This window comes from Coregonus clupeaformis, unplaced genomic scaffold (assembly GCF_020615455.1).
Source record: "Coregonus clupeaformis isolate EN_2021a unplaced genomic scaffold, ASM2061545v1 scaf0896, whole genome shotgun sequence".
NCBI lineage: Eukaryota > Metazoa > Chordata > Actinopteri > Salmoniformes > Salmonidae > Coregonus > Coregonus clupeaformis.
The window spans coordinates 65,951-116,555 of NW_025534350.1; the positions used below are offsets into that span (position 1 = coordinate 65,951).

At 40.6% G+C, this 50,605-nt stretch overlaps 1 protein-coding gene across 2 annotated transcripts; it reads left to right on the forward strand.

Annotated features, from left to right (window-relative positions):
• The first annotated feature begins 14,606 nt into the window (after nt 1-14,606).
• Nucleotides 14,607-44,939, forward strand: LOC121534000 (integrin alpha-L-like). Of its 2 annotated transcripts, XM_045217036.1 has the most exons (31): nt 14,607-14,748; nt 15,875-15,989; nt 23,803-23,900; nt 27,095-27,162; nt 27,529-27,643; nt 27,861-27,991; nt 28,849-28,991; nt 29,122-29,275; nt 31,848-31,983; nt 32,222-32,298; nt 33,888-34,011; nt 34,153-34,295; nt 34,544-34,684; nt 34,889-35,086; nt 35,206-35,336; nt 35,524-35,678; nt 36,206-36,372; nt 36,581-36,703; nt 36,858-36,928; nt 37,042-37,183; nt 37,578-37,676; nt 37,962-38,041; nt 38,234-38,311; nt 38,409-38,487; nt 40,191-40,298; nt 40,400-40,441; nt 40,562-40,687; nt 43,749-43,862; nt 43,966-43,995; nt 44,095-44,205; nt 44,302-44,939. In XM_045217036.1, exons 1-31 carry the CDS (start codon nt 14,673-14,675, stop codon nt 44,581-44,583), a joined length of 3,657 nt encoding a protein of 1,218 aa, XP_045072971.1. In that variant the 5' UTR covers nt 14,607-14,672; the 3' UTR covers nt 44,584-44,939. The 2 variants fall into 2 exon arrangements, with proteins under 2 accessions (XP_045072971.1, XP_045072972.1); XM_045217037.1 differs by lacking the exon at nt 15,875-15,989 and having other exon boundaries at nt 14,688-14,748.
• Nucleotides 44,940-50,605: the final 5,666 nt, after the last annotated feature.

Here is a 50,605-nt window from a genome sequence, read left to right on the forward strand (position 1 = left end):
TCATGTCTTAAAGTAATGATGGACTGTTGTTTCTCTTTGCTTATCTGAGCTATTCTTGCCATAGCCCTATTTGGTAAAAGACCAAGTCCATACTATCTTCTGTATACCACCCCTACCTTGTCACAACACAACTGATTGGCTCAAATGCATATAGAAGGAAAGAAATTCCACAAATTAACTTTTAACAAGGCACACCTGTTAATTGAAATGCCTTCCAGGTGACTACCTCATGAAGCTGGTTGAGAGAATGCCAAGTGTGTGAAAAGCTGTCATCAAGGCAAAGGGTGGCTATTTGAAGAATCTCAAATATATCTTGATTTGTTTAACACTTTTTTGGTTACTACATGATTCCATATGTATTATTTCATAGTTTTGATGTCTTCACTATTATTCTACAATGTAGAAAATAGTAAAAATAAAGAAAAACCCTTGAATTAGTAGGTGTGTCCAAACTTTTGACTGGTACTGTATATAAAATACAGCTCATCAATAGGGAGGAAACAGTAAAATGAAAAAAATAGATGACCAAGTAGCGTTCATTGATACAATTATACTTTATTTTAGCCTGTGCAGTTTTAAAGCATTTTTCCCATAAACTATTAAGGTTTACCTTAAAACTCCCTAGCGTAGGATGGATTTTATATAGTTTCGTACACCATTCAATTCCTCTGCACAAGTGTTAAGGAATTCGCTTTTTCAGCCATGCTCCTAGCGCAGCGGTCTGATATTGGCAACACTGGCTCTGGTGTGATGACAGAGTCTCTACTGAAATTAAGATAACCAGACAGGTAACTGGGGGCAAGGTAATGTATAACTTTAAAAAACATACACAGTTTGATCTGCACCTCCCAGAGATCAACTGGAAGCCAGTTCAGATCCCTGAAATAATTAGGACCAATGTTCGTCCTAGGGCTGAGCTTAAGTATAATTCATCTGCAGGGTTGGGTAGGTTACTTTCTAAATGTAATCTGTTACAGTTACTAGTTACCTGTCCAAAATTGTAATCAGTAATGTAACCTTTGGATTACCCAAACTCAGTAATGTAATCTGATTACTTTCCCCTTAAGAGGCGTTAGAAGAAGACAAATATGTATATTACCAATTGAACGACATCTATTGCAGGATTAAATCAATGTTAGAGTTTACATAGCATGGCCATAAACAGATGTTGCATTTTACATTATGGGTTGGTTATGTAGGATTCTTCTAACACATTGCTTTCCAGTGGTAGAAAAATAACCCAATTGTTATACTCAGGGGCGCAACTTTGGTTTTAGAAGTGGGGGGACATAAATATTTGTATTTGTATCCAGTCGGATAAACACTCCAAACAGCCTACCCGACACTCGGGATGGACCTAAAGCACACCGTTGCCTCGTTTTGAATCACATTCCAATGATAAAACTCAGGGGGACAAAAATGCAATTTCAGAATGTGGGGGGGACATGTCCCCCCTGTCCCCAGTGAAAGTTGCGCCCCTGGTCATACTTGAGTAAAAGTAAAGATATCTTCATAGATAATAAATCAAGTGAAATACTACTTGAGTAAAAGTCTAAAAGTATTTGGTTTTAAATATACTTAAGTATCAAAAGTAAATGTAATTGCTAAAATATACTTAAGTATCAAAAGTAAAAGTATGAATCATTTCAAATTCCTTATATTAAGCAAACCAGACGGCACAATTTTCTTGTTTTTTCTTTAAATTTACGGATAGCCAGGGACACACTCCAACACTCAGACATAATTTACAAATGAAGCATTTAGTTTTTTTGAGTCCGCCAGATCAGAGGCAGTAGGGATGACCAGGGATGTGTGTGAATTGGACCATTTCTGTCCTGCTAAGCATTCAAAATGTAATGAGTACTTTTGGGTGTCAGGGAAAATGTATGGAGTAGAAAGTATATTCTTTTCTTTAGGAATGTAGTGAAGTAAAAGTAAAAGTAGTCAAAAAGATAAATGTACTGAACAAAAATATAAACACAACAGTCAACAATCTCAAAGATCTAACTGAGTTACAGTTCATATGAGGAAAAAATGCTTTCATTTAATGGGATGCTTTGAGCACTACCGAAAAGTGCTATGTGCATGTGAAAAATGTATGCCATATGCTACATTTGCTATAGGCATATTGTTAACGTTTTTGTTGGTGACAAAAATAATTTGCAGCTGTTTAAATGGTGAATCCACAGTTGAAAAAATAATAAAAAGCTGAGAGTTGGGGCCCCGAGAAATGTAACCACTCTCAGATTAATAGACAGAGCTATGGACTGACCATTCATGATATAAAAATGATTGTTTTAACCATGTTGAAGATATACAGTGTTTGTTTACATTTACACTGTTTACAAACATTGGAGAACAACAAACCTATTATTTGGGTTCTCATGGGGTGTGACATTTGAACTAAGCTCATGAGGCATTTATAAGTTATTTTCTTCAAGAATCAATGGGTATATATCATTAATTTATAAGTCCAAAAATTGATGTAGCAACTACAGATTGCCACTTTAAGTCTATCGAGTTTGAGCATTTGTCTGTCAAGCCTATGGACATCGTTTTTAATCAACACAAATTAGATTGAGCAATAAAAGCCCCACTTAAGGTTTTCTTAAATGAAACTTGTTTTTGACAGTTTGAAACACAATACCACAGAGGAGTTTAGAAGGCAGGAACTCCCTCAAACGTTTATTCCATAGGCTGGGATCCGCACTATGCATCTGTTGCAAGAGCGCATTTTTCACTGGCTGTCCACTGGTCACAAAAACAATGATTGATAGGCAGCTTAAACTTCTTAAATTCAACAATTAAATGAGAGAGCAGCAGTGTGATTCACATCAATGCGCTATGTAGATATCAATAATAAGTTATATCCGTATCGGCCGTTGGCTACATCATTGCGGTCGTCCTTACCTCCAAGCGTTTATTCAAGTTGGATCATCTTTGGATGCTGACAGCAGTCGCACCATTGGAAAACATAGCTTGGACTGTAGCCTATAAAAGCCTATAAACCAATTTATGCTTGATCTGAAAATGTGGTCTTAGGCTCTGTATGGAGGGTGTGACCCAATTGCGGAGCCTCCTGAGGCATGTATAAACACAAACTCACTTCCTTGACAACTTCCTTCACAACAGTTCTGCTCCGCAAAGCGCAAGAAGCATGAATGCCTTGACTTCCACAGAGGCCATATCACAGTAAATGCTGTACGGCCACAGCAGATGTCGGATTGACCTTGCAGAGCCTTTATTCCTGCTCTTTTCCCGCAATCCATCAAACGCATTTGGTGTGTCATCATAGTGGTCTCTGACTTGCAGAGGTGGGACCAAGTCACTATTATTCGAGTCACAAGCAAGTCTCAAGTCATAAGGTCCAAGTCTCAAGTCGAGTCCCAAGTAGGACTAGAAGGGGTCAAGTCTCCAGTCAAGTACATGCATTCTAAGAGCAAGTCAAGTCAAGTCACGTTTTTTCAAGTCAAGTCTCATGTCAATTAGCCTAAAATAAATCTATACATGCAATGACTTGTTCAACTAAAAATCTTTGTCTATTTATTGAGCATAGGCTACCAGACAGCCTTTTCATGTTTTGTCTACAACACATTTTGATTATGAAATTGTAAAATAGGGACCTTGTAGCAGTCATAAGGGCATGGAATCAGCAGAAGGAATGGCAGGTTGACTTGCTCGGAATGTAGATTTATTTACTGGTCTTGGTGATCCAATGATGAAAGCACCATATCATACAAAATATACAAGTAGATTTACCAAATATATGAGGGCAATAGCGCAAAAGAAACAACCTCTGTATCAGGTGTAACCTGTCCTATCTGAACGGACACAGGTAGAGGGCAAGACTGCACAGTTACCCCTTGAGAAACCAAATGGAATCTGTCTAACAGGAGCGCAAAAGCCTTGTTCACACTGCAGACCTTAATGCTCAAATCAGTTTTGTTTTTCAAATCTGTTTTAGAATACCGACGGTCCAAATAGCAATTTACAAGTGACCAAATCGAATTTATGTGTGTTCAAGCAGCAGTCTTTTGCTGCCGACATGGCTACGTTAGTTGTCATAGTAATGACGGGTGTGTATACTGATTGGTGGTGGTGCTGCTGGTGATTCCTATCTCTCAGAAGTTATGTAGCAAGCTAAGGTGACAACAATGCCTGCCATGGACGTTTCCCAGTTGCTTTGAATGTTAAAAATCATAGTGTAAAAACACTTTTAAAGCCTCAAAGGATAAGATGATCCAGCTTTCAAAACAAGTCCTTTTGGGCTAGCCACAGCAGTCAACTAGCTACCATGTCATGTTCCTGTTCAAATGTCAACAGAGTAGCTAGCAAGCAACAAGATATGCCAAATAACAGTCTAAAACATAAATCATAAATAAATTAGACACAAGTCGCATGGCCAGGAATCAGATTTGTATTTAACTTCAAACCATTGACAAAGGTGGTTTGAAATATCAGATTCCATGTGGCTTTTGGCTGTTCAGACTGCAGGAAAAATAACAGATTAGAATCGGATATGCAAAAAATTGTATTGAGTCACTTCAAACTGCCAATGTGAACAAGGTTAAACAGGTAGTAAGCACTTGGCCCCTCCCAGGACCATACAATTATCCAATTGGCTATTACAACCAATAAACTGATTCTACAATGTAAAAGGCCATTTCCACATCCATTGTTACATTGGTACGTTCGGTTCGTCTTAATCAGACTTATTTATTTTTAATTATATTTAGTCATACTTGGAACAATCATTTTCTCTTATTCAACATACTGATTCCAAAGTGTGGCGCACAAGCCACGTGGCCTATTTCTATGAGCACTGAGGCTTGCACGCTCTTATTACGCACAACCAGAAAGACACAGATGGAACTCCGACATAACCCGGGAAATATTAACAAAGGAAACCATACACTGAATTAAATAAACAGAACTTCTACCTCATGAGTCTTGCGAACATTCATGTGCACAAACAACATCTCGCCCACTCAGAGTAAGACATTATAGGCTAAAGTGTTGCAATAAACGTTACTGGGATGGAATGATGAAACGCTAGCAATTATTGTAGGATTAGATGGAAAATAGATTTACCACATAAGCATTTTAACTTGTGAAAGAAAGCAACAGCAAGCATTTCAACAAAAAAACAACGCGCTCTCCACTGGTAGGAGTTTGGAAAGCGCAAGTGGAGAGACATGCCTATGGTGTGTCTTTGCCACAGTAATAATTTATTTAAACAAATTCCAAATGCAAACTTCATAAGTAAATTATCAATTTCACCCGATCCAATAGCTGTACAGAAAATGAGCAATCTGTTCGCTAGCTCACCCGACCTGTGTTGATTCACAGTTTGCTAGTCCAATCAGAGGGATGTGTGTGCGTTCACTAGCCAATCTGTTGCACTTTTTCTTGCAAGGGCGATGTTGCGGCTACTGTCTCTGGCTGCGTGGAGAGTAATCTACGGACTCTGTGCCACAAAATAAGTGACAAAACGTTAGAAAACATGGCCAGATAATTTCAATCATCAGTCTCAAATCAAAGTCGAGTCCGGAATCTTGAGGCTCCAAGTCAAGTCTCAAGTTATTATATTTTATATCACGTTGAGTATCAAGTCATCAAATTTGTGACGAGTCAGACTCGAGTCCAAGTCAAGTCATGTGACTCGAACCCACAATTTCTGCAGAACAAATTTAAACTTGTGCCTTCTTCAATGCTGATTTGAATGTCATTGAGAAAACAGAAAAGTGTCAAAGATTTTTTTCTTCTCACAAACATCCTTTCTGAATTTAAAAGTATCCTAGAAGTAATCATCTAGTTTTTCAAAATAATCTGTAATCTGGTTACAATATTTTTGCTGGTAACATAACGAATTACAGTTACAGTTTTTTTGTAATCTGTTTCATGTAAAAGATTACATGTAATCCGTTACTCTCTAACCCTGTCCATTAGTTTGTTTTGGGCCACTGAACCATGAGATACAAGAATAGTCATAGTGGAACTGGATCAGAGATGTTGTCAGGGACCTGTCAAAGTCGCGTCAATTCAAATCTGGTATTAGGAACAAAAGAGGTCAACACAACTTCTAAGATATACTAGTTATTTTAATTAATGCAAAAACCTTCAATGGTAAATATGATGTTTCGTATATACGGGCTCTTTGAAATACCTCGCAGGGCACTTCAGAGAACTTAAACATTGTTTCGGATTCAATACTCAAATACTCTGACAGAGAGAGTTTCCCACTTCTCTGCTGGCCAATTAGAGTAAAGGACTGAGTGTGGTTTAAACTTTACTCAGCCAATCCGTTGGCGCAGGGGTTGGTCCCATCTCCTCGGCGCTCCATTTGTTGCACACTGTTGCCAGGCACAAGTTTATCATAACAACCTGTCATAGTGAGAAGAGCCAGCTCCCTTAGACACCATTCCTATGTCCAAGGAAGGTTCACAGATCACAAAGAACCAGTATATTCCAGTATCTGGAGACAAAATCCCTATCTCACTTTACCCCCTAAAACAGCTCTTCACATCAATCACAGCCTGCCAGGTGTCACAACCTACATTAGCCCAGTCAAGAATACATTCTTTCTAAGTTAGTCATCCCATCAATCCAATTATTAGAAAATAGAACCCAACAGACCTCATAGTCACCGTATCCAGGAACTTGGCGACCCTTGCCAGGAACATTGTCCTGGAAAGATCCTTCCCAATGACCATCAGAGCCATGAGTTCACCTGTCATGTGTTGTTCCAGATTACATCCGAAGTATGTAATGCAGCAATTCTCCTTCACTGCTAGACCATTACACTTGACCGAGAAGTTGGAAGAGTTTTTCACTTTGTGTTTGGAACCAAACAGGATACATTCTGTTTTGCCTAAATGCAGAGACAGTTTGTTGTCAGATAACCACTTACTGACTTTAGTCAGTTCACTGCTTAGGGTATTTTCAACAGTCTCCTTATTCTTATGTGAAACCAATCATCCGCATACAGGAACAGAGGGCATGAACAGGCAGAGTCCATGTTATTTATGTAGAGCAAAAAAAGCAATCTCCTTAGCATAAAAAATTTAACATTTAAAATGTGTTCCTTCATGTTATTAAGCTAGCTTAAAGTTGCACAGATAATTAGCTTTTAACTCAGCAGGCTACTATGGTATTGTGGCACCCAGGGGTAGCACTGTCTGTATTTGTATTTGTATTTATTATGGATCCCCATTAGCTGCTGCCAAGGCAGCAGCTACTCTTCCTGGGGTCCAGCAAAATTAAGGCAGTTATACCATTTTTGAAACATTACAATGCATTCACAACAGATTTCACAACACATTAAGTGTGTGCCCTCAGGCCCCTACTCTACTACCACATATCTACAACACAAAATCCATGTTATCGTGTGTTTGTATGCATGTGCCTGTGCCTATGTTTGTGTTGCTTCACAGTCCCCACTGTTCCATAATGTGTTTTTGTATCCGTTTTTTAAATCTAATTTTACTGTTTGCATGAGTTACTTGATATGGAATAAAGTTCCATGTAGTCATGGCTCTATGTAGTACTGTGCGCCTCCTATAGTCTGTTCTGGACTTGGGGACTGTGAAGAGACCTCTGGTGGCATGTCCTGTGGGGTATGCATGGGTGTCTGAGCTGTGTGCCAGTAGTTCAAACAGACAGCTCTGTGCATTTAACATGTCAATACCTCTCACAAATCCAAGTAGCGATGAAGTCAATCTCTCCTCCACTTTGAGCCAAGTGAGATTGACATGCGTATTATTAATGTTAGCTCTCTGTGCACATTTAAGGGCCAGCCATGCTGCCCTGTTCTGAGCCAATTGCAAAGTCCCTCTGTGTGGCACCTGTCCACACGACTGAACAGTGGTCCAGGTGCGACAAAACTAGGGCCAGTAGGACCTGCCTTGTTGATACTGCCTTTAAGGCAGAGTAGCGCTTTATTATGGACAGACCTCCCCATCTTAGCTACTGTTGTATCAATATATTTTGACCATGACAGTTTACAATCCAGGGTTACTCCAAGCAGTTTAGTCACCTCAATTTGCTCAATTTCCACATGATTCATTCCAAGATTTAGTTGAGGTTTAGGGTTTAGTGAATGATTTGTCCCAAATACAATGCTTTTAGTTTTTGAAATATTTAGGACTAAGTTATTCCTTGCCACCCATTCTGAAGCTAACTGCAGCTCTTTGTTAAGTGTTGCAGTCATTTCAGTCACTATAGTAGCTGACGTGTATAGTGTTGAGTCATCCGCATACATAGACACACTGGCTTTACTCAAAGCCAGTGGCATGTCATTAGTTAAGATCGAAAAAAGTGATGGGCCTAGACAGCTGCCCTGGGGAATTCCTGATTCTACCTGGATTATGGTGGATAGACTTCCATTAAATAACACCCTCTGTGTTCTGTTAGACAGGTAACTCTTTATCCACAATATAGCAGGGGGTGTAAAGTCATAACACATACATTTTTCCAGCAACAAACTATGATCGATAATGTCAAAAGCCGCACTGAAGTCTAACAAAACAGCTCCCACAATCTTTTTATCATCAATTTCTCTCAGCCAATCATCAGTCATTTGTGTAAGTGCTGTGCTTGTTGAATGTCCTTCCCTATAAGCGTGCTTAAAGTCTGTTGTCAATTTGTTTACTGTAAAATAGCATTGTATCTGGTCAAACACATTTTTCCAAAAGTTTACTAAGGGTTGGTAACAGGCTGATTGGGCAGCTATTTGAGCCAGTAAAGGGGGCTTTACTATTCTTAGGTAGGGGAATGACTTTTGCATCCCTCCATGCCTGAGGGCACACACTTTCTAGTAATTTAAGATTTGGCAAATAGGAGTGGCAATATCGTCCGCTATTATCCTCAGTAATTTTCCATCCAAGTTGTCAGACTTGTCTTTCATAATTTGGTCAGATATACTTGGATGTGTAGTGTCAGCGTTTGTTGCTGGCCTGTCATGCCTAAGTTTGCTAATCTTGCCAATTAAAAAATAATTAAAGTAGTTGGCAATATCAGTGGGTTTTGTGATGAATGAGCCATCTGATTCAATGAATGATGGAGCGGAGTTTGCGTTTTTGCCCAAAATTTCATTTATGGTGCTCCAAAGCTTTTGACTCTCATTCTTTATGTCATTTATCTTTGTTTCATTGTGTAGTTTCTTCTTATTTTTATTCAGTTTAGTCACATGATTTCTCAATTTGCAGTACATTTGCCAATCGATTGTGCAGCCAGACTTATTTGCAAATGTATTTTGCCTCATCCCTCTCAACCATACAATTTTTCAATTCCTCATCAATCCATGTGAATTTAACAGTTGTTACAGTCATTTTCTTAATGGGTGCATGGTTATTAGTAATTGGGATAAGCAATTTCACAAATGTGTCAAGTGCAGCATCTGGTTGCTTCTCATTACACACCATGGACCAACAAATATCCTTTACATAAACAACCTAGGAATCATTACAAAACGTTTTATATGACCTCTTATACACTATATTAGGCCCAGCCTCTGGAACTTTGGTTTTCCTAGATATGGCTAATATATTGTGATCACTACGTCTGATGGATTTGGATACTGCTTTCAAGCTAATTTCTGCAGCATTAGTAAAGATGTGATCAATATATGTTGATGATTTAATTAATGTGCTGTTTGTAACTACCCTGGTAGGTTGACTGATAACCTGAACCAGGTTGCAGGCACTAGTTACAGTTTGAAGCTATCTCTTGAGTGGGCAGCCTGATGAAAGCCAGTAAATATTTAAATCACCCAGAAAATATACCTCTTTGTTGACATCACATTCATTATCAAGCATTTCACACATGTTATCCAGATACTGACTGTTAGCACTTGGTGGTCTACAGTAGCTTCCCACCAGAATGGGCTTTAGGTGAGGCAGATTAACCTTCAACAGTATTTAACATGAGATCCTCTCTAAGCTTTACATGAATGTGGTTCTGAATATAAAACATCCACACCTCAACCTTTGGCATTTCTGTCTTTTCTGTAGATCTTATAACCATGTATTGCTACCACTGTATCCTCAAAGGTATTATCTAAGTGAGTTTCAGAGATTGTCAGAATATGAATGTAATCTGTTACTAGCAAATTGTTGATTTCATGAACCTTGTTTCTTAAGCTACATATGTTAACGTGGGCTATTTTTAACACTTTTCTGGAATGCTTGATTGTTTTTATTGCTTTACTGGGAAGCGTAGCAGAGGTAGACATGCTCAAGTTATTTATGTTAGTGCAGGGTGAGCTGCACACAGTGGACTTCCTGCTAGGGCACACCGCCTCAGTGCTAACAGTATAACTCTGGTTCATAGGCACATGATTACTGCATACAATAGCTGTAGGATCAGCAGAGGCATTCAGGGGTCTGTAGAGGTCTGTAATTTTTATCATAGGTACACTTCAACTGTGAGAGACGGAATCTAAAACAAAAATCCAGAAAATCCCATTGTATGATTTTTAAGTAATTAATTAGCATTTTATTGCATGACATAAGTATTTGATACATCAGAAAAGCAGAACTTAATATTTGGTACAGAAACCTTTGTTTGCAATTACAGAGATCATACGTTTCCTGTAGGTCTTGACCAGGTTTGCACACACTGCAGCAGGGATTTTGGCCCACTCCTCCATACAGACCTTCTCCAGATCCTTCAGGTTTCGGGGCTGTCGCTGGGCAATACGGACTTTCAGCTCCCCTCCAAAGATTTTCTATTGGGTTCAGGTCTGGAGACTGGCTAGGCCACTCCAGGACCTTGAGATGCTTCTTACGGAGCCACTCCTTAGTTGCCCTGGCTGTGTGTTTCGGGTCGTTGTCATGCTGGAAGACCCAGCCACGACCCCATCTTCAATGCTCTTACTGAGGGAAGGAGGTTGTTGGCCAAGATCTCGCGATACATGGCCCCATCCATCCTCCCCTCAATACGGTGCAGTCGTCCTGTCCCCTTTGCAGAAAAGCATCCCCAAAGAATGATGTTTCCACCTCCATGCTTCACGGTTGGGATGGTGTTCTTGGGGTTGTACTCATCCTTCTTCTTCCTCCAAACACGGCGAGTGGAGTTTAGACCAAAAAGCTCTATTTTTGTCTCATCAGACCACATGACCTTCTCCCATTCCTCCTCTGGATCATCCAGATGGTCATTGGCAAACTTCAGACGGGCCTGGACATGCGCTGGCTTGAGCAGGGGGGACTCTTGCGTGCGCTGCAGGATTTTAATCCATGACGGCGTAGGTGTTACTAATGGTTTTCTTTGAGACTGTGGTCCCAGCTCTCTTCAGGTCATTGACCAGGTCCTGCCGTGTAGTTCTGGGCTGATCCCTCACCTTCCTCATGATCATTGATGCCCCACGAGGTGAGATCTTGCATGGAGCCCCAGACCAAGGGTGATTGACCATCATCTTGAACTTCTTCCATTTTCTAATAATTGCGCCAACAGTTGTTGCCTTCTCACCAAGCTGCTTGCCTATTGTCCTGTAGCCCATCCCAGCCTTGTGCAGGTCTACAATTTTATCCCTGATGTCCTTACACAGCTCTCTGGTCTTGGCCATTGTGGAGAGGTTGGAGTCTGTTTGATTGAGTGTGTGGACAGGTGTCTTTTATACAGGTAACCAGTTCAAACAGGTGCAGTTAATACAGGTAATGAGTGGAGAACAGGAGGGCTTCTTAGAAAAAAAACGAACAGGTCTGTGAGAGCTGGAATTCTTAATGGTTGGTAGGTGATCAAATACTTATGTCATGCAATAAAATGCAAATTAATTACTTAAAAATCATACAATGTGATTTTCTGGATTTTTGTTGGACAGTTGAAGTGTACCTATGATAAAAATTACAGACCTCTACATGCTTTGTAAGTAGGAAAACCTGCAAAATCGGCAGTGTATCAAATACTTTTTCTCCCCACTGTATATATATATTTTGTACACATTTGAACCCTTTTTTTTGGGTAGGCACAAAACTACCTCCATACTTCCATTCATATTTTAAACTGGTACCTTCAGATGAGTCCCCTGACACTTGTGGGGGTCATAGAGTCTCATCTTTCCATGGAGTGGTCATACTAACCAAACCGTTCGGATGCTACAGTCGACCAATTTTCGGGACGTCTCATGGTCTGACAAAAAACGCTGTAGCTCGGCCAATTTCCACCATAGATGCAGAAGGCCGCCATTGGCGGATGCGGTAAATTGAGACACAGCCCATGCAAAAAAAAACACAGATCTCTCTAGCTTAAACTGACTGATTGTTATGGGGATTTTTTTATTATGTTACTTAGATTGACGCATCAGAGCGTCAATAGCCTCTAGAGCAGTGCTGCCCAACCCTCTTCCTGGAGATCTACCGTCCTGTAGGTTTTCAGTCCAACCCTAATTTAGCATATCTGATTCAGCTAGTTAACGTCTTGTCGAGCAGCTAATAAGTAGAATCAGGTGTGTTAAATTAGGGTTGGACTGAAAACCCACAGGACGGTAGATCTCCAGGAAGAGGGTTTTAAACCAGTGGCAAGGATGTAGGCCTAAATAAAACGACAGTTCTGCAATTAATAATTTGCAGAAATTAGGCTTTTTGTTTAATACATATGATTCTATAGCGCTTTTCTAAAACCCAAAGACGCTACAATAAGTAAATATAAGGAAAACCAACACATAAAAGCAACAAATTAGCTGGGATAGGGTAGAAGATGAGGCTGGAAGAAAGAGACAACACAAACAAAAACTTCTAGATGGTGTGTAGATAGTTCAAAACAGAACGGAAATGTTGCAATCCCCAGAGGACATCCTCTGAACTTTGCACTCTGCAACACACTGCAATAAGTTGTGCACTGACAGTCCAAACACACAGGGGGTTCCCAACACTAATGTAAGATTTCTTCTATTTGATATTTAACCTTATTTTGACAGGGAGTCATATTGTGACCAATGTCTCTTTTGTAACATTTCCCACTGTACACGCAAGTGTCAAACTGATGTCACTGCATAGCCATAGAGCATTGTGGTTAACAGAAAGTACCTAAACCCTTCCTCCCACAGACCATTTGTGTGCTGAGCTGCCACAGTCTACTTACAGTGGGGGAAAAAAGTATTTAGTCAGCCACCAATTGTGCAAGTTCTCCCACTTAAAAAGATGAGACAGGCCTGTTATTTTTTATCATAGGTACATGTCAACTATGACAGACAAATTTAGAAAAAAACATCCAGAAAATCACATTGTAGGATTTTTTATGAATTTATTTGCAAATTATGGTGGAAAATAAGTATTTGGTCACCTACAAACAAGCAAGATTTCTGGCTCTCACAGACCTGTAACTTCTTCTTTAAGAGGCTCCTCTGTCCTCCACTCGTTACCCGTATTAATGGCACCTGTTTGAACTTGTTATCAGTATAAAAGACACCTGTCCACAACCTCAAACAGTCACACTCCAAACTCCACTATGGCCAAGACCAAAGAGCTGTCAAAGGACACCAGAAACAAAATTGTAGACCTGCACCAGGCTGGGAAGACTGAATCTGCAATAGGTAAGTAGCTTGGTTTGAAGAAATCAACTGTGGGAGCAATTATTAGGAAATGGAAGACATACAAGACCACTGATAATCTCCCTCGATCTGGGGCTCCACGCAAGATCTCACGTCGTGGGGTCAAAATGATCACAAGAACGGTGAGCAAAATCCCAGAACCACACGGGGGACCTAGTGAATGACCTGCAGAGAGCTGGGACCAAAGTAACAAAGCCTACCATCAGTACACACTACGCCGCCAGGGACTCAAATCCTGCAGTGCCAGACGTGTCCCCCTGCTTAAGCCAGTACATGTCCAGGACCGTCTGAAGTTTGCTAGAGTGCATTTGGATGATCCAGAAGAGGGATTGGGAGAATGTCATATGGTCAGATGAAACCAAAATATAACTTTTTGGTAAAAACTCAACTCGTCGTGTTTGGAGGACAAAGAATGCTGAGTTGCATCCAAAGAACACCATACCTACTGTGAAGCATGGGGGTGGAAACATCATGCTTTGGGGCTGTTTTTCTGTAAAGGGACCAGGACAACTGATCTGTGTAAAGGATAACAAGTTCAAACAGGTGCCATTAATACAGGTAACGAGTGGAGGACAGAGGTGCCTCTTAAAGAAGAAGTTACAGGTCTGTGAGAGCCAGAAATCTTGCTTGTTTGTAGGTGACCAAATACTTATTTTCCACCATAATTTGCAAATAAATTCATTAAAAATCCTACAATGTGATTTTCTGGATTTTTTTTCTCAATTTGTCTGTCATAGTTTACGTGTACCTATGATGAAAATTACAGGCCTCTCTCATCTTTTTAAGTGGGAGAACTTGCACAATTGGTGGCTGACTAAATACTTTTTTCCCCCATTGTACCTCTTTTCTTGCCGGGTTTCTCACATTTGATACTTATAAGGTATTCTCACTGGGAAAGTGTAAAAGAAGAGGGTGGGGCAATGTACCAATACCAATCATGCAAAAGAGGAAATTGCAAAAAACATGTACATCCACATTCTCACCCAAATGATAGTGAACTACCGCAGCTACTTTTGGGGGTGGAGACGCCCTCTTATAAGAAGAGGCACACAGGAAACAAAGTGCAGGAAGACAAGTACGTTTCGTTTGCAAAGGTTGAGTGTTGCAATATTTTCCCCCTCACTGCATGCTGGTGGACAAAGAGAAGGATAAGATGTCTGGGCAGGGAACCCTCTCCCTGCTCACCTGCATGGCAGCCATTGGTAAGCACTGACCTCAGCTTAATATTCAATTACATATTAAAGGGGTTGGACAAAACATCAGCTCAACTTGTAAAAAAAAAGTAAATTACTTTCAGTACTACATATTTTAAATTACAGTTTAGTTTTTTTTGTTGCTATTCCTGACTGAATCTAAAATACTCAAATATGTTGAACTGTTCACAACATTGTAATCAATAGGCAAACTTGAAGTAGAAGAGGGTATGTTTTCAAAATGGATGCTTAACTTGCACAAGGATAATTTATGTAAAAGAAAGGTGCCTAATGTTGCCATTGCTGTCGGCTAATGGGAATCCCAATAAAAATAAAAATCTAATGCTCTAAATGTAATTGACTTGTTAGATGCTCCATTGTAATTTTTTGGGGGCCTTCTAGAAAACAGAACTAGTCATACAATATCTTTACTTGTGGTTTCACATCAATAACGGTAACTGACTTCCACTTTTTTGATTTTGAGACAATAGGCCATTTAACCTTTTAAACCTAGATACCACCTTATTGTCTATTCATGTTTTTGAGACAGTCAATGATAAGCATTAACTATTGGCCATTTATCACACATTTTTCATAGTGGAAAAGGTCATAAAGAAGTTATTTACAATGTTACAGCTGCTTTAACTTTTGAGGGCAGTCACTTATTTTTTTTAACTAATAGGGAGAAGCAACTTGCTCTTGCTTGCTGAATATAAAATAGGCTAGAGGGTTGGCAATGAACTGGCGGGAAGTTTGACTGGCTAGAGCATGTAGCTCTGGTGTAGTAATATTTATATCAATAAATAAATATATCAAAATGTTGATAGAATGTTTTTTGGTGGGCAGAAAAGTCAATTTAGGGAGGCATTGCCCCCCCAATGCCTCCATAGCGCCGGCACTGGTTTTCACTGACCATGATCTAAAATATTAAATATTAAATTATGCCAATTTCTCGTGTTTTAGGGAAGATCGGATATCTAAGATTTGTGTGAAATGCTGATTAAATTATGTATTCTATTGTACATCGTGGATTAGGCCCACTAGACAACAAATATTTACGAATATCATTTTTATGCATCTAACCCAAATAGTTGTCTGTCATCCAATTCTACCACTCTTTTCTTTTCTTCGCCAGCTGTCTCTTCAATGGCTTTCAACATTGATGAAAACCCCCCACAAATCTACAAAGGGGAGGAACAAGATTTATTTGGTTACAAAGTCCTGCAATTCATTTCTGGCAAGGAGAAAGGGCAAGTGTTATTGTTATCATCATAGTGAAAAATGTGTGGTTCTGGTTAGTATTATGTTACAAACTTCATCTGCAACACAGTATCACACACCTGAGGAAACAAAAATTACCAGAACAATGCACCTGTGTCTGCAAACGTGCACTATATACAGTGGGCTCCAAAATTACTGCCAACCCTGACTGGCAATGCACAAACCATACTTTAAAAAATATAAACAATATAATTATAGAGAAACTCAAAATACCAACATGTGAGAAATACTGTACTTTATTAATGTTTCAATGGAACCAACCAAAATCATACAATTATTTAATACAAAATAAATATCACCAAATCAAGGTTTCATTATTATTGGCACTCCTCATTTACTACTACCTCTGGCAAAGATAACAGCATGGAGTCTATTCCTGTAACATTTGACAAGTTTAAGGAACACATTTGGAGGGATTTTGGACCATTCCTCTATGCAGATCCTTTCAAGATCCTTCACATTCTTGGGTTTGCGCTTATCAACTCCCCTCAACAACTCAGCCCACAGAGTTTCGATTGGATTGAGGCGACTGAGATGGCCATGGCAGAACATTGATTTTGTTGTCACATAACCATTTCTGTGTGGATCTTGAGGTACAGTGGGAAAAAAAGTATTTAGTCAAATCAAATCAAATCAAATTTTATTGGTCACATGCGCCGAATACAACAGGTGCAGACATTACAGTGAAATGCTTACTTACAGCCCTTAACCAACAGTGCATTTATTTTAAACAAAAAAAGTAAGAATAAAACAACAACAAAAAAAGTGTTGAGAAAAAAAGAGCAGAAGTAAAATAAAGTGACAGTAGGGAGGCTATATATACAGGGGGGTACCGTTGCAGAGTCAATGTGCGGGGGCACCGGCTAGTTGAGGTAGTTGAGGTAATATGTACATGTGGGTAGAGTTAAAGTGACTATGCATAAATACTTAACAGAGTAGCAGCAGCGTAAAAAGGATGGGGTGGGGGGCAGTGCAAATAGTCCGGGTAGCCATGATTAGCTGTTCAGGAGTCTTATGGCTTGGGGGTAGAAGCTGTTGAGAAGTCTTTTGGACCTAGACTTGGCACTCCGGTACCGCTTTGCCAGGCGGTAGCAGAGAGAACAGTCTATGACTAGGGTGGCTGGAGTCTTTGACAATTTTGAGGGCCTTCCTCTGACACCGCCTGGGATAGAGGTCCTGGATGGCAGGAAGCTTTGCCCCAGTGATGTACTGGGCCGTACGCACTACCCTCTGTAGTGCCTTGCGGTCGGAGGCCAAGCAGTTGCCATACCAGGCGGTGATGCAACCAGTCAGGATGCTCTCGATGGTGCAGCTGTAGATTTTTTTGAGGATCTGAGGACCCATGCCAAATCTTTTTAGTCTCCTGAGGGGGAATAGGCTTTGTCGTGCCCTCTTCACGACTGTCTTGGTGTGTTTGGACCATGATAGTTCGTTGGTGATGTGGACACCAAGGAACTTGAAGCTCTCAACCTGTTCCACTACAGCCCCGTCGATGAGAATGGGGGCGTGCTCAGTCCTCTTTTTTTCCTGTAGTCCACAATCATCTCCTTTGTCTTGGTCATGTTGAGGGAGAGGTTGTTGTCCTGGCACCACACGGCCAGATCTCTGACCTCCTCCCTATAGGCTGTCTCATCGTTGTCGGTGATCAGGCCTACCACTGTTGTGTCGTCGGCAAACTTAATGATGGTGTTGGAGTCATGCCTGGCCATGCAGTCATGGGTGAACAGAGAGTACAGGAGGGGACTGAGCACGCACCCTGAGGGGGCCCCCCGTGTTGAGGATCAGTGTGGCAGATGTGTTGTTACCTACCCTTACCACCTGGGGGCGGCCCGTCAGGAAGTCCAGGATCCAGTTGCAGAGGGAGGTGTTTAGTCCCAGGATCCTTAGCTTAGTGATGAGCTTAGAGGGCACTATGGTGTTGAATGCTGAGCTGTAGTCAATGAATAGCATTCTCACGTAGGTGTTCCTCTTGTCAAGGTGGGAAAGGGCAGTGTGGAGTGCGATAGAGATTGCATCATCTGTGGATCTGTTGGGGCGGTATGCAAATTGGAGTGGGTCTAGGGTTTCTGGGATTATGCTGTTGATGTGAGCCATGACCAGTCTTTCAAAGCACTTCATGGCTACAGACGTCAGTGCTACGGGTCGGTAGTCATTTAGGCAGGTTATCTTAGAGTTCTTGGGCACGGGGACTATGGTGGTCTGCTTGAAACATGTTGGTATTACAGACTCAGTCAGGGACATGTTGAAAATGTCAGTGAAGACACTTGCCAGTTGGTCAGCACATGCTCGGAGTACACGTCCTGGTAATCCGTCTGGCCCTGCGGCCTTGTGAATGTTGACCTGCTTAAAAGTCTTACTCACATCGGCTACGGAGAGCGTGATCACATAGTCATCCGGAACAGCTGGTGCTCTCATGCATGCTTCAGTGTTGCTTGCCTCAGGCCGAGCATAGAAGTGGTTTAGCTTCGTCTGGTAGGCTTGTGTCACTGGGCAGCTCGCGGCTGTGCTTCCCTTTGTAGTCTGTAATAGTTTTCAAGCCCCTGCCACATCCGACGAGCATCAGAGCCAGTGTAGTATGATTCAATCTTAGACCTGTAGTTGACTCTTTGCCTGTTTGATGGTTCGTCGGAGGTCATAGCGGGATTTCTTATAAGCGTCCGGGTTAGAGTCCCGTTCCTTGAAAGCGGCAGCTCTACCCTTTTAGCTCAGTGCGGATGTTTCCTGTAATCCATGGCTTCTGGTTGGGGTATGTACGTACGGTCACTGTGGGGACGACATCATCGATGCACTTATTGATGAAGCCAGTGACTGATGTGGTGTACTCCTCAATGCTGTCTGAAGAATCCCGGAACATGTTCCAATCTGTGCTAGCAAAACAGTCCTGTAGCTTAGCATCTGCGTCATCTGACCACTTTTTTATTAACCGAATCACTGGTGCTTCCTGCTTCAGTTTTTGCTTATAAGCAGGAATCAGGAGGATAGAGTTATGCTCAGATTTGCCAAATGGAGGGCGAGGGAGAGCTTTGTATGCGTCTCTGTGTGTGGAGTAACATGAGTTATGCTCAGATTTGCCAAATGGAGGGCGAGGGAGAGCTTTGTATGCGTCTCTGGTTGCACATTTAACATGCTGGTAGAAATTAGGTAGAACGGATTTAAGTTTCCCTGCATTAAAGTCCCCGGCCACTAGGAGCGCTGCATCTGGATGAGCGTTTTCCTGTTGATTAATGGCCTTGTACAACTCATTCAGTGCAATCTTAATGCCAGCATTGGTTTGTGGTGGTAAATAGACAGCTATGAAAAATATAGATGAAAACTCTCTTGGTAAATAGTGTGGTCTACAGCTTATCATAAGATACTCTACCTCAGGCGAGCAAAACCTCAGAGACTTCCTTAGTATTTGATTTTGTGCACCAGCTGTTGTTTACAAATATACACAGACCGCCACCCCTTGTCTTACCAGAGTCAGCCGTTCTGTCCTGCCGATGTAGCGTATAGCCTGCTAGCTGAATGTTATCATTGTTGTTGTTCAGCCACGACTCCGTGAAACATAAGATATTACAGTTTTTAATGTCCCGTTGGTAGGATAACCGTAATCTTAAATCGTCCATTTTATTCTCAAAAGATTGAACGTTGGCTAATAGGATTGATGGAAGAGGCAGTTTACTCGCTCGCCGTCGGATCCTTACAAGGCACCCGGATCTGCGTCCCGCGATATCTCCGTCTCTTCCTCACGCGAATGACGGGGGATTTGGGCATTGTCGGGTGTCTGTATGATATCCTTCGCGCCGCCTCGTTGAAGAAAAAATCTTCGTCCAATGCGAGGTGAGTAATCGCTGTCCTGATATCCAGAAGCTCTTTTTGGTTATAAGAGACGATGGCAGAAACATTATGTACAAAATAAATTACAAATAACGCGGAAAAACACACATAATAGTACAATTGGTTAGAGGGTTGGTTAGAGGGCTGTAAAACGGCAGCCATCTTCTCCGGCGCTGTTATGCCGGAGAAGCCACCAATTGTGCAAGTTCTCCCACTTAAAAAGATGAGAGAGGCCTGTAATTTTCATCATAGGTACACGTCAACTATGACAGACAAATTGAGGAAAAAAAATCCAGAAAATCACATTGTAGGATTTTTATTTTATTTATTTGCAAATTATGGTGGAAAATAAGTATTTGGTCACCTACAAATAAGCAAGATTTCTGGCTCTCACAGACCTGTAACTTCTTCTTTAAGAGGCTCCTCTGTCCTCCACTCATTACCTGTATTAATGGCACCTGTTTGAACTTGTTATCAGTATAAAAGACACCTGTCCACAACCTCAAACAGTCACACTCCAAACTCCACTATGGCCAAGACCAAATAGCTGTCAAAGGACACCAGAAACAAAATTGTAGACCTGCACCAGGCTGGGAAGACTGAATATGCAATAGGTATGCAGCTTGGTTTGAAGAAATCAACTGTGGGAGCAATTATTAGGAAATGGAAGACATACAAGACCACTGATAATCTCCCTCGATCTGGGGAAGCAAGATCTCACCCCGTGGGGTCAAAATGATCACAAGAACGGTGAGCAAAAATCCCAGAACCACACGGGGGGACCTAGTGAATGACCTGCAGAGAGCTGGGACCAAAGTAACAAAGCCTACCATCAGTAACACACTACGCCGCCAGGGACTCCAAATCCTGCAGTGCCAGACGTGTCCCCCTGCTTAAGCCAGTACATGTCCAGGCCCGTCTGAAGTTTGCTAGAGTGCATTTGGATGATCCAGAAGAGGATTGGGAGAATGTCATATGGTCAGATGAAACCAAAATAGAACTCTTTGGTAAAAACTCAACCTCGTCGTGTTTGGAGGACAAAGAATGCTGAGTTGCATCCAAAGAACACCATACCTACTGTGAAGCATGGGGGTGGAAACATCATGCTTTGGGGCTGTTTTTTCTGCAAAGGGACCAGGACGACTGATCCGTGTAAAGGAAAGAATGAATGGGGCCATATATCGTGAGATTTTGAGTGAAAACCTCCTTTCATCAGCAAGGGCATTGAAGATGAAACGTGGCTGGTTCTTTCAGCATGACAATGATTCCAAACACACCGCCCGGGCAACGAAGGAGTGGCTTCGTAAGAAGCATTTCAAGGTCCTGGAGTGGCCTAGCCAGTCTCCAGATCTCAACCCCATAGAAAATCTTTGGAGGGAGTTGAAAGTCCGTGTTGCCCAGCGACAGCCCCAAAACATCACTGCTCTAGAGGAGATCTGCATGGAGGAATGGGCCAAAATACCAGCAACAGTGTGTGAAAACCTTGTGAAGACTTACAGAAAACGTTTGACCTGTGTCATTGCCAACAAAGGGTATATAACAAAGTATTGAGAAACTTTTGTTATTGACCAAATACTTATTTTCCACCATAATTTGCAAATACATTCATTAAAAATCCTACAATGTGATTTTCTGGAATTATTTTTCTCATTTTGTCTGTCATAGTTGACGTGTACCTATGATGAAAATTACAGGCCTCTCTCATCTTTTTAAGTGGGAGAACTTGCACAATTGGTGGCTGACTAAATACTTTTTTCCCCCACTGTATGTTTTGGGTCATTGTCTTGTTGGAAAGTCCACCTACGGCCAAGTCCCAGCCTTCTGGCAGAGGCAACCAGATTGTCAGCCAAAATTGCCTGATACTTGGTGGAATTCTTTATGCCATCAATCTTATCCAGTGCCCCTGGACCTCTGGAATTAAAACAGCCCCAAAACATCACTAATCCACCACCATATTTCACCGTGGGTATGAGGTGCCTCTCCTTGTATGCATCTCTGTTTCGACGCCAAACATGCCGATGCTGTATCTGACCAAAACGTTCAATTTTGGTCTCACCTTCTTCCAGTCATAATTTAAATGACGTTTGGCAAACTCCAAGCGCTTGTGTCTGTGTCTTGGGGTCAGAAAGGGCTTTCTTCTGGCAACCCTTCAAAAGAGCCTGTGCTTGTGGAGGTGACGTCTGATGGTGCTTTTTGAAACCTTGTGACCACAAGATGCCACCAAGGCCTGCAATTCTTTCACAGTGATTCTTGGGGATTTTGTTGCTTCTCTCACCATCCTACTCCCTATCCTGGGGGGCAAAATGCATTTGCGTCCTCTACCTGTGAGGTTTTCAACTGTTCCATATATTTTCCATTTTTAAATAATTGCCTTGACAGTGCTCAGTGGTATATTCAATTGTTTGTGGATCTTCTTGTAGCCATTACCAGATTTATGAAGGTCTACAACCATCTGTAGACCTTCATGTCTCTTTTGTCCTGCCAGTTCTTTTGTTTTCTTCATGGTGTTGGATGACAAAGGAATATTGCATGCGTGTTACCTCATTTTTATACCCTAGTGAAACAGGAAGTGATGTAATGGCTCAATATAGTTCCTTAAGACTTAGATAAACTTAAATAAGTGGAATTTAATTTGTGGTTTAATTTTTGGTAGATGTTATTTACAATAATCTTTAAGGGTGCCATTAATTGTGAAACATTGATTTGGAGGACATTGATTTTTAATTAAATTATTAATTTATTAATTTATTTATTAATTTGGTGGGTTCCATTGGAACATTAATATAGTACAGTATTTCTCACATGTTGGTATTTTGAGTTTATCTCTGTAATTATATTGTATTGTTTGTGCATTGCCAGTCAGGGGTGCCAGTAATTTTGGAGCCCACTGTATATCCATAGCAATGTATTTAGAAAATATAGGGCTCTGTATATACAGTGAGCTCCAAACGTATTTGTTGTTGTTTTGGCTCTGTGCTCCAGCACTTTGGATTTGAAATGATACAATGACTGTGAGGTTAACGTGCAGACTGTCAGCATTAACTTGAGTGTATTTTCATCCATATCTGGTGAACCATTTAGAAATTACAGCACTTTATGTACATGGTCCCGCCATTTTTGGGGACCAAAAGTATTGGGACAAATTCACTTATGTGTATTAAAGTTGTCAAAATGTTAGTATTTGGTCCCATATTCCTAAAACGCAATGATTACATCAAGCTTGTGACTCTACAAACTTGTTGGATGCATTTGCTGTTTGTTTTGGTTGTGTTTCAGATTATTTTGTGCCTATTAGAATGATGTATTGTGTCAATTTGGAGTCACTTTTATTGTAAATAAGAATAGATTATGTTTCTAAACACTTCTACATTCATGTGGATCCTACCATGATTACGGATAATCCTGAATGAATCGTGAATAATGATGAGTGAGAAAGTTACAGAGGCATAAATATCATACCCCCTAAAAAACGCTAACCTCCCCTGTTATTATAATGGTGAGAGGTTAGAATGTCTTGGGGGTATGATATTCATCATTATTCATGATTCATTCAAGACTATCGTAATCATGGTAGCATCCACATGAATGTAGAAGTGTTTATAAACGTATTATATTCTTATTTACAATACTTGAACATTTATTACGTTTCTTAAATTATGTGAGCTGCATCCAATGTACATGACTAATGTGCATCAGTGTATTAGTTATGCATACATTGATGGAATGGAAATTCTAACTTGTGTTTCATCATATCACACCTCTGATAACATCCTGCCTTCCTCCTTCACCATGCAGTTGTTATTGTAACCTTAGTAACCAATAGAAAATGGATAAACAAAAGTAATATACCACATTGTCACAAATGTTATGCAACCACTCTTGATCTAAAGTTTGTCATATATATAAGAAGTCATACAGTCTCATCTAAATCGACCAAACTATGCTGTAATTTCTCACCCACAGGGTAATGGTCAGTGCGCCACATCAGAAGAATGGATCTGGTGGAATCTGTAGATGTGCTCAAGACCGAACAAACTGTACAAACTGTTACACTCCTGAAGGTAGAGATGGAAGTTGATGATACACTATACTGTACTTACTGGACTGCAATTTAGAATGGTGGTTACCTTAACAAAATGAATAATTATAAGAAATATACAGTGAATTTATCAGTCTATAATTTTAATGGTAGGTTTATTTGAACAGTGAGAGACAGAATAACAACAAAAAAATCCAGAAAAACACATGTAAAATTTTTTATAAATTGATTTGCATTTTAATGAGGGAAATAAGTATTTGACCCCCTCTCAATCAGAAAGATTTCTGGCTCCCAGCTGTCTTTTATACAGGTAACGAGCTGAGATTAGGAGCACACTCTTAAAGGGAGTGCTCCTAATCTCAGTTTGTTACCTGTATAAAAGACACCTGTCCACAGAAGCAATCAATCAATCAGATTCCAAACTCTCCACCTTGGCCAAGACCAAAGAGCTCTCCAAGGATGTCAGGGACAAGATTGTAGACCTACACAAGGCTGGAATGGGCTACAAGACCATTGCCAAGCAGCTTGGTGAGAAGGTGACAACAGTTGGTGCGATTATTCACAAATGGAAGAAACACAAAAGAACTGTCAATCTCCCTCGGCCTGGGGCTCCGTGCAAGATCTCACCTTGTGGAGTTGCAATGATCATGAGAACGGTGAGGAATCAGCCCAGAACTACACGGGAGGATCTTGTCAATGATCTCAAGGCAGCTGGGACCATAGTCACCAAGAAAACATTTGGTAACACACTACGCCGTGAAGGACTGAAATCCTGCAGCGCCCGCAAGGTCCCCCCCCTGCTCAAGAAAGCACATATACAGGCCCGTCTGAAGTTTGCCAATGAACATATGAATGATTCAGAGGAGAACTGGGTGAAAGTGTTGTGGACAGATGAGACCAAAATTGAGCTCTTTGGCATCAACTCAACTCGCCGTGTTTGGAGGAGGAGGAATGCTGCCTATGACCCCAAGAACACCATCCCTACCGTCAAACATGGAGGTGGAAACATTATGCTTTGGGGGTGTTTTTCTGCTAAGGGGACAGGACAACTTCACTGCATCAAAGGGACGATGGACGGGGCCATGTACCATCAAATCTTGGGTGAGAACCTCCTTCCCTCAGTCAGGGCATTGAAAATGGGTTGTGGATGGGTATTCCAGCATGACAATGACCCAAAACACACGGCCAAGGTAACAAAGGAGTGGCTCAAGAAGAAGCACATTAAGGTCCTGGAGTGGCCTAGCCAGTCTCCAGACCTTAATCCCATAGAAAATATGTGGAGGGAGCTGAAGGTTCGAGTTGCCAAACGTCAGCCTCGAAACCTTAATGACTTGGAGAAGATCTGCAAAGAGGAGTGGAACAAAATCCCTCCTGAGATGTGTGCAAACCTGGTGGCCAACTACAAGAAACGTCTGACCTCTGTGATTGCCAACAAGGGTTTTGCCACCAAGAACTAATTACAAATGATGGTGGAAAATAAGTATTTGGTCACCTACAAACAAGCAAGATTTCTGGCTCTCACAGACCTGTAACTTCTTCTTTAACAGGCTCCTCTGTCCTCCACTCGTTACCTGTATTAATGGCACATGTTTGAACTTGTTATCAGTATAAAAGACACCTGTCCACAACCTCAAACAGTCACACTCCAAACTCCACTATGGCCAAGACCAAAGAGCTGTCAAAGGACACCAGAAACAAAATTGTAGACCTGCACCAGGCTGGGAAGACTGAATCTGCAATAGGTAAGCAGCTTGGTTTGAAGAAATCAACTGTGGGAGCAATTATTAGGAAATGGAAGACATACAAGACCACTGATAATCTCCCTCGATCTGGGGCTCCACGCAAGATCTCACCCCGTGGGGGTCAAAATGATCACAAGAACGGTGAGCAAAAATCCCAGAACCACACGGGGGGACCTAGTGAATGACCTGCAGAGAGCTGGGACCAAAGTAACAAAGCCTACCATCAGTAATACACTACGCCGCCAGGGACTCAAATCCTGCAGTGCCAGACGTGTCCCCCTGCTTAAGCCAGTACATGTCCAGGCCCGTCTGAAGTTTGCTAGAGTGCATTTGGATGATCCAGAAGAGGATTGGGAGAATGTCATATGGTCAGATGAAACCAAAATATAACTTTTTGGTAAAAACTCAACTCGTCGTGTTTGGAGGACAAAGAATGCTGAGTTGCATCCAAAGAACACCATACCTACTGTAAAGCATGGGGGTGGAAACATCATGCTTTGGGGCTGTTTTTCTGCAAAGGGACCAGGACGACTGATCCGTGTAAAGGAAAGAATGAATGGGGCCATGTATCGTGAGATTTTGAGTGAAAACTTCCTTCCATCAGCAAGGGCATTGAAGATGAAACGTGGCTGGGTCTTTCAGCATGACAATGATCCCAAACACACCGCCCGGGCAACGAAGGAGTGGCTTCGTAAGAAGCCTTTCAAGGTCCTGGAGTGGCCTAGCCAGTCTCCAGATCTCAACCCCATAGAAAATCTTTGGAGGGGAGTTGAAAGTCCGTGTTGCCCAGCGACAGCCCCAAAACATCACTGCTCTAGAGGAGATCTGCATGGAGGAATGGGCCAAAATACCAGCAACAGTGTGTGAAAACCTTGTGAAGACTTACAGAAAACGTTTGACCTGTGTCATTGCCAACAAAGGGTATATAACAAAGTATTGAGAAACTTTTGTTATTGACCAAATACTTATTTTCCACCATAATTTGCAAATAAATTCATAAAAAATCCTACAACGTGATTTTCTGGATTTTTTCTCTCTCATTTTGTCTGTCATAGTTGACGTGTACCTATGATGAAAATTACAGGCCTCTCTCATCTTTTTAAGTGGGAGAACTTAAATCATGTTTTGCAGAGGGGTCAAATACATATTTCCCTCATTAAAATGCAAATCAATTTATAACATTTTTGACTTGCGTTTTTCTGGATTTTTTGTTGTTGTTATTCTGTCTCTCACTGTTCAAATAAACCTACCATTGAAATTATAGACTGATCATATCTTTGTCAGTGGGCAAACGTACAAAATCAGCAGGGGATCAAATACTTTTTCCCCTCACTGTAAGAACATGTAACACCTATCAAGGTAACCATGGCTAATCAATATTTGTCAGCTTTAAAATATTGTTGAAATGTCAACAAGATCTTGAAAATGAGAAACACTAGTTGATTCTGCATGTCTGCCTTTTCCCTTCCAACAGAAACTGACACAATCAAGTACATTGGACTGTCTATGGCTGGACAATCTACTTCTCCTCCAACGTTCACTGTAAGATAAACTCCAAACAGTTAATTTGATCATATTCTTGTTGTCAAATACTCCATGTGAGTGTACTGTACATATGTAATACATGCGTTTGGCAGCATTTACATAGGCAGCCCAATTCTGATATTGTTTTCACTAATTGGTATTTTGACCAATCAGATCAGCTCCACCAATTAGTGGAAAGAAAGATTAGAATTGGGCTGCCTGTGTAAACATAAATTACTTGTTTCACTTGAGTCATAAAACAATAGCTCAACAATCTAAAAATAATCATGGCAAATTCCTGTAAATCTCTTTTGAAGCCATCTGAGGTCCACCAGACAAGCCATTATTTTATTTTATTTACAATTACTTATTATCCTCATTCAGGCCTGCAGCCCTGGCCTGGCACACGAGTGCGATGGGAACTCCTATCTGAACAGTATCTGCTATCAGTTCAACAGCCAGCTCCAGATCACCTCTAACTTCACGCCTGCCTTCCAAGGTATAACAGCGAAACTGGAACACATTTGTAGATATAAATAAAATAACCCAAGATTTGTAGGTATATATTGACTGTTTATTAATGTAATGCTAAATCACATTAGGATTAGGTCACAAAATATGAATTGTGAATGATAAGATCTGGATTTCTGAATATGTGAAGAATGTTGTGAGTGTTATCCATCATATACATTTATTTAATTTACTTTCTCTTCCAGAATGTACGAAGAAAATAGTGGACCTCGTTTTCCTCTTTGACGGATCAGGAAGCATGACAAAGAAAGAATTTGAAGAGAACAAAGGTTTCATAAACAATATCACGACAACCCTAAAAAATTCCTCAATCAAGGTAAACTTCCCTTTTAAAGTTCATAACTTGAATCATGCTTGTGAGGATGCTGAACATACATCTGTTTATCTACACTCTTAGAAGTAAAGGTGCCTAGAAGAACCTTTTGGGTTGCCACACCGGTGGAACCTTTCCAGTTCACGGGTCTTGGAGGAACCCCTGTGTAAAGGTTCTGATGGGAGGAGTTACATTTTGAACCTTTTTAATAATATATTGAAGTGGTGGCAGCCTAGTATTGTAGACGTGGCTTTCAGATAGGCACTTTATGGCCACCCATTAGCGCAAATGTCATTCCTGTTCATCATGTTAAGTTTTACACTGCAAAACTAAATCCTTGAATATTGATACATAACATAACAATTCTCTTTACATATACAATTTTAGTAATAAAGTGACAACTATTCCCACTTTGGAAGAGCATATGCTCTTGAGGAACACTTCTGTAAGCCTCACTGACGCTACAAAACTATCAGTGTTTAACTTTCACGTGATGACAATACAGCAGAACAGATTAACAGGAATTACATTTACTCTAACGGGTGGCCTAAAAAGTATATACAGTATCTTAAAGCCACGCACTTCCTAAGCCACGCCTCCACTCCAGGGTTCCTCCAAGAACCCAATGCTACATTGAACCATTAAAGGTTCCTCCAAGAACCCCTCAACTAACCGAAGGGGCAAATATGACCCATTGACTAGCGATGGTTCCTTGTGGAACTCCAGGGGTTCCTTGAGGATCTTCATGGTTCCTCGAGTCACCACTAATTCTAAGTGTGTGTGCTATACCCAGGTTGCTGCATGGAAAGTATGGAATGAAATCAATATTAGTTATCTTTTCCTCTTTTTTTAAACCACAGTTTGCAGCAGTTCAGTTCTCATTAACAGCCAGGACAGTTTTCAACTTCAATGACTACCAAGAGGGGAGAGCCTTGACTAATCTTATGAAAGAAGAGCACATGGATCTTCTAACCAATACACATCAGGCGATAGACTTTGTCTTGTAGGTCACAGTTGATCATTATTAATCAGTTTTACTTTCAAAGTTCTGACCAAATACTCGGAATATGATCAAAGGAGATTGTGGTGTTAGAAAGATAGCTTGAACTGTTGTTTGTATACATCTCTTTCAGGAAAAACATTTTTGAAAACCAAGCTGCCGGCGCCACCGCAGATGCAACTAAAGTACTGGTCGTAATAACAGATGGAAATCCCAGTGATACTGATAAAAAGTTTAACTCTATCAAAAGAAGTGATGAGAAAAACATAATCCGCTTCGTCATCGGGGTATGTCCTTAAGAGCCTGCATACCCCCAACACAACACCACACAATTGTATGACTTAATTCCATTACAACTGTTTCATTCCCATATCTACAGCTGGTTGATCACTAGCCAAAACATTTTGACTAGAAGGTATGCTCTCCTCCTAGTTGAAACGACCAAATGCCAATATATTTGCATCTCTGTGAACTTCAAGTTAAAAGGTTTGCAAATATACCTCAATCCAGGGATGGAATGTTTCACTGTAGTCCTACTTATCCCACAACAATTTACGGTGAATGGAGAAGATTTAAATACTGCTTGTTTTTAATTAAACTGCCTTGTTTATCCTCATGCTAGTTAGCTAATGCTAAAGCAGCAGTATTTTACTTCTCCATTTACCCTAAATTGTTGTGGGGTAATTAGGAGTACAGCAACACCTTCCCTCCCTGGATTGAGGTACATTTTCAAATCGTTTCACTTGAAGTTCACCGAGGTGTAAAGATTTTGGCATATGGCCGTTTCGACTAGGTGATCACCAGTGTATACCAGTGTTAGTGCTTTTAATGTATGATTTCAATGTATGCTGCTTACATTCATGTTTGTTGCCCAAATAATACACTGGCTTTTTTAAAGCTCCAATGTAGATAACTTTTTGGGTGACCCAACCAATTACACATAGAAATGTGTGTTATAGATCTGTCATTCTCATTCTCATCAATTTACAAATGCTTTTTGATCCTCTAGTAAAGATTCTTTGTCATCACACTGATGATTTGCTTAACAGTTTCAATTACATACTGTATGTCAGGCTACTTTAGACTCAGTGGTAGCAGTTAAAACCAAGAATAAACTGTCTGCCAGAGTCTCACCTTGGTTAAATGACCACACTCGTGCCTTAAAAAGTATTTTAAAAAATACTGAACGTAAAAGGAAAGCCTGTTAAAGTATTCTATGAGATAATGAAGGATCTGATGAGAAATTACAATATTGTGGTTAAAGATGCAAGAGCAAACTACTTCTCTACCCTGATCTCTGAGAACTCCCACAACTCGAAAGTTCTGTTTGAGACAATTGAGCATATTGTTGGTGCCAGTCGGGCTTCCGCTCACTTAACAGCACGAAAACTTGGTTTATTGAAAGTCAATAATGAAGGGCTGTTGCGGTCATTAAATTTTGTCTGACAGATATTGTCATGCAAAAAACTGCCGGTCTCATGATAATTGACCGTTAATTAAAATAAACATGTTTAGCATCACCAGGCCTCCACGCATACAAGCCATATACAAGCCGCTAATGCGCGCCTTTGGAAAATTTACATTTAAAAAGGCTAATAAATCAATGAAATATACACCATCACAATAAATCCATTATTTATTTAGTCAGGTCTAAAGAAACATTATGATATGAAGAAAATGTATTTCAGAATAACAGAATAGGAGTTGGCCTACTGTATGTTATAGGCTGTAGGCTTGTCCATTTACCAGACAAGATATGCTTATACGTCCCTTGCCATTTTATAGTAAGAAGAATATAATTAAACTTAGCAAATTAAAATAGAAAGGATATTTTTCCCATTCCAGAGCGAGAGTGCGCATATGAAGTGACTATGTTGAGCTTAAAAGTGATCATTTGAAACATGTCCTATAAACTAGATTTATAGTTATTTGGCAACTTTAGTTGCCAAACCTTACAATGCCTTTTTTTATACATACAGAAGTTCCCATATTTCAGGGCACCAAAAGTATTGGGACAATTGGATTGACAGGTGTTTCTGGTTAGTCAGGTGTGTTCCGTCACATCCTTTGTGCAGGTGTAAGAGAGCTGTCAATGTCTAGTCTTGATTTTAGGCTTTGCGTATGCCTTTAGCAGAAGGAGCACTAAGGATTCCATCTTTAAGGCTTGGTTAAGCCCCATTCCGTTTCTTAGATATTTTACTGCATCGCAGTGCTAGCTGTGCCACTAGAGATCCTGGTTCGAATCCAGGCTCTGTCGTAGCCGGCCGCGACCGGGAGACCCATGGGGCGGCGCACAATTGGCCCAGCGTCGTCCAGGGTAGGGGAGGGAATGGCCGGCAGGGATGTAGCTCAGTTGGTAGAGCATGGCGTTTGCAACGCCAGGGTTGTGGGTTCGATTCCCACGGGGGGCCAGTATGAAAAATAAAAATAATAATGTATGAACTCACTAACTGTAAGTCGCTCTGGATAAGAGAGTCTGCTAAATGACTAAAATGTAAAAATGTAAATGTTATCTACCTATGAGCCAGGATGCAGCCTGAGATCCTCTGACAGGGCACTGTTGACCATTCCATAGTCTAGGTTGAAAATGAAAGGAGATATTTATTTATTTTTTATTCTCCTTCCTCCTGTCTTTGTTACTTTGTTAGTACTTTTATTTTATGATGTGAAGCACTTTGTTACTTGTATTGAAAAGCGCTATACAAATAGAGTTTTTATTATTAATATTATTATTGTTATTACTAGACTCAAGGGTCCAGTCCAACTTCCCAGTTACGATGTGGATGTTTAAATATCTTTCATATTGAAAAAGAAATTAGACTTATAATTCCTGCCCTCAAGTGATATATTTCTTGGCAGGTCAAGAATGTCAATTTGACGAAACTGAAGTCCCTGGCATCAGAGCCAAAAGAGAACAACACTTTCCTCATCCAGGACTACAACGGACTAAAAGGAATCCTAGACAACTTTCAAAAAAAGATCTTCAATATTGAAGGTACAACTCCGGATTCAGTTGAAATCTCTTAGTACTACTTACTTATTTTTCAGTAAAGTCCCTGTCAAGTGAGAGTTGTTATTCATATAAAATACTTCCGTAAGATTCCTGAAGTGGCAATACTGGTCATCTCCTGAAATATACTGGTATTTATTTCTGGTGATAATACCTTACTCAAAACATTCCACAGTAGAAGTATCAATGTATCGCTATTAATATCAGTGTCCGTATGTTCTAGGTTCCAAGACTGCTCTGGCTGGAAACTTGACTAAAGAGATGTCTCAGAGTGGGTTCAGTGCTGTCTACGGTAATAAGGTGAGATATCGCGATAGTATGTCCACTATGTTTTATCATCATCTTAACATTTTTATAAATGTACTGACCACCATTGCAACTAGTTTATGGGCGCAATATATAAACTCAGCAAAAAAAGAAACGTCCTCTCACTGTCAACTGCGTTTATTTTCAGCAAACTAAACATGTGTAAATATTTGTATGAACATAAGATTCAACAACTGAGACATAAAATGAACAAGTTCTACAGATATGTGACTAACAGAAATTGAATAATGTGTGCCTGAACAAAAGGGGGGTCAAAATCTAAAGTAACAGTCAGTATCTGGTGTGGCCACCAGCTGCATTAAGTACTGCAGTGCATCTCCTCCTCATGGACTGCACCAGATGTGCCTGTTCTTGCTGTGAGATGTTACCCCACTCTTCCACCAAGGCACCTGCAAGTTCACTGACATTTCTGGGGGGAATGGCCCTAGCCCTCACCCGCCGATCCAACAGGTCCCAGACGTGCTCAATGGGATTGAGATCCGGCCACTTTGCTGGCCTTGGCAGAACACCGACATTCCTGTCTTGCAGGAAATCACGCACAGAACGAGCAGTATGGCTGGTGGCATTGTCATGCTGGAGGGTCATGTCAGGATGAGCGTGCAGGAAGGGTACCACATGAGGAGGATGTCTTCCCTGTAATGCACAGCGTTGAGATTGCCTGCAATGACAACAAGCTCAGTCCGATGATGCTGTGACACACCGCCCCAGACCATGACGGCCCCTCCACCTCCAAATCGATCCCGCTCCAGTGTATAGGCCTCGGTGTAACGCTCATTCCTTCGTGATCCGACCATCACCCCTGGTGAGACAAAACCGCGACTCGTCAGTGAAGAGCACTTTTTGCCAGTCCTGTCTGGTCCAGCGACGGTGGGTTTGTGCCCATAGGCGATGTTGTTGCCGGTGATGTCTGGTGAGGACCTGCCTTACAGCAGGCCTACAAGCCCTCAGTCCAGCCTCTCTCAGCCTATTGCGGACAGTCTGAGCACTGATGGAGGGGTTGTGCGTTCCTGGTGTAACTCGGGCAGTTGTTGTTGCCATCCTGTACCTGTCCTGCAGGTGTGATGTTCGGATGTACCGATCCTGTGCAGGTGTTGTTACACGTCGTCTGCCACTGCGAGGATGATCAGCTGTCTGTCCTGTCACCCTGTAGTACTGTCTTAGGCGTCTCACAGTACGGACATTGCAATTTATTGCCCTGGCCAGATCTGCAGTCCTCATGCCTCCTTGCAGCATGCCTAAGGCACATTCACGCAGATGAGCAGGGACCCTGGGCATCTTTCTTTTGGTGTTTTTCAGAGTTAGTAGAAAGGCCTCTTTAGTGTCCTAAGTTTTCATAACTGTGACCTTAATTGACTACCGTTCCACAGGTGCATGTTCATTAATTGTTTATGGTTCATTGAACAAGCATGGGAAACAGTGTTTAAACCCTTTACAATGAAGATATGTGAAGTTATTTGGATTTTTACGAATTATCTTTGAAAAACAGGGTCCTGAAAAAGGGATGTTTTTTTGTTTCTGAGTTTAGTTGATTAATGCTTATTAATGTTTTATTTCCTCTACAGGACACCTTGGTTTTGGGCTCAGTGGGATCAAACAACTGGCGTGGATCCCTCTTTGAGACTGAGGGTCTGAGATCAGAGGAAAAGGAAATTCAGGACCCCACCTTGGACAAAGACTCATATATGGGTAATGGAACATTAAGCAAAAAAAAAATATTGCTCAAAAGTGAATTTGAACAAACACTATTTTCAAGGCTCCATTAGTTCAGATGTTTCAGTGAAGGGAGTGTAGTTACAATGGACCTACATTGCTTTATTGTTCTTATAGGATACTCTGTAGCTGTTGGGAAGAAGAAAGAGAACCTTCTATATTTTACCGGAGCACCAAGATCTGAACACATGGGACGAATCCTACTTTTCAACAAGGTTAACAACAACTGGACTGTGGCACAAAGATTGTCTGGAGAACAGGTTGGTAACATTAGCTATTTCTTTGAGCAGTGTGGTATATCAATCAAGTTTATATCATACACGAGGGACACCATAAAACTAGCTTTTGGGGTTACTTCAAAGGTTGAATCACTACTCCCATAGTAAAGAGGAACACAGTTACATTATATCACTTTTTATATTTACTTATGAGTTTCATTCAAAACCATATGGCGTCTTCAAACATTTCAAAACTATTTTTGTATGAATGTAAGTTTTGATGTTCTCAGATGGGCTCCTACTTTGGGGCAGAGCTGTGTTCTGTGGACATAGACTCAGACAGCAACACAGACTTCCTCCTGGTGGGTGCACCAATGTTTCACCAACCTCCGAGAGAGGGCAGGATCTACGTTTACACACTGACTGATAAGGTGGGCTTAACTGGGAATCTCTGAACAACAGATTCAAATGCTGCAATTTGTGGTTGAATATGTTCATCAGGGACAAAGTGATCTGGAAGCTCGAAATGGATTCATTTGGATATGAATATCCATCATCTTCAATAATACTGCACAAAAAGACAGTATAATTCGGATTGATCTTCATGTGATCTCTCCTCACCCTTCCTTTCTTAGTTGGAACTGAGGATGGAGATGAATGTGTCAGTGCCGTCTCCGGGTAGATTTGGCTCCTCCATCTCCTCTCTCACAGACCTGAATGGAGATGGCCTGAAGGATGTAGCTGTGGGCGCTCCACTTGAGGACGATCGCAGGGGGGCCGTGTACATCTACCTGGGTGAAAAGCTAAGGGGGATCCGCCCTGAATTCAGCCAGGTGAGGCAGACAAAGATGTATATCATTCAAAGAGGCTCTTCATACTCAAAGAAAACAGACATCCCTCCTGGGATATCAATATCAATGCCTTTTTGTTAAATGTGTATGTCTTACTGCAGCACATCTCAGCTGCGGTGATAAGATCTAAGCTCCAGTTCTTTGGCCAGACGATTGATGGGAAGATGGACCTGGGTGAGGATGGACTGACTGACATCGTAGTAGGAGCGCGTGGCGCAGTTGTCGTCTTGAGGTATGAGTCCATAAAAAGGATAAGAAAAGACAGCTGGTTTAAACTGACAATTGTTTAACCAGTAAAAATATCCCACTAGTGTGCAATCCACCCTGAATGGGGGCTGCGCTCAATGAGGTGTGGGCGTAGCTACCCAATATCATACAATGTAGGCTAACATCCCAATCTTTATCTCAATCGCTCACAGGTCCAGACCGGTCCTCAGCGTGTCCACTCATCTCCATTTCCATCCCTTGGAGATCAACACTGATAACTTTGACTGTCTTGCAAGAGAGACCATTTCCCCTGTGGTCACTTTAACAGCCTGCTTTAACATGGCAGAGGCAACAAAGAGTAAAGCTGGTAAGATCTCTCAGAACTTTTGCAACACTGATGGCTTTTTGCTTTCCAACAGAAATGGAGTCTTGATCTAAGACCACATAATTGTGGCCTTGGTGGTCTAGGTCAGAGCTTCGGTGCATAGCTAAATCACTGACCACCATAAGTGGGTCTTGGTCTCTTCCCTGTCTGAAGACCAATGGAGGCTGCTGAGGGGAGGATGGCTCATAATAATGTCTGGAACGGATCAAATTGAATGGCATCAAACACATAGAAACCATGTGTTTGATACCATTCCACCTATCCGCTCCAGCCATTACCACGTGCCCGTCCTCCCCAATGAAGGTGCCACCAACCTGTGGTGAAGACCCAGATGAAGTCCTAGTGTATCGAAAGGTTGGACCTTGGTCTGGATCTGGGTCTCAAGAGTTAAGGTCTTGACTCCATCTCTGCTTTCTACTTTAATGCTGTCCATCAGCAGGCAACCATGAGGTTCAGAACTTCTCTCCCTGATAAGGTGGCCATTTAAGATTTATTGTGTACTTTTCTAGGAGCGCTGAGTGCAGGGATGAACGTCTCCTACTCGCTGGTTGTGGATCCAGTGAGACAGAGGAGCCGAGCCTTTTACAGTGACACGAACAAAGGGGCCAGAAGACTTCGCTCTACTGTGGAGCTGAGAAAGGAGCGGACCTGCTTCAACCACTCAGTCTACATGACAGTATGATCAATGAGAAACTGTAGCTATGCAACAATACAACAACCGTAATGTATCTCCTAGGGAGGGGATTTAATGATTAACAAGTTGTTAGGTTGTTTAATTATTATTGAATTGTTAGTGTGTGTCGATCTTATTCAGTGATGAGAAGAATTAGGGTTTTGCATGACTATGGATAGGGAAATGAATGCCACATTGTCTTTTCTTCCAGCAATGCGTGATCGACACATTATCGCCCATTATCATCCAACTTAATTTTTCTCAATCTGAAAGCCAACAAGAGGGTCCTACTGCCATTCTGAATACTGATAGTCCTACACAGGCTGTGGTCGAGGTACGAGGGAACATTCTGTGTCTGACTAAAACCTGTTCACTTACAATGATCAACAGTAATTGCAAGGACTGTGGACTGAGTACTGTAATTTAGCCAAAGACATGTGAAAACAAGTAATCTAATCACATTCACAGTTGTCTTGAATTCGTCATAGGTACCCTTTGAAAAGAACTGCAAAGAAAACGAAACCTGTGTGGCAGAGCTTGAGGTGGACTTCAACTTTATGTAAGTATCTGATAAACAGAGGCAACATAAAGTAACTTGTTTCTAGGTATAATAATTTCTGACGGATAAAAAAAAAGCATGTTTTCTGACTGTAAGGTCTTGTCTCTTATCAGCACCTCAACTTTATTAGTGGTGGACCAGAGTTACTTTAATGTGACTATAAGACTGTCCAATCATGGGGATGACTCCTTCAACACTAGTCTAACCCTCCTCTACCCTCCTGGCCTCTCATTCTCCATGATGCATCTTCTGAAGGTAAAACCGACACCCCTCCATCTATTGTGTAATTCATTCTGATGTTTTCTTCTTGCTCTCATCTAAACCAGTGTTATTCAAACCTGGAGATCTAAAACATGTTTAGCCAATCAAGGGTTTGATGATTAGTTTAATCAGGAAGTGTTCGTGCTGGGCTGGAACAAAAGCTTGCCTTGCTCATCTTGTGGGTCTGCAGAAGCAGGATAGAAGAACATTGATTTAAACATCAGTTTGCCGCCAAACATTTAAATGTACACTACATGTGCTGATTATTCAAATGTAGCAACATATTAAGTGTTGAATTTATTAATTCCTTAAACTGTTAACATGCTCGTTTGTTTATTTTAGACTATGTCAGTGACTCAATTATTTACATATTGTCTGTATTCCATAGTCCACAAGGAGAACTTTGTTCAGCTGTGGTGGTCTGGAAGGTGAAATGGACAGAACTACATGCAGTGTCAGCCTCCCTGTCTACCGTAGTAAAACTACAGTGAGTGATTACGTAGATATACCAGTAAATAATGCTCAACTGTGAATACACCGGTAAAGCTTTTAAAATGTTGTCATTAGATGATAAAGACTCAGAGCTAAAAGCAGTAACTCAATGTCATTAAAACAGCTTTGATCTTTGAGTGATATATGCCTTGTGAGGAATAACATTTAATCAATTTTGAATTCAGGCTGTAACAAAATGTGAAAAAAGTCAAGATGTCTGAATACTTTCTGAAGCGATGCCTTTATTTTTTCTTCTCAACTATGCCATCTTCCTTTTTAGGCAGTGTTCACCAGTAAATTCCATATTTTGAATACATACGACTGGAATGACACAATGGAAATGACCGTCATAGGCCTGAGGTAGAAATCTGCTTTCAATGTGAATATGTTAGAGAAGTAGCTAGACGAGAAATTAGAATCAGTCCAGGGCATTGCTTAAAACTAAGAACTAGTTTAATACAACCTCAATACCTTCTACTCAATTAGCTGAAGGACTTCATAACATTCCATTTATGTACACTAAAAATGCATTTGCCTTTGCTTTATTTACAGCGACAATGGAAACTCAACCAATAGTTCCCTAACCAGGACCATCCCTGTTCAATTTGCAGTTGACCTGGCTGCAAAAGCGTACGTTTTTATAATACTTGACATTTTGTTTGAGAATGACTCCATCAAGTTAATTGAATAAAATCAAGGTGACTTATATATATTTTTTTTGTTGAAGCCTTCCCCAAGACTCCACTACTTACATTAACTTTACTCTGGAGGATACATCACCCAAAAAACTGGTGAATGTGTATGAGGTAAACAAACAATCGACTGCTAATGCTGTGACTGATCTTGAAATTGTGATTCACACTATGTGAGGGAAATGTGCTGTCTTTATACTCTAAAAACAAAACATGATTTTATTGTTACTCAAGCCATTTACATGCATTCAATAATAAGATTATTGTGAACACTCTGATTAATATAATAGCTTGATTAAAACATTTAAATGCATTGCAAAAATAACAATTTCCCTTACAATCTGTTTTACATGGACAGCTGATAATCAGGCTACCTGATGGGACTTTGAAAAATTCAGAAAATCGGCAATCAAAATAACGTTCTATCACAGCGATCATATCATTTTTGGGAAGCCCATTTGATTCTGAGTGTACAAAACATTAAAGACACCTTCCTAATAATGAGTTGCACGTACCCCCTTTTGCCCTCAGAACAAGCCTCAATTCGTCGGGGAATGGACTCTACAAGGTGTCGAAAGTGTTCCACAGGGATGCTGGCCCATGTTGACTCCAATGCTTCCCACAGTTGTGTCAAGTTAGCTGGATGTCCTTTGGGTGGTGGACCATTCTTGATACACACAGGAACCTGTGGTGCGTGAAAACCCAGCAGCGTTGCAGTTTTTGACACAAACCGGTGCACCTGACACCTAATACCATACCCCATTCAAAGCACTATAACCTTTTGTCTTGCCCATTCACTCTCTGAATGGCACACACACAAGCCATGTCTCAATTGTCTCAAGGCTTAAAAATCCTTCTTTAACCTGTCCCCTCCCCTTCATCTACACTGATTGAAGTGGATTTAACAAGTGATGTCAATAAGGGATCATAGCTTTCACCTGGATTCACCTGGTCAGTCTATGTCATGGAAAGAGCAGGTGTCCTTAATGTTTTGTACTCAGTGTATAACGTTTGTATGTGAAAAGTAATTCTAAGATGCATACTTTAGCATTTTCTGGACTCGCTTCACTTGCGCCAAAGAGGGAGGCTCGCGCTACTCATGATAACAAATGCGCAGATCAGATACACTGCAGGATACAGATACACCATTAAAGGGATACTGTTCTACTTCCCCAGAGTCGGATGAACTTGTGTAAATAATTTGTATGTCTCTGCGTGCAGTACGAAGGAAGTTAGTGGTTGTTTTGCGAGCCAATGCTAACTAGTGTTAGCTAGCGCAATGACTGGAAGTCTACAGGTACGGTAGCATTGCTCTCTCACAGTATCCCTTTAAATGTGTTTACATGTTCCAATAATTTGAAAAGATTGCAAATAAAATCGAGGTGCTTACTTCGCTCATGACCTTACGACGATTAAGATAATCAGAGAAAGGTGTTTACATGACTAATTTCCATAATCAGTTTAATATTGAATTATTAGTGTGCATAAACGTATTATCTGTCCACAGGAGGTTGGTGGCACCTTAATTGGGGAGGACGGGCTCGTGGTAATGGCTGAAGCGGAATCAGTGGAATGCTATCAAATACGTCAAACACATGGTTTCCATGTATTTGATACCATTCCATTTGCTCCGTTACAGACATTATTATGAGCTATCCTCCCCTCAGCAGCCTCCACTGTCTCTGTCGCCCTAGGCTTGCTCTTTTGGGGGTTTAGGTATATGTTTTGTTACACTCTCTGTGACAAATGCCTTTGTATAAAATCTCAATATAAATGTTATTGTTAGGTTGGTTGATTGAATGTGTCACTGCTTACAGGTGCAGAACTTGGACTCTAAGTCTGTACCCATCACAGTCACCTTCACATTCCCAACTAAGCTTGAGCACAAATTTGAAATGAAGGACTACCAAATATCTGTCTCACAGGTAAACTGTTCACATTTCGTACAAAAATGCTGACATATTACTGCCACAATTTCTTTCAGTAAGAAATATCCTATTACAAGTTTCCTTTCTTTTCTTTGAAGAACCATACTCAATGTGGAAAGGTTATGAATTCAACAACAGAGGTGAGTATTCAAATATGCCACTCACTCTTGACATTGTTGGTAACCTATCCAATCAGGTTACAACTCAGTATAGTAATCATGTTACTGAAACACACATTTTGCTTCTGGCTGTGTTTACAGTACTGCTCTCCAGAAAAATACTGCAAGTCCATCGAGTGTGAAAGTTTCCTTTTGGAGAAGTTTTCGATAATTACATTTGTGCTGTCTGGAAATGTTTCCTTCAAGGACCTCGATCAACATGCAAGGGTCTGTATTAAGACAAGTTTAACAAATGATGGTACAGAGTAACAACATGCTAATAATTCATGAGACTTTGGGACAGCAAACATCCCACTTGAAATCTTTGTCATACTTCTTATTATTCTTTAGTATGATACACCATTTAAGCTAGAAACGCCATTCAAACTTTAAAACGTGCAGAGTCGTCAGGACCAGTGTGCTTGCATGCAACTTATTGATATACAGTGGCTTGCGAAAGTATTCTCCCCCCTTGGCATTTTTCCTTCCTATTTTGTTGCCTTACAACCTGGAATTAAAATAGATTTTTGGGGGGTTTGTATCATTTGATTTACACAACATGCCTACCACTTTGAAGATGCAAAATATTTTTTACTGTGAAAGAAACAAGAACTAAGACAAAAAACAGAACTTGAGGGTGCATAACTTTTCACCCCCCCAAAGTCAATGCTTTGTAGAGCCACCTTTTCCAGCAATTACAGCTGCAAGTCTCTTGGGGTATGTCTCTATAAGCTTGGCACATCTAGCCACTGGGGTTTTTGCCCATTCTTCAAGGCAAAACTGCTCCAGCTCCTTCAAGTTGGATGGGTTCTGCTGGAGTACAGCAATCTTTAAGTCATACCACAGATTCTCAATTGGATTGAGGTCTGGGCTTTGACTAGGCCATTCCAAGACATTTAAATGTTTCCCCTTAAACCACACAAGTGTTGCTTTAGCAGTATGCTTAAGGTCACTGTCCTGCTGGAAGGTGAACCTCCGTCCCAGTCTAAAATCTCTGGAAGACTGAAACAGGTTTCCCTCAAGAATTTCCCTGTATTTAGCGCCATCCATCATTCCTTCAATTCTGACCAGTTTCCAAGTCCCTGCCGATGAAAAACATCCCCACAGCATGATGCTGCCACCACCATGCTTCACCTAGGGATGGTGTTCTCGGGGTGATGAGAGGTGTTGGATTTGCGCCAGACATAGCGTTTTCCTTGATGGCCAAAAAGCTAAATTATAGTCTCATCTGACCAGAGTACCTTCTTCCGTATGTTTGGGGAGTCTCCCACATGCCTTTTGGCGAACACCACATTTCTTTCTTTAAGCAATGGCTTTTTTTCTGGCCACTCTTCCGTAAAGCCCAGCTCTGTGGAGTGTACGGCTTAAAGTGGTCCTATGGACAGATACTCCAATCTCCGCTGTGGAGCTTTGCAGCTCCTTCAGGGTTATCTTTGGTCTCTTTGTTGCCTCTCTGATTAATGCCCTCCTTGCCTGGTCTTCATGGTGCCGTTTGCTTGGTGGTGCCCCTTGCTTAGTGGTGTTGCAGACTCTGGGGCCATTCAGAACAGGTGTATATATACTGAGATCATGACAGATCATGTGACACTTAGATTGCACAGAAGTGGACTTTATTTAACTAATTATGTGACTTCTGAAGGTAATTGGTTGCACCTGATCTTATTTAGGAGCTTCATAGCAAAAGGAGTGAATACATATGCATGCACCACTTTTCTGTTATTTATTTTTTTCATTTCACTTCACCAATTTGGACTATTTTGTGTATGTCCATTACATGAAATCCAAATAAAAATCAATTTAAATTACAGGTTGTAATGCAACAAAATTGGAAAAACGCCAAGGGGGATGAATACTTTTGCAAGGCACTGTATATTATACTTTTTAAACTCTTGAGCTTTTTGTCCTCCATCCACTTCCATGGGATTTCTTCAACATTCTAAAGGTTCCATTGTTACAGACTCCCATGAATTCCAACATTCTATTATACAAATCAAGAGATACAGATGTTTTAATAACCGCATCAACTTCATTCATTAAGCTAACTTCCCACTGTTGAATACGCCATGCAAGAGACGCGGCAAGTAGCCTACTAGTTCATGAACTTTCGTAGGCTTTTTGAATGCTCTTCAATGTGCAAAATCGTAGCGCAATAGTCTTCAGCGCAAAAACGTCATAAAAAGCATCTGATTTTATTATATAAACTTGAAGCCCATGCAAAAGACCAGGGACATGAACACGGAAGCATGACGTAGGAGTGTGTCACTTGCATAGCTTATTAACTGCCATAGAACTTTCAAATTATAGCACTGGGGCCTCCCGAGTGGCGCAGTGGTCTAAGGCACTGCATCGCAGTGCTAGAGGCGTCACTACAGATCCGGGTTCGATCCCGGGCTGTGTCGCAGCCGGCCGCGACCGGGAGACCCATGAGGCGGCGCACAATTGGCCCAGCGTCGTCCGGGTTAGGGGAGGGTTTGGCCGGCCGGGATGTCCTTGTCCCATCACGCTCTAGCGACTCCTGTGGCAGGCCGGGCGCTTGAACACTGACACGGTCGCCATTTCTTCCAACACATTGGTGCGGCTGGCTTCCGGGTTAAGCGAGCAGTGTGTCAATAAGCAGTGCAGCTTGGCAGGGTCGTGCTTCGGAGGACGCATGGCTTTCGACCTTCGTCTCTCCCAAGTCCGTACAGGAGTTGCAGCGATGGGACAAGACTAATTTCCAATTGCATATCACGAAAAAGGGGTATAATTTTGTTTTTTTACATAAATTATAGCACTGGGTGAACACATTCTAAGCATGAGACAATGAGTAAACGGTGACTGACAAATCAGTTACTTTCCCAACATCTTAGACAAAAACTTGGTCTACTTCTCTGCTTTTCGTATGTAAAATCAGAACATAAATATCCTCTACCAATCAAACGATGTAGCTTTGTTACTGCATCGACTACATTTTCTGTCAACTTTTACAAACAACTGAAATTTTGACCACTTTCCGAGCATTTTATACCACAATTTAGAAGTTATGACATATTGGTCTACTTCTTTGCTATTCAAATCTGAAGTCAGACAGCTGTTCTAGTAACTACATCAACTACTTCTTGTCTTGACCACTTTCCCAACAAGTTAGACAAAAATGTAGAGCTTTGTCTTACTTCTCTGCTATTTAAATCTGAAATCAGAACACTTCTTCTACTACCACAAAATACTTTTAAAGAACTGATGCAAGGCACACAATTTTACTTCATGTAAAATTACCATCTAGTTCTACTAACAATATCTCACTCTACAGAGCATGTCATTGCCAAAGAAATTCACTGGAGATAGAGAAACAGTCAATTTCATCAGTTTTGTCAAACTCAGCTTTGACAAAAAACGATATGTCCAGACAGCGAGTGACCAAGGGGTACGTTTCCTGTAAAAAAAACTTTCTTCAACAAAGATACAAATATTTATTGAGCAAAGATTCACAAAAGCATTAATTTTGTATTTATTTCTTTGCTCATTAGGATAACTCTACGAGCTTCCACCAAACACAGGTAATTCCGTTGGTGGAATTAAACTGATTTACTGTATAATAATTGTTTTTAAAATGCTTGTTCCATCGTCACTCATGGTCTCAAAATGAATTCCTCCAGATTGATGTTCAGGCTGAGATCATCATTCCTCCACATAGACAGCTGATAATAGGGACAGGAGTTGGAGTAGGAATCTTCCTCCTGATCATCGTCACAGTGGCCATGTACATGGTGAGTACCAATGCTGCGACAGAGCCTTTGCTTCTGCATTGTAAAGGACCAACACTTTGATTCACATTCTTCACATTGTTTTTCCTTTCTTCTCAGATGGGATGTTTCAAGAGAAAAAGGTTTGTTGATAACGCACAGGAAGGTGAGAATGAAGGGGAACAGAGTGAGCAAGATGACGCTGCTCAGCCTAACAACATCTGTGTTAACATATCAGAGAAGCAGCCACAGCCTGAGAGAGAGCCTGAGAGTGGAGCAGTGGAGTCAAAACCTCTCCTTGACGACATTCAGACAGAAAACAATGGCTTCCCAACTAGCAGTGAGGCGGTAGGGGAGGGACCAAAAGAGAAACAGGATGTGTCAGAGTCAGAAGCAGGCTAAAGGAGTTGAGAAACTCTTTTCAAGCCACTTCTGAAATACTTTTTCAAAAATAGATGTTTCATGGACATTGATGTTTGATCAAATGTGACCAAAGTTATTCAGTATTATACATACGATACTGTTTCAATGTTTATGTCAAGGTAAACATTGTTCTTTTTGTATGATTGCTGTAATGTTATTAATTTAAATTACTATGTTCTTGCTAGAGATATGTACATTGGCAAAGAGCTTAATTATTTGATGCGTTTCACATTATACTGTAAGATATACACTATATAAACTAAAGTATGTGGACACTCCTTCAAATTAGTGGATTTGGCTATTTCAGCCACACCTGTTGCTGACAGGTGAATAAAATCGAGCACACAGCCATGCAATCTCCATAGAGAAACATTGTCAGTAGAATGGCCTTACTGAAGAGCTCATTGACATTCAACGTGGCACGGTCATAGGATGCCACCTTTCCAACAAGTCAGTTCCTCAAATTTCTGCCCTGCTAGAGCTGCCCCGGTCAACTGTAAGTGCTGTTATTGTGAAGTGGAAACGACTAGGAGCAACAATGGCTCAGCCGCGAAGTGGTAGGCCACACAAGCTCACAGAACCGGACCGCCGAGTGCTGAAGCACGTAGCGCGTAAAAATCGTCTGTCCTTGGTTGCAACACTCACTACAGATTTCCAAACTGCTTCTGGAAGCAACGTCAGCACAAGAACTGTTCATTGGGAGCTTTGTGAAATGGGTTTCCATGGCCGAGCAGCCGCACACAAGCCTAAGATCACAATGCGTAATGCCAAGCGTCGGCTGGAGTGGTGTAAAGCTTGCCGCCATTGGACTCTAGATTAGTGGAAATGCGTTCTCTGGAGTGATGAATAACGCTTTACCATGTGGCAGTCCGACGGACGAAACTGGGTTTGGTGGATGCCAGGAGACCGCTACCTGCCCGAATGCATAGTGCCAACTGAAAAGTTTGGTGGAGGAGGAATAATGGTCTGGGGTTGTTTTTCATGGTTCGGGCTAGGCCCCTTAATTCCAGTGAAGGGAAATCTTAACGCTACAGCATACAATGACATTCTAGATGATTCTGTGCTTCCAACTTTGTGGCAACAGTTTGGGGAAGGCCTTTTCCTGTTTCAGCATGACAATGCCCCCGTGCACAAAGCGAGGTCCATACAGAAATGGTTTGTCGAGATCGGTGTGGAAGAACTTAACTGGCCTGCACAGAGCCCTGACCTCAACCCCATCGAACACCTTTGGGATGAATTGGAACGCCACCTACGAGCCAGGCCTATTCGCCCAACATCAGTGCCCGACCTCACTAAGGCTCTTCTGGCTGAATGGAAGCAAGTCCCTGCAGCAATGTTCCAACATCTAGTGGAAAGCCTTAGGTACAGAGATGGGGTAGCCATTCAAAAATAATGTTAAACATTATTATTGAACACAGAATGAGTCCATGCAACTTATGTGATTTGTTAAGCACATTTTTACTCCTTAAATTATTTAGGCTTGCCGTAACAAAGGGGTTGAATACTTATTGACTAAAGACAGTCATTGTAAAAAAATACATAAATTGCTAAACATTTTCTACAAACAAACTTCCACTGACATTATGGGGTAGTGTGTGTAGATCAGTGACACAAAATCTCAATGTAATCATTTTTAAAGTCAGGTTGTAACACGTGGAAAAACTAAAGGGGTGTGAATACTTTCTGAAGGCATGAAAAACTTTACTTTCAGTTGTACATTTTACTTGTTTTATTTCAACTTTAAGTGGGTAGAGTATACAAGGGAAGTACTGTATATTCAAGATCTAGTGTATTTGTTAATACAAAGTTGAGAATAATTAATGATCAGATCATAAAAACAAACGTTTAATACTAATCACAGCCAAATCCTTAAAAGGCTCAACATAATATACCTTACTATAAGGAAGAAGAACCAATACATGCAATTTTTTTGTATATAATTTTCCACATGGGAATAAGAATCAGTTGAGTGTAATAACACTCCATTGTTGATTCATCGAATAACAGGAAATCTAGTCGGCAGGAGGAAGAGAGAAAGGTTAAATTGTTACTCGTTTACTGGCTAAGTGTTCTAATATGTTACTATCTGCTTTAATCAAATTAAATGAACATTAAAATGAACATGATTAGTGTTGATTAATTATGTCAAAAAACATTTCAACATTTTTATGAGCTGTAAGCCTCATCTAACGTAAAATCCCAAAACAATGCACACCGAGACAGACTAAGCTGACTATTCATCAGTAACATTAGCTGTTGCTAAGTAATGATATCAATATGAGTAACACTGTTTATCAAATGGGCTTAAGGGTTTTGTGGTTTCCACGTAGCTAGATAACACAGCCACAATGTCTAAATTGGCTATCATAAGAATTCATGAACACAAACATTTGGTTTTTGGTACATTTAAATAGGCAGGGGGTTATTACTTTATGGCTGTGTTAAATAGTGAAAACCAGGTTTTGTGTGTGCGCGCAATGGTTTCCTTCAGCATTTTACACAATTGTGCAATGCATTGCTGTTCTGATAAGTTAGCGATAAAACCCCACAAATTCATATTTTGATGATTATCACGGTTCCAGAAACACTAGAGTGAAAGCATTCATATTAAGGCTTAAGTGTTTGTGTAAGTCTTTAGGTGTGTAGTCCATTGACCGACAGCGCATACACGATGAGTCATATTCATCCATTCAGGAACGCACCGAATTGCAATCACACCCCATTGGATCTTTGCTGCTGTTACTGCTCTCATTACAAGAATGTCTGTGTAAAAATAAAAGGGGGGTCAATATAAATAGTCCGGGTAGCCATTTGATTAACGGTTCAGCAGTTCAAGACACAGAATGAAAAAATACACATTTTACATTTTCGATTTTTTTTGGTCGGGGACAGCCCTAGTACACACACCCACCCACCCACGCTAAAGGTTGTGATTATGGACAACACATGAAAATACATTGTTGTCTTGTCTGTGCAAACAGGCTGATCAAGAAATGGGACTGGCCTGCTAACATGGGAGTGTTCTGATGTACAATGCATCTCATGCATCAGTTGTGATACAATTTAAGGATCCTTTTAATGGGTTTGTCTGAGAGAAAAACGATCCACAATTGTTGTGTTAAATTGTTGTGCATACAAACTTAACGTGTGAACTAGGTCATTGTAGCCTAAATATGACATTGGTACACTATTGGGATTTTGTAAATACTGCACAGTAGGCTATATGATTACATTGAAATGTGATTATTTATTCTAGATTGAAATGTAAATATGGTGGTGTGTATTTATTTTCTCACTCATCTGTCGTTTGTTGACCTCTTGGTATAGGTGTTGTCGTTTGTTGACCTCTTGGTATAGGTGTAGTATAGGTGTAGAATAGGTGTAGAATAGGTGTAGTATAGGTGTAGTATAGGTGTAGTATAGGTGTAGAATAGGTGTAGTATAAGTGTAGCGTAGGTGTAGTATAGGTGTAGCATAGGTGTAGTATAGGTGTAGTATAGGTGTAGAATAGGTGTAGCCAAAGAGGGTTTAGGAAGTGTAGATATTGATATACATTACCTCAAAACATTCACCCCACCCATTTGTCATTTTATGTATTTTTGTAAATTGGATGTAAATCTCCTCAGATGGGTTGATATGCTGTCTATTTGTTTGTAAATATTTATGTGTGTCCTCAGTATCTTGTCTCATTGTCAAACTAGTGTCTGTCAATGTAGTTGTATTTCTGTACCACATTAAGTTGGGGTGGATGTATGCCCAACAAAAAAGTTATCCTTCAAACAGGGAAAGGGTGGTGCCTGGTGGGGGTGGAGGGGTAAAATAAATCAACACAAACAATGAAATACTGATATTCATTGATTTGCAAAGAATTACTCTCAATGTAAATTGAATTCTATTGGCATTGAAAATGTATTCCTTTACGTTATTAAGCTAGCTTACAGTTGCACAGATAATTAGCCTTTAATTTAGCAGGCTACTATGGTCTTGTGGCACCCAGGGGTAGCACTGTCTGTGTGACCTTTCATCATACTTACATCATACTCCACTTGTCAGAATTCTTCAATTCCTCTTTTCTGCAACATTAGGTGGATCCTGTTACAAAAAGAAGAAACTCACCCAGTCATAACACTTGGTATGCCCACGGGTTACTCGATTCCCACGTGGGACCAGTATGAAAAAAGTTTGAAAATGTATGCACTCACTAACTACTGTAAGTCGCTCTGGATAAGAGTGTCAAAATACAATTTTAAGAAAACAAAGACACAAAAAGCACACAAATCCAGTGGAAAGACGGGATGAAAATCAATCAATCAAAATAAAATTCCAAGCTGGTTCAGAGTCTATTTTTAAAAAAAAACTGTTATTATGATGAACTTTAACAAAAAGCATGAGCTGGCGCACACGCAGGGGAACTTATTTAGTGTAACGGTGAATAAACTGTAAGCTATAAAAATAAAGAGAGTCGTACACTCTATGTCTAAACTCCCAGTAATTCCTGAAGTGATGCCGAAACGTTGGTGGTGTTTTACCCAATAAATGACTGGGAGTTTATACATAGATTATGATGAAACCTGCCACAAATAGCAACTAGTAAAGAGAAAGTTCTGAGTTAAGTTCAGTAATGAAATGTTGGGTAGCATGGTGGTTTAATTCGGTGGCCACATCACCTTTGATAAAATGCTATAGTCTACAGGCTGCTTGACCTATAAGAGAAAACATATTGTGATATCAATAATGCTACCAAAAAACTAGGAATGACAGGAATTAGAATATACTTAAAAGTGTCTGGATCACACAGAGAATACAGAAGTCACAGAAACAGAATGGCACTACTTAGTTATGTTATTTCTAACCAGATCAGTAGAGATGTAGGCCTAAATTAAACTACAGTTCTGCAATTATTAATTTGCAGAAATGAGTCTTTTCGTTTAATACATATGATTCTATAGCGCTTTTCTAAAACCCAAAGACGCTACAATAAGTAAATATAAGGAAAACTAACACATAAAAGCAACAAATGACCTGGGATAGGGTAGAAGAGGAGGCGGGAAGAAAGAGACAACACAAACAAAAACTTCTAGATGGTGTGTAGATAGTTCAAAACAGAACGGCAATGTTGCAATCCCCAGAGGACATCCTCTGAACTTTGCACTCTGCAACACACTGCAATAAGATGTGCACTGACAGTCCAAACACAGGGGGATTTCAACGCTCTAATGTAAGATTTCTTATATCATATTTATTTTATTTTAAAATTGTATTTAACCATATTTTGACAGGGAGTCATATTGAGACCAAGTTCTCTTTTGCAAATGAGGCCTATAATTACAACGATAGATACATCAAAAACAATTACAAAATGCAAAACAGCACAAACAGCAAACATGAGGGTGTTGAACTTCAGCAACATTCACACTGTACGTGTCAGTGTCAAAAGGATGTCACTACATAGTCATAGAGCATTGTGGTTAAAAGAGTACCTAAACCCTTCCTCCCACAGACTATTTGTGTGCTGAGCTGTCATAGTCTACTTATCTTATTAGATCAAATGTCAATGTGTTCAATGTGGCAATTGGGACAAAATGTGATATATTCATATGTGAAATAAAATGAAACTCAACTGAATATCCAAATAAGCTCAGGGTCACCCTGATGAAGGCTGTTGTACTCCTGAACATATTTAGGCTTGCCATAACAAAGGGGTTGAATACTTATTGACTCAAAACATTTCAGCTTTTCATTTAGCATGAATTTTCACATAAACTTTATATGTTCAAATTCAGAATCCAATATGCTTCCCAAAAATAACATGGTTGCTGTGGAAGAAACAGAAACTTTATTTTGATTGCCGATTTTCTGCATTTATCAGAGTGCCATAAGGTAGCCTGATTTCAGATGCGTCCATTTAAACAGGATTATTAAGGAAATTGTTCTTCTTGCAAAGCATGTAAATGTTTTAATCAAACTATTATCTTAATCTGAATATCTCCAATAATCCAAT

Bases quoted from the DNA above. Each gene is read 5' to 3' on its own strand.
- LOC121534000 (XM_045217036.1), top strand. From the start codon at position 14,673: ATGCTGGTGGACAAAGAGAAGGATAAGATGTCTGGGCAGGGAACCCTC. The intron at 29,276-31,847 runs GTATGTCCTTAA...ATTTCTTGGCAG, and splicing joins TAATCCGCTTCGTCATCGGG to GTCAAGAATGTCAATTTGAC. The intron at 36,929-37,041 runs GTAAGTATCTGA...GTCTCTTATCAG, and splicing joins GAGGTGGACTTCAACTTTAT to CACCTCAACTTTATTAGTGG.